At 41.6% G+C, this 72,089-nt stretch overlaps 1 protein-coding gene across 1 annotated transcript; it reads right to left on the reverse strand.

Annotated features, from left to right (window-relative positions):
- Positions 1-1,301: 1,301 nt before the first annotated feature.
- LOC124486917 lies at positions 1,302-5,542 on the reverse strand. Its single transcript, XM_047048797.1, has 4 exons — positions 2,516-5,542; positions 1,917-1,985; positions 1,722-1,796; positions 1,302-1,352 (listed from the first exon to the last, which is right to left on the reverse strand). The coding sequence occupies exons 1-4, from the start codon at positions 4,397-4,399 to the stop codon at positions 1,302-1,304; spliced, it is 2,079 nt and encodes a 692-aa protein (XP_046904753.1). The 5' UTR covers positions 4,400-5,542.
- Positions 5,543-72,089: the final 66,547 nt, after the last annotated feature.

Consider the following 72,089-nt stretch of genomic DNA (forward strand, 5'->3'; position numbering starts at 1 on the left):
ACAAACCTGCTGCTTGAACCGTTGGCTTTTAAATCCCGCTCAACGGCCAAGGTAGAACGGGAGATCTGTTGGCTTGATCATTTGTTGTGGCATGACCCCTCACCAAGATGTCATGTGAACGTCCTGCTTGAACCGTTGGCTTTTAAATCCCGCTCAACGGCCAAGGTAGAACGATGGGTGTTTAATAATGTTTGAGTGTGTGATACTCCTCAAAACATGGGGCAGCACACAAGGCAACGTTGCATGCCACACACATGAACTTTGTCACTTTCCTCTCCTTTCTCCGACGCGAGGTAGAAGTGCACACCTTGCACTTCCTCCTGGTCCTGCTTCCTTGTGTAGTGTGGTTTGCACGGTTAAGATTAGCAATACTTAGTTTATAATAAAGTATAGTCGTTCTTGGGGGCACCACCTCTGATTCGTGAAAGGGACAGAGGCAGGGCTGGACTGGGACAAGAAATCAGCCCTGGCATTTTTGGCCATGGCAGCCCACCAAGATTATTTATACGATATGCGGAGGCACACAACATACCAGAGGATATATGCGCATATTGTGCTGTTTCAACAATTAAAATAAAGCGCAGTAGCCTACATGGATGAGAGTAACCATGTTGAAAAATGCATACACTCTTTCACTATACTTACAGAGACTTTCATCTTTGGAGAGATGGCTACAATGCCACAATACCCATCTTGAAGTGAAAGTGGTTGTCAAAGAAACATTGCTAGAGATGTCTTTTCAGTGTTTAATGAAAATACTGTTTATACAAACGTGTACATTGTTTATAAAAATAGAAATTAAACAATTAGGTACGATCATAATTTTAATCTTTTATATAATAGCCCAAAATAACCTTTTGTTCTTTCAATGGCCACATGTAAAAACAGGAGTGGAGATTAAAAAAACTATTAGATCCTCGTGATTAGACGCTTACAAAATGTTTACACTCAAAAAAACAAGGCAGATTACAGGACTTTGAAGAAGAGAGGGTTCTGCATTTGTATTTGGGCACAATGGAGGTTTTGCAGCTAGGTCAAATCTCCTCTGAAATGACTAATGCTTATAATATGTACAGTTTGAACCGTCTCACAGTCAGCAAAAAATGCAAGAACAGAGAACAACAACAACAGGAAGTATACACAATATATGTATTATCTTATTTACACTAACTAGAACACACCAAATTATAACACAGTAAGTCAAAGTGGCACCCTAAAGTATGAGAGAGAGAGAGAGAGAGAGAGAGAGATCAGTTAAGGTATAGTTTAAATAATCTTTAGGTGAACAGAGAGATAATAGCTCATTTTGTACTTACATATGCTGAGACAAAAGGCTGCATGGATCTGGTGCTCTGAGGGAGACAGAAAGGAGCAGTCAGATATGATAGATTCATCTGATACTGTCTCTTCTATAATCAAAATAAGAGCTATTTAGTAAACTCACAATGAAACAAAAAGAACACACGTGAACTCCACATCAGGGGAAGGCAATCCTTCACTCCAAAAATTACCTAAGGGGAGAGAAAGAGAGGCCAGGTGGGTCAAGAGAACAGTGAAAATTTGAATGTTTCAAAAAATTTACATTGATAGTATTGGTGTCTTTAAAGTAATACAATAATGGATAGTTGCATTCATTACAGTCACTCTGTAAAAGTAGTAGGCTTTATGACCATCCAGGTGGATGCCAGCAAGAACACAAAACAACAGTATTGTAAACTTACAAATTTGAAAAATGCCTGTGAAGTCCACACCAATGAAATGCACATCCCTGGAACACCCCTGGGGGACAGGGCAGCCTTAAAAAAAAGAGTTTGACAGACACAAAAAGTGAGTGATACAAACCAATTGCATTATAGCAGGACAGGACTGATGACTAAAAAAATAAATAGAGCTAGACAACAGTCTGATATACATACTGGTTGAGAAAATGTTGAATGGCCCTCCAATAGTCCACAAGAACAAATATGTAGCAAGGCAATGAAATTGGATGAGCAGGAACTTGAGCAACTGAAAACAGCAAGGGCACCCTGAGAGAGGAGGAGAGCAGAGAGCAAAGCAATAACAACATTATTTTCTGTCAACATTTTTTATTAAATCCACTAATTTAACACAAATGTATTTATTTATCATAAATCTCACCTTATAAAAGCAGTTTCTTCATTGATTCGCTCTTCTCTGCAACTCTGTCAATCACTGTGTCAGTTTCAAGGGACACAAGGACATCCTTTTCAATGGCCATCAACATGAAGGCTTCCAGTTTGCTGGCAGACAGGCAACTCCTCAGTCGGTTTTTGACGTAGCGAAGGGTGGAAAATGACCGCTCACAGGCTACCTGAGTTATTGACAGGGTTAGCAGAAACTTGTATGCCAACCCAAGTAGCGGATATGCGTGAGTCAGCATGTTAAACCTGAGAAGGATTTTGTAGCAGCACAGGGGGCACTCTTTGCAAGACACACAGGTTTTGCTTATTATTTCCATCTCTTCTTGGCCATCTGATTCCTCTTCAACTGCTTTAGTTGCGTAGTTATCCAATTGTGATTGTACCAGCCTGTCCCATTGCTGTGCCAAGTTTCTGAGTTCAATCTGTAGATCTGTAACAGTTGCCCTGCTGTCATACACAACTAGACACTTGCTGAGTTCTTGAAGTGCAGATACAGGGAGTGCACCGCCACTGGTCTGGATGAGGGGGAAGTTTTTGGGATGTAGGAGGGATAAATCTGCATACAGAGTGCCATGAGTGAGGAATCTGTGGTGCATGGCCTCAACAGCTGTATCCAGGATCTGGTGGTGAACATTGACCTCATAGGCCTTCTCTGAATCACTGAGGCTTTCATCCTGGGCCATCTCTCCTGGCAAGACTTTCTTCTTCTTTAGCCTTTTCTGAGGTAGTGCTGCCTCCACTTCCAAATCTAGATCATCCTGCTCCTCTAGCTTTTCATTTGCCCAATGGACAAAACAGTCAGCTGCATCTTTGACGGCCGGGAAATCTCTTGCTATCTTTGTAAGTGAATCGTGTGTTGTGGTGACCATCCTATGTGCAGAGAGGATGTCCATTCCTCCGGTCTGTAGGTATTTTGACAGTGGTGAGGTGAACTCAAATACCCGGAGGAATAACTGAGCTGTGAGCACAGTTTCGTATCGAAGTAAGCCGTCTCTGTATCCTCTGGCTTTGTTTCTTGCATTTGATGCAAGTGACTTCAGCTTCATTATGGCAGAAAGTGTGGACACCACTTCAACAAAAAGGCCGCCATCAGGTCTGCCAAAGTTTCCAAAAACTTTCCTCAGGGCATGATGTTTAGCCCACCATCTCGTCTCTCCAATTGTTGAGATGCGTTTGTGCCTCTTGTCCTGGCTCTCGGTCTCCCACACACTCACTCTTGTGTATGAGTCCCTGATGAATACGGCAATGTCGTTCAGCAGGTCAAATAGTGATCCACTTTCAATGACGCTATGGGTGGTATCGGACAATACAAGGTTCAAGACATGTGCATAGCACCACACATGCTGATGGGTGGGGTTTTTGGATGCCATTAATGCAGAGAAACCTCTGTATTGACCCTGCATATTAGAGGCTCCATCTGTGGCGTTTCCAATGCACAGGCCTATGTCCAATTGCAGACTCTCAAGGACTTCTGTTAACAGCGTCACGAACGACTGTCCTGTAGTTGTGCTGCATTGTACGACTGCAACCAGCCTTTCATGGACTGCATCCGTCACAAACCTCAAAATCACAGAACACTGCTCTCTCCCTGTAACATCTTGTGTTGTGTCGAGCTGCACAGAATACATTCCGGCTTTTTTGATGTCTGCTGAGATGCTCTCTTGAATTAAATGCTTGATAGCATCGATTACTGCATCCACAGTTGTTTTGGACAGGAGGGTAATGAGAGAGCCTCTGCCTTGTGTGCCTGAAGCATGGATCTGCTTGCTTTTCTCAATTACACTGCTGAGGTGCTCCTTTAAACACACATCATATTTCCCCAACAATATAATAAGTTCTAGGAAATTGCCATGGTCGAGACTGTTGATGTCCAAGGTGTACGCAGCTTCATTGTGCTCCTGCCTGTAGCTTAAGCCTCTCTTCCCTAAGACTCTCACAACCTCCACCACACGTTCCAACACCTGACGTCTCTTCTTCACCTGCTCACGGTGTCCTTTCAGCTGTCTTCCCTCAAGGAGGTGATCAACACTTGCTCTGGAGCAGTTTAATACATATGCCTCAGCACACTGTCTATGTGCCATGCCTCTCTCATGCTCCTCTATTCTTTGGTGCACATGCCTCCAGTCTGTCATGCCTCCAATGAAAGAACTTGGGTCATTGGGCTTGCTAAAAGCAAGGCAAAGAAAACAAAATAAAGCATTACGTTCATCACTATAAGTCAGCCATTTCCATGCCATGTCGTCCGTTCTTGTGAAGAGCCTCTGGATGACAGGGTTTGTGGCATTCTGCTGTGGGTGAAACTTAAAGAATTCCTGCCTTTTTGTGGAATGAGGGCGGCTAAAATAGTCTACAACTGCCTGATCTTCCTGTGACTCCTCCACTCCTACTCCAACAGTCTGACTTGACTAAACATAGAGAAAGAGAGAGAGACAGGAGCATTAATTTCACTAGTGTTATTTCTCTGGTTACCTACTAATGAATAATCATTATTAGCAATTAGAAATAGCAATATTTCACTATTACATGATAATAAATAATAACTGTAAGCTATAACACCTGCAAACTATAACATAATAGCAAGCAAGCTAAAATAACACTGTAAATTGGACACAAAGTCTACTCATAGCGCACACACACACACACACACAAAAGAAATATTAGAACACATGTTTTCTCCAGGGAATACATGTTTGTCTAAATTTTGTTTATTAAGCTGGCTCACAAACAAGTTTTATCTATGTTTTCATGTCCCAAAAAAGCTGTTTACCCATAAAGCCTAATAAATTAATAAAGCAATTAAACACTGACAGCTTCCTCACATTAATGTTGTTCAAATAGCAATAGCAAAGTGATGCTCTTTCAATACACAGTCAACAGAGCTATTTAACTCCCCAAAGAAAAGCTAGCAAATGTTTAGTGGGCTAACTGTTGTGTTAGCTAAAATAGCCACTTTGACCGGGCTCAGTCTAGATTACTCTGTACAACATGTTGTTATAACGCAGGAGCTAACTGTTAGGAAACTACATACTGTGTTAAAGTTTAGGAATCTAGCTTAACAAATATTTCTTTATCAACACAAACTTAAATTTCAACTTCTTACCGCCGCCACTTCGTCTGAGGCTGAGCTCGGCCCCGGGGCCGGGCCGCCGCCAGCGCCACCCATCTCTGCGCTTGGCCTCGGCCGCCATTCAGTCACCTCTCCGTCCCCATCATCACCGACATCCTCCTCAGCCTCCGCCGCCGCAATTTCCACCGTCGCAGGTGCTAATGAAGCCGGGCCAGCTGTCGCGGCAAACATGTCCGATATTTTAGCACATGTTGCAGAGTTTGCCTCTAGGGCTTTTCTCTTTTTATCTCGGACTTTCTCCGCGCCTCCTTTCCGTTTTTTCTCCATTTTTCTGTCAGTGTCAATAAGTGAAGTGACGTGACTGATTGACAGCCGAGACCCAAGGGCGGGACCTCGGCCCTCTGCTGTGTATGTGATTGGGCCAGGCCCAGCATAGAACTAATCATAATGAGTAATTGCCTGAGACCGCCAGGGACAAAGTATTTTTTTTAAACTTTCAGGTGAAGTTGACAGCCTGCCTGGCCTGCACGCACCTATGTGCCATGGGGGACCTCGGCCCTCGGCCTCGGCTGTGTGACTTGGCCGGGCCGGGCCGGGCCAGGCCGGGCCGGGTCCATTAAAAAAAAAAAATTGTAATAATTATATTTTAATTTTTTTTTTTTTTTTTTTTTTAATGGACACGGCCCGGCCCAAAATGCCTGCCGGCCCACCGGGCATTGCCCGGTACGCCCGATGGCCAGTCCAGCCCTGGACAGAGGAAACCTTGTTTAATAATATTGAATAATAGCACTCGTAATAATCAGTCTAATCTTAAGTAGGGAATTCTATGAAAGTAGAGCAGATCATATAACGTGAGAGATACGCGAATATTATACACAATGATTTATTTAAAAGAATGTAATTATAGTGAACACATACCAGATAAGTTATGGGTTAGTTGGGCTAAAGCAGTACAGTAGGCCTAAATTCTAATGAGAGCGCACTACACAATGGCTGCGTTGAGCGCGTGTGGAGGGGGAGGGGAGAGAGAAAGTGAGGAAGAGGTACAGAGGAAGAGGCTTCTATAGTAACAATGGACGATCAATAGCAACTGACCTAACGATGGTCAAGTTAAATCATTTGTAAAATACAATCAAACATCGACAATTCAATCACAACATGCCAATATGTCACAAGTAAGAAATATTGCAAATCGCAGTTACTTTTGTCGGTTTGAAGAACGGAGTCAATGGTTCGTTATATCCAACGAATAGGAAACGGAATCTCTCGTCAAAGTTCCGGGCGCAAAGTGAATGTGCAGGTTATGAGGTAAAGGTTAGGGAGTGACGCGTTCACCCCAAGTTAATCCTACGAACAAGCGGGGGTGATTGTAAGTTCGGCGATTTTATACTCCAAAGAACAGGGGGTCATCCGTGTGAAGGTGACCTCTCTCATTGGTCAGTTACTTCCACCTGGGCGTCGTCTTGAGATCTGCCCAGAGGTGTGAAGTGGCTGATAGTTTAAATTCCATTATCTCAAATGTCCATGAAATGCTTAAACTTCAGAATAGAGCAATACAACGTTCATAACTGGTTTTGTTAGTATGATACAATTATTTTGATATCAAGATTGACTGATTTAACTATATCTGAAGGGGAGTTATAATCAAACATCAATTAAACACGTTCTAGGTAAATGAGAAAACACACATTATAACACATCGACTACTGTCATTGAATTAGTGTCCATGAGCCATGTAGTCCTTGAGAAATATGTTTGTAACTCCACGAAAGAAAGTTCTCCCTTATACTCCATTGTCTGATACTGTGTGACCATGTGGTCTCTGTTCCTGACCCCATGCTGGGTCAGGGCCTTTGAAGCATCTTCTGGGAGATAAGGACAAAAGGGGGAAGGACCCTTCCCCCTTTTCGGGGGTAGGGGAAAGGTGTGGATGGTACCAAGCTTTGTCTGTTGACTCTCTGCTACATATCCCCCTGCTGGCAACGTCCGATGACTCGACGTCGTTGGGCTGTTGGCACGTAAGAAGAGCAGAGAAAAGACAAACACGACAGTACGACAGCATTTCTACTGGACACATTGGCATGAGTGGACTCTAAACAAGGCAGGAATCAATGGGACTAACTTGGGTCCTATTAATAAGTTTCTCTAGGTTAAGGTTCTATGCTAAAAATGAAAGGAAGAAGAAAATTAATAGAGGAAAGAATAATAATAAAAAACTTAAAAAAAAATTGAAATAAAAAGAAGTGGAAGTGTGTGACTTCCTGGAGTCTTGGACTTCATGGGTGAGGGCTTAGGTAGTTTGTTTATGGGGTGTGTAGCTGTAAGACGTTCCTCGTTAGAAACTTCTAGCTTATCCAATTTTATTAGTTAGTAATTAGAATTGGGTCTGCTATTTTTTTTTTAGAGGGGTGTGTAATTTTATTTGATTGCAGTGGACCCATTTGAGGTGCGGGGCGCGTTGCCCCTTTTTAATTTTTATTCGGTAGGCCACTGGCGAGAGTTTGTCTACTATCTCATAGGGGCCTGACCAATTTGGAAGGAACTTCTTTGAGACCCCAACCGGTTTGGTGAAGTTGTAGTCACTGCAGATCACAAAGGTTTTTAGGTTATTTTCAGCGGCTTGCTGAACCGTGATGAGGATTCCAGCTAATTCTGCATATTGGCTGGTTTTAGTTCCAAGCTGGATCTGTTGGGTCTTGAGGTTGGGATCGTTTTCCCAGGTTTTTTTTCCACTCCAGCTTGGACATATTTTTCATGATGGACGGAACATCCATCAACAAATGCTGTTGGTAAGCCATCGCAGGTGTTCTCATCGAAGTAGTGGTGATTTGACGGTGGTGGAGGTGGTGCAGCGGTGATTGTTGGCGATTCCACGGAGTTGTCCTCCCGGACACAATGTTGGCACGTAGCCAGGCCTTGGCCTATGGACATTTTGTTGTTTTGTCCATACTTGACTTCGACGTCATAGCCTTGGAAGGCCATCATCCAGGTGGCTATTCGGCTGTTGGAAACCCTTCCTTCACGTAGTCTTTGGCTGTTGAGGAAGGTGACCGGTTGGTGGCATGTTTCGATGATTATCTTCTGCCCTCCGACATAGTTCCGGAAATGTTCTACTGCCCACACCGTGGACAGCAACGCTTTCTCGCAGTCTGAGAACTTGTCTTCCACCATGCTGAGATTTTTGCTTGCGTAGGCGACGATACGTTTGTCTTTATCATAGATTTGGTATAAACCTGCACTCATGCAGTGTTTGGAAAATCCAGCCTCCAAGTGGTATTCCTTGTCTTTGTTGGGGTAGGCCAGACATGGAGCAGTGCACAGCCGGTGTTTGAGTTCAGTCATCGCCGCGCTGTGTTGTTCAGTCCAGTTTTTAGGGGTTTGGAGATGTCTGCATAGTTCTCAATGAATTGCCTTGAGTAGTTGCAGATTCCTAGGAAGCTTCGTAGTTCCGATATGTCTGCCGGCGTTTTTATGTTCTGTATCGCTTCAATTCTGGTTGATTGGGGCTCGATCCCATTGGGTCCTACTAGGAGACCAACGTTGTTCACCTTTTTCCTCCCCCATTGTCCTTTCGACAGGGCAAGCTTTGCTCCTGCTTGGGAGAGTTGTGAGAGGGCATGGTCAATTTTCTGAAGGTGGTCTGACCATGACTGGCTTCGCATCAGGACGTCATCCACGCAGATTAGGTTGCCTCTGGTGGCTGCGTCAGGCATTGCCTTGTGCAAGAAGATATTGAACTCTGCGGGTGAGTTGGAGTAGCCGAAGGGGCATTTGTTGAAAGTGAATTGGCGGTTTGCGAACGAGAAGGCCAGTTTGTGTGGGTCTCCTGGGTCCACTTTCATTGTCCAGAACCCGTTGGCAACATCAACGGTTGAGGAGTATTGTGCTTGAGAGATCTTGGCCAATTCTTGGTCAAGATGGATCATTGGCCATCGTGACAACGGGACTTGCTTGTTGAGTTGTCGATAGTCAATGGTGAGCCTCCATTTTCCAGTAGGCTTGAGCACCGGCCACAGGGGGGCGTTGTAGGTACTATTGCATTCTCTGATGATCTGTTTTTGTAACAGTGAGTCGATGATTTCTTGTACTGAGTTGTAAGCAGCCAGTGGGATTTTGTACTGCCGTACAAACGTTGGGGCCGCGTTTGGATCCGTGGGGATGCGAACAGTGTGGATGTCTGTTGCTCCACAATTCAAGGAATCCTTGGAGAAGATTGCACTGTGCTTGTAGAACAGCTGTCTCAGCTGTTGTCTCTGTGTGTCCTCTTCCAAGGCATCAGCTTTTCCCAGCTGTTGTATCACTTCTGTTTCGAAGCCAGGGTAGGGCTCTGTGCCTGGCTTGTTGTCCGCGAGTAGCGGTGGTCTCTTCCGGGGGTTGTGCCACTTCGTCACAGCTGGGGTGCTTCTTCTGGGATACTTGTCGACCAAAGTAGGTCTTCCTACTTTCTGCTCTCTCATCCAGTTTGCATCATGTGACTTCTTTTGGACCTGTGACGCTTCTCGTCGCAGGTGGGTTTCTGCTGGCATCCGACGGTCATGGCGTTTTGCTAATTCTTTTCGACCCTTTTTTCTTGATGGTTGAGTGGCGTAGCTCTGGGGCGGTCTGGAGTGGCCATCTAACCCATGGATCGGGTCCTCTTCTGAGAGATGTGGATCAGACGTGGGATGTCCCCCCCCTTCCACTGTGAAGACTGTGTTCTGGACTTCAGGGTGAGGCAGTGGATAAGTCTTCTTGACGTGGGTCCACATCTGGTTTTGGTTGAAGTCAAGGAGGGGTTCCTTTCTGTTGAGTAGATTGTGTCCAATCAGCAGTTTTTCGGTCTCAAGCGAAGAGACATGGATGGGGTGGATTAGGTGCATTTCCCCAAGTGTTTGCTTCAAGTACAGAGTCTCTGTGAATGGAGCTTTGTTTTGGGTGAAGCCTGTGATGTTGAATTCGCTATCTTCACTGTTAATCCATCTTCTGTGTGAGCTAGCTATTCCTTTTAGCTGGTCGGCCAAGGTGGGTGCAATTAGGCAGAGTTCTGCACCCTTGTCCAGCGATCCTTTGCCGGGCACTTCATCTTCAAGTGTGATGGAGGCATAGCTTCGGTTAGCTCCTTCTTTCGCTTCGAGGGCATCTTTGAAGGTCAATTCCTGTCGTATTAGCTGTGTTTCCTGTTCCGTTAGCTGTGTTTTAGCTTTTTCCAGTTCTTCGACTAGGTCGCTGGTTTCCTGGTCCTCTGCTGCCATTTTGAGGGCATCCCTGAAGGTTGATACTTGATGCGTTAGCTGTGCTTTAGCTTGTCCTAGTTCTACAACTAGTCCGCTGGTGTCCTCTTCCAGTCGTTTTCGTCTGTCTTGTTCCCTTTCTTTCGCCTCGAGGGCATCTCTGAGGGATCTTTCTTGTTGCGTTAGCTGAGTCTTAGCGTCTTCTAGTTCTTCGGCTAAACTGCTGGCTTCCTGTTCTCTTTCTTCTCGTCGGTCCTGTTCCATTGCTTTTGCTTTGAGGGCCTGTTTGAGGGATATTTCCTGTTGTATTAGGTTTGTTTTATCGCTCTCCAGTTCTCCAGTCAGGTCGCTTGCTTCTTGTTCCAATTGTTCCCGGCGCTGTCGTTTACTTTCTGTCACTTTGAGAGCCTCTTCTTGATCTCGGAGAGCTTGTGCCCATTGTGTTTTGACATCCGCAATTGATAACCTGAGTTGTGCAGCGTAGTTTAGACCGAGGCTGGATATGCATTTGATGGTTTGGGACTTGTTCAATGGTTGGCCCACATCTTCTGCGACCACTTCCAGGGTTTTCAATGCGATCCCCTCAAACGGTAGATCGGTTAGAGTTTCTACATAGTTTGGGTTTTCTTTTTCTGACAGGTAGACCATCAATTTCTCAGCGTCCGTGAGGTGAGACATGTTTAGTTAACTAGGGATTGGGTTGGCTAATGGCGGCTATTAACACAATGCTATTGTGGTAAAGTTCTTAGGCACTAATTTTGTAGTGTTGTTTTTTTTTTGTAAAAAAAAAATTGTAAATAAAAAAAAATGGTTTTAATAGAAATTAAATTTATATTAACTTTAAATCCGAAATTAATATTCAAAGATTAACAATCCAAAAGTGAAATTAATATTCAAATTAAAAATTAATATTAAGGTTATAATCGCAGATCAAATTGCAGATAATAAACCAAATTCCTGCTGCATCTATAATGTAGCTTTAAATTGGGCAAGGTTTCACATTAATGTCGAATTGAATGTAAGACAGTGAAGCTTCTTTTCGAAGGCGTAGGTTTATCAATTTAAGAATAGTTTAACAATTTGTGACAGTACAAGCTGCGTTGTTCGGCTACTTCCAAACAAAAGTCCTTTTGGACTGATCGCAGATAAAGTGGGCAAACTAAAAATAATACACTTTACGTTAAATTATTGTTTAGTGACTGTGTTAAAATTGGATACTGATGAGGGGTAAATAGAATTACAGTTCCGGATGGTCAACAGCGCTGATATTCCAACAACATCCACTTTTAAGTGCGCGGAATGAAATCAAATTACAAGTCTTGCTGACGAAGCGTAACTATTTCAGGTTAAGCAAGCAATAAAAGTCTTTAAATTACAGCGACCCACTGTCTCAATAATTATTTTACTGTTACTTTATTGATTCTAGAAAGTTGAGTGTTTACATTAATGTTGAATTACATGCAAAACAAAGTGAAGCTTTTTCGAAAGCTAGGTTAATCTATGTAAGAATAGTTTAACAATTTGCGACGGTACAGGGTGCGTTGTCCGGCTACTTCCAAACAAAAGTCCTTTTGGACTGATCGCAAATAAAGTTGGCAAACTAAAAATAATACACTTTACGTTTAATTATTATTTAGTGATTGTGTTAAAATTGGATACTGATGAGGGGTAAATAGAATTACAGTTCAGGATGGTCAACAGCGCCGATATTCTGACAACTTCCACTTTTAAGTGCGCGGAATGAAATCAAATTATAAGTCTTGCTGACGAAGCGTAACTATTTCCGGTTAAGCACGCAATAAAAGTCTTTAAATTACAGCGACCCACTGTCTCAATAATTATTTTACTGTTACTTTATTGATTCTATAAAGTTGAGTGTTTACATTAATGTAGAATTACATGCAAAACAAAGTGGAGCTTTTTCGAAAGCTAGGTTAATCTATGTAAGAATAGTTTAACAATTTGCGACGGTACAGGCTGCGTTGTCCGGCTACTTCCAAACAAAAGTCCTTTTGGACTGATCGCAAATAAAGTAGGCAAACTAAAAATAATACACTTTACGTTTAATTATTATTTAGTGATTGTGTTAAAATTGGATACTGATGAGGGGTAAATAGAATTACAGTTCAGGATGGTCAACAGCGCCGATATTCTGACAACTTCCACTTTTAAGTGCGCGGAATGAAATCAAATTATAAGTCTTGCTGACGAAGCGTAACTATTTCCGGTTAAGCACGCAATAAAAGTCTTTAAATTACAGCGACCCACTGTCTCAATAATTATTTTACTGGTACTTTATTGATTCTAGAAAGTTGAGTGTTTACATTAATGTTGAATTACATGCAAAACAAAGTGAAGCTTTTTCGAAAAGCTAGGTTAATCAATGACGAATTGCTTAACAATATTGAAGCATATAGCTTAGTAAAGAACTGTGAAGTATCTTTCAAAATAAAAGTCCTTTAGGACTAAACCGCATGTTTGTTTCTCGGAACAACTTATCAGTTTCAAGGGTAATTTGCTTAACCCAAAATAGGAAACACTACTAAGATACACCTTTTAGAAGCGTGTATGGTACCAATATAAGTAGTGGTTATGACCCGTTAAAAGGTTCTTATGCCTTCTCCTGGAAGCGCTGCCTTTAGATTCACAAAATGAAATTAGACGGGACGCCGTGTCACTGCGCGCGCGCGTACCTTCGCTCAACTTTTAGCTCAAAGCTAGATAGCAACCACAAACATTCAGTTGTTACGAAAAAAAAACAATTCAATCAGTACACAGCCCAGTATTCAAACAGTGTTTAAAACTGTTGCTATTTGGGGAATAGTTAAATACAACGGACGTTAATTTAACCGAAAGGGTGGGAGGGTGGGTTCTGTTTCAGACGGAAGATGTATCTCAAGTTATAAATCGCTCATTTCAATCTGTTTCAAAGCCTCACACGGGGCACCAGTATGTAGTGTGGTTTGCACGGTTAAGATTAGCAATACTTAGTTTATAATAAAGTATAGTCGTTCTTGGGGGCACCACCTCTGATTCGTGAAAGGGACAGAGGAAACCTTGTTTAATAATATTGAATAATAGCACTCGTAATAATCAGTCTAATCTTAAGTAGGGAATTCTATGAAAGTAGAGCAGATCATATAACGTGAGAGATATGCGAATATTATACACAATGATTTATTTAAAAGAATGTAATTATAGTGAACACATACCAGATAAGTTATGGGTTAGTTGGGCTAAAGCAGTACAGTAGGCCTAAATTCTAATGAGAGCGCACTACACAATGGCTGCGTTGAGCGCGTGTGGAGGGGGAGGGGAGAGAGAAAGTGAGGAAGAGGTACAGAGGAAGAGGCTTCTATAGTAACAATGGACGATCAATAGCAACTGACCTAACGATGGTCAAGTTAAATCATTTGTAAAATACAATCAAACATCGACAATTCAATCACAACATGCCAATATGTCACAAGTAAGAAATATTGCAAATCGCAGTTACTTTTGTCGGTTTGAAGAACGGAGTCAATGGTTCGTTATATCCAACGAATAGGAAACGGAATCTCTCGTCAAAGTTCCGGGCGCAAAGTGAAGGTGCAGGTTATGAGGTAAAGGTTAGGGAGTGACGCGTTCACCCCAAGTTAATCCTACGAACAAGCGGGGGTGATTGTAAGTTCGGCGATTTTATACTCCAAAGAACAGGGGGTCATCCGTGTGAAGGTGACCTCTCTCATTGGTCAGTTACTTCCACCTGGGCGTCGTCTTGAGATCTGCCCAGAGGTGTGAAGTGGCTGATAGTTTAAATTCCATTATCTCAAATGTCCATGAAATGCTTAAACTTCAGAATAGAGCAATACAACGTTCATAACTGGTTTTGTTAGTATGATACAATTATTTTGATATCAAGATTGACTGATTTAACTACAGTGCCCTCCAAAAGTATTGGAACAGTGAGGCCAATTCCTTTATTTTTGCTGTAGACTGAAAACATTTGGGCTTGACATCAAACGATGAATGTGAAACCAGAGATCAACGTTTCAGCTTTTATTTCCAGGTATTTACATCAGGATCTGATGCACAAATTAGAAAATATCACCTTTTTGTTCGAACCCACCCATTTGTCACGTGAGCAAAAGTATTGGAACATGTGACTGACAGGTGTGTTTTGTTGCCCAGGTGTGTCCTATTACATACATTATTCAATCAATAAATACCACTGAATGTCTACACTCAGGTTCAGATTGGGTAAGATAGGTTTTGTCTATGCAGACTGTATTCAGAGGTGAAAACAACATGAAAACCAGAGCGCTGTCTTTGGGTGAAAAACAAGCAATTGTGAGTCTTAGAGAAGATGGAAAATCAATCAGAGCCATGGCAGAAACATTGGCCATAGCCAGTACAACCATTTGGAATGTCCTGAAGAAGAAGAAAACTACTGGTGCATAAAGTAACAGACGTCGAACAGGTAGACCAAGGAAAACATCAGCAGTTGATGACAGAAACATTGTGAGAGCTGTAAAGAAAGACCCTAAAACAACTGTTAGTGAGATCAGCAACAACCTCCAGATGGCAGGAGTGAAGGTATCACTATCTACTGTTCGCAGAAGACTTCATGAACAAAAGTACAAGGGCTACACCAGAAGATGCAAACCACTCATTAGCAAGAAGAATAGGAAGGCCAGGCTGGAATATGCCAAAAAGTACAGAGATGAACCTCAAAAATTCTGGGACAAAGTTTTATGGACTGATGAGACAAAGATTAACTTTTACCAAAGTGATGGAAAGGCTAAAGTTTGGAGAAAGAAAGGAACTGCTCATGATCCCAAACACACAAGCTCATCTGTGAAACACGGTGGAGGTAATGTCATGGCTTGGGCTTGCATGGCTTCTTCTGGGACGGGCTCATTAATCTTCATTGAGGATGTAACACATGATGGCAGCAGCAAAATGAACTCGGAAGTCTACAGAAACATTTTGTCTGCCAATTTAAGGAAAGATGCAACCAAACTGATTGGCAGAGCCTTCATCATGCAGCAAGATAACGACCCAAAACACACTGCCAAAACAACAAAGGAGTTCATCAGGGGCAAGAAATGGAAGGTATTAGACTGGCCAAGTCAATCTCCAGACTTAAACCCTATAGAGCATGCATTTTACCTGCTTAAGAGGAGACTGAAGGGAGGAACCCCACAAAACAAACAACAACTGAAAGAGGCTGCAGTGAAAGCCTGGGAAAGCATCAAAAAGGAAGAATGCAAAAGTTTGGTGACGTCAATGGGTCACAGACTTGCTGCAGTTATTGAAAGCAAAGGATTTGCAACTAAATATTAAGTCTTATTCACTTAAATATGTTTTAAGTATATCTGTTCCAATACTTTTGATCACATGACAAATGGGTGGATTCAAACAAAATGTGATATTTTCTTAGTTGTGCATCAGATCCTGATGTAAATACCTGGAAATAAAAGCTGAAACGTTGATCTCTGGTCTCACGTTCATTATTTGATGTCAAGCCCAAATGTTTTCAGTCTACAGCAAAAATAAAGGAATTCGCCTCACTGTTCCAATACTTTTGGAGGGCACTGTATATCTGAAGGGGAGTTATAATCAAACATCAATTAAACACGTTCTAGGTAAATGAGAAAACACACATTATAACACATCGACTACTGTCATTGAATTAGTGTCCATGAGCCATGTAGTCCTTGAGAAATATGTTTGTAACTCCACGAAAGAAAGTTCTCCCTTATACTCCATTGTCTGATACTGTGTGACCATGTGGTCTCTGTTCCTGACCCCATGCTGGGTCAGGGCCTTTGAAGCATCTTCTGGGAGATAAGGACAAAAGGGGGAAGGACCCTTCCCCCTTTTCGGGGGTAGGGGAAAGGTGTGGATGGTACCAAGCTTTGTCTGTTGACTCTCTGCTACACTTGGGTAGCAGTCTGAGGGACCTCCGAGGGAAAGTGTCTGGCAGTCAACCGCAGAGGATTGTCTGATGTGGGACGGCCACCGGTGGATGGGCGTCGAGGTGTATGATGCACCTCGAGCAGCTGTTTCATCAAGTTCAGTCTGTATTCCTGGCAAGGGATGACTCTCCCTAATCGGAATGAAGTAAATGAGTAGGAATCAGTAATCACAGCAACTCAATTATTTTAAAAGCTTTGTAAGGAAATTATGTAATTTGAAATGTATTGTGCATTTCTCTCACCAGACTGTTGACGGTGGACGATGTGGCCATTGAGAACAGCAGTGTCTACCAAGTGAAAGAAGACTTTCTTATACCACTTGGTAGTCTTCCTGGCACATTCGACAAAGCTGTTCACCATGTCCGCCTTGTCCACAGCCCCCATCTTCTTGTTATAGTCAAGAACACAAGCTGGCTTGAGTTTCCTCTCCCCGGTGGCATGATCAATCCTTGCCGTGGCTGACATCACTGATGAATGAACAGTGGTGAGCATATGAACGTCACGTTTATCATGCCACTTAACGGCCAACTGACTGCCATTTTGTTTGAACTCCACTTCATCCTTCTTCATTTTAGGGCTGAAGGCTGGCATCCCCTTCCGATTTGCACGAACGGTCCCACAGGCCTCCGTTCCTCGGGAGAGGAGGTGCTGGAACAATGTTGGACTGCTGTACCAGTTGTCGATGTACAGGACGTGGCCCTTTTTTAGGTGGGGTGCAAGTAAGGTCATCACGACCGAGCCAGATATCCCAAGTCCTGGAAAGTGGGTGATGTCAGTGGTGGATCCCGTGTAAATGATCATGTCCTGCGCGTAACCGGTCAACACATCACAAAGGACAAAGAATTTGACACCAAACCTATGCCTTTTTGATGGGATGTACTGCCGAAATGCCAGCCTACCCTTCCACTTCATTAGGTTCATTCAGATTCATCGACACAGAGGTCTCTGTGTGGCACAAAAACCCTTTGGAATGAAGTGGTGAGAGCACTAAACACATTTCTGATCTTGTGCAGGGGATCATTTACGTTAGGAGAAGCAGGAAACGGTCCTGGGAAAAAATTGTGGCGAAGAAGGGGGTCAGGAGGATGGGATCTGTGGTCCAGTAGTCTCGGAGGGACGACTTTCTCACAATTCCCATCAGGAGGACAGCGACCAAGAATGAGTACATCTCATTCACGGTTGTCCGCACCCATTTAGCAATCTTGCCTTTTACTCCGGACGGCATCATCTCCTGCTGCACTGAAGCATAGCGGTTTTTTTCCTCCACTATCTCCTCGACTAGTTCTTCTGTGAGGAACAGTTTGAAACACTGAGCCTCAGTGGGATCTTCGGGGGGGGTCTGCACCCCAGACAGTGTTTCATTAACTCTATGGAGTCTGGAGTTATTTTGTCCGTTTTTGAGTACCTTTGATTTGGCCTTGATATACTACATAAAGAAATGTTTATCATACCAATGTTTGGTATCTTTTTTTTCAGCACAATCTCACCTACATGACCAGTTAAATTAAGATTTTCACTTTGGCATACTTTTCAACATACTGGACCCAAACAGACACAAAAACACAAGCTCCGTGTGGAAAAATTATGGTTTTTTGACTATAATACACACACATATGCTCAATCAAGCATTTCAAAAGTTTGAAATTGAAGCACAAGTTGTATATGTGAACATAAAAAGGTAAAGTTGATTTATAATTAAGCTATTTACAAAGAGAGCAGGTCTATCCATATGCACTGTTATTCATCCATATTTGTCCCATAATAAAAAATTATTCACAATATTCAAAAAATAAAAAATACATATATTTTTTTTTTCTCCACTAGATGTCACCCTTGGCTCATTTATAACCTTCCCTTTGACCACCGCAGAACCTCCGTCTATGCCACAATGGCTCTTTTTTCTCTTTATGTCAATAAAACGTAAAAAAAAAAAAAGATGTATAAGAATCAAAAATCAATATGTTCTGAGGTATTTGTATTACAGTGAAGTAGAATAGAATAATATAATAAGATAAACGAAAGCAATGAATGTTTTTCTTACCTCTCGTTGTAAACAAAAAATCTTGGTCGTCCATCTTTTTTTTTTTTTTTGCTCTGAGGTAGAAATAACAAGTCGCCGGCATGTTGGACAGCGTGTCCGACTCATTTCCCCCCAAATAAGTCCAAATGTTTAGCTAAACTACTCAAAATACTTCGAAAACTAGTCATAATAAACCAAATTAGTTTTTTCTTAGACGTCTCTTTGTCCTCTCGTTTTCTCGTGCATCCTATAGCTATGAGTCAGTAGAATCACCCGTTTTTCTCCGTTTCATTTTTGGACAAAAAACTAGAAAAATATTACAATAAATGCAACGCGCGCATAAAAGAGCGCATTTTTTGGACGCACTTTTTTCATGGAATTGAAATGATCGTATCTTAAGTTTTACTTGGTGTATTTACACAAACCAAGCACTCAAATGTAGCTTCAGGTCTGCACTTCCGCATGAAATCGACGGCTGCCCTCTGAGTGTCTTTGTTTATATGCTGCGTAGTCCGAAAGCTGACCTGCGCTCTGATCGCGCCGGCGCGATCACCGACCCGAATGTTTCATTAAACACAACTCTAGGTCCAGGGGGAGTGAAATCACTGGCGGCCCACCAGCTCGTGGAACTCACCTCCTCCACTTCATCCCCCATTTCCATTTCGCCTTCACTAGAGGGACCTTCGGCCTCTGGGTTTGCAAGGTCCTCTAGGTTTGGGGGCAGACCCTCACCATCACTGTCATCACTGCTACTTGCATCGGTGTTGTACTCCTCTTCTTCATCTGAATTAAAAAACATTTCTTGGATGTCGATGTCTGTAAGTTGCTTCCTTTTGCCCGAAAAATATGCCATTTCTGGAGTAATACTCTGGATAAGTGAGTCTGCTAATTGACTAAATGCCGTTTGTTTGCTGTAAGTTTGCTGTCGGTGTTGTCCTTGTCGAGTACGAGTAGCAAGTGGCGGGTTGCGAGAGACACTGACAGCAACGTTACGTCATTTGTCATTGAATGGGGAAAGAATCTCAGCAGTGCTAAGGTATAAATATTTGATTTGCTTATGTTTTCACCTATTTTTACATATAGGGGGCGCATCAGATATTCCGATTATCCAATATATTCAAATGAACCCAAAATTGCCTTTTATATGGAAGTTGTACAGATGACAACAAGTTAGCTTCCAAAAGCTATTGATTTGCCGGTGATGGGGGCAGCCATATTTGTTTACATTGCAATGCAGTATGGGTGGATCAGTAAGTGAAAATAAATTACTTGTAAAAAGTTAGTGTGGTCAAATACAACGTAATGTCTTTCTTTTCACCAGGTTATTGCTACGTACGGTGTATATACTGTTCCGATTTTCAAATATTCACATATAGTGATTTTAACATGTTTATGATGTGTGCACGTTAGTTATGTGGACAGAGATATGAGCTAATGTGGCTAATAGGGATCAGGTAGGCTGCTTTGTTTTCTCTTGCTTTGGTTAGCTCGTCATAGCGAGTGACCGGTGGGAGGGGTCAAATGTACAGTGGCTTAGCATCTTGCCGCCTATCCCCCTTGAAATTTTGGAGGCGTGCCAACTTATTTACATATCTTTACCTTTATTTGCTGTCAATATCAATCAATTACTTTATTACTATTACAATGGATATCTGGATCGTTGGATCATCAATCGTCCACTGGCTGGAGCGCCACCTGACCGCCACCCGGTCTGCAAGGTTCACCCGAACCCTGGGGCTGGACTGCCAGGTCCACTGGATGGGCCGACGCGGGATGAGGTGGGAGCAGCTGGTGCCACTCCTTCGCCGGACGTCGGGACCAGCACCGGCCGTGATGGTTATCCATCTCGGGGGGAACAATCTCGGGTCGCAGTCGGGGTGTCGCCTTTTGCGCAGCATTAGGCGAGACCTCGACTGCATCCACTGGATGTTCCCCGACACCATGGTGCTGTTCTCCGATATCATCCAGCGGAGAGTGTACCGGAGCCAGGCGAGGGGCCGCAGTGCCTTTGGCATTGAGAGGTCAAGGCGGTTCGAATGCCGGAGTGGCCGGCTTCATGCGCAGAGTTGGAGTCGCCAACAGCAACATCCGCCATGACCAGGACGTTTTTAGGAGGGACGGGGTTCATCTGAACCGTAGGGGGAACGAGCTGTTCCTCGAGAATGTCCTGGTCGGCCTGAGAACCGTCCTGTAAGCGTGTGGCTTACGAAACAACACAAAGGCTCTTTTCAGAGCCACCCAAATACCCAGTAAATGTGCAATTTTCATAATGTGATTAATCACCAATAGGCCGTAAACCTGCACTGATGCGCAGCGCGAAACAGTAACGCGCACTTGATGTAGAAAGTTGTGGGATGTTGCTGTGGCTGTACCAGCAATATTAGTATTGATGCCGGTGGGACTTTTGTAGTAAGGGTCAGCCGGATGGTCCAGCGGAACGGCAGGTTGTGGGCACCACATGTCAGTGTTTCTGTGTTCACAGTCGCAGGAGTTTGCCTCGACTAGAACCAATGCCTTGAATTAAAACGTTGTAATGCCAAATTGATTCGTCTGTTTATAATCTGTTTTCATTTAGGTGTGCCACATTATTTGGGTGTGCCACACGTGTTATTCGGCAAGATTACCATCAGAATTTAAAAACACTTCAAGTTAAAGTATTTTATTGTCAGATGCACACAACAACACAAGGTCAGACTGGGCACCGAAATTCTTGGGACAAGACAAAGCTAAGCAACCTGGCATAACATATGTACTCAATGTGTCATCATTGTGGAAAAGTTATATTTCTCTGACTGGTGAATGTGAGCGCAAATCATATGAGCGGGAATCATGTGAGTGACGAGTCTGACGACAAATATTAGTAAAAAGTTACTGTACTGTGGTAAAATTAAACGTATATTCCTTTTTAAAACACGTTGTTGCAAATTAGGGAAGTAGTTGCTATTCCGATATTCAAATATTAACATATTGTGTTTGTGGTATATGATTTTAGTGGTAATGGTAGTGTATAGGATGATAAGCTAATTGCTATTACCGATAACGTGGGCTGCCATGTTTATTGTTTTGATCAGTACTCAATGCATTGTGGGTGTCAAAGGGTCAACGAGATAACCTACTCTTCTCACAAGAAAATACTGAGGCGTACGGGGTCAAGTGGTACATCATCAAGGGTCATATTTGTTGCCGGAAGATTAAAAAAATCAAAGATGGCCTCTGGTAGCTCAAATCAAGACGAAAGACAAACTTTTGTCGGATGTTTTAGATGCATATTAGTGAACGTATATCTATTATTTCGATCTGTAGTTGGTTGTACAAAAGTAACATGTGTTGGAAGTGATAGCCAAGTCAAGGAAAACGGATAATTTTATGGTTTACCAGGTGACGTGAGTAAAGCGTGAGTTATTTTTGGTTAGCTATTAGCTAACATTAGCTAAACTAATTTGTTTGAACGTTTTCATATGGATAATAAAGGTAAACTTTCTCAAAATATACAGTACATCAAGACGTATGTTTATAATATACACGTAGTCTAATTTTGAAGAGTTTATTGTTACGTAATAAGCCAAACTGGACATTCTAAGGACGCGTTCTAAACATACGGGTATGTCCGTACGCTCCAGGGACCAGCCAGGACTGGACATACCGGTATGTTCGTACGCTTCAAAGGGTTAAGACAGTGGAGATGGTTGTGGACATCGGGAAGAATACAGCCCCTCTCACCCCCATCACCCCAGTCAACACTGTGGAGTCCTTCCGCTTCCTGGGCACTAACCTCTCCCAGGACCTCAAGTGGGAACTGAACATCAGCTCCCTCACCAAGTAAGCACAACAGAGGATGTACTTCCTGCGGCAGCTGAAGAAATTCAACCTCCCAAAGACAATGATGGTGCATTTCTACACAGCCATCATTGAGTCCATCCTTACCTCTTCCATCACCGTCTGGTACACTGCTGCCACTACCAAGGACGAGCAGACTGAAGCATATCATCCGCATTGTTGAGAGGATGATCGGCTGCAATCTGCCCACCCTCGAGGACCTGCACATCTCGAGGACCCGGAGGCGAGTGAGGAAGATTGTGGCCGATTCCTCCCACCCTGGACACTCTCTGTTCCAGCTACTCCTCCCCTGCAGAAGGCTGTGGTCCATCAGGACCAAAACCTCACGCCACAAGAACAGTTTTTTTCCATCCGCTACTGGCCTCTTCAACAAGGCCAAGGACTCCCACTGACATTTAACTATTATCTATTATTAGTCCATCCGACATTCATATTCTTATTTTTATATATATATATTTGTTTTATATTTTATAATTTACATTTATTATCTTCTTTTGATGGTGAATAAGAAACATATTGGAAAATGTTGAGGAGGATGGGTGGGTGCACAAATAATATTTTGTTTCCCAATGACACTGGAAATAGTTGAGAAATGTACATTCCAATGTGCAACCGTGATATTTAATGTCCCTGGAATCATTGTATATTTTTTTACTCCTTTTATACTGTATACCTCCCTTAACCCCCGCACAGAGCACACAGCTCATTATAAAGAGTAACTGGCCTACCAGCACTGTTACTGTGCTAATAGGCTTTCTGCCTGGCCTTAAGTATACATAGTTGGACTTTGTAAGGAATAATCTTTTAATAAGGTTTAATATACAAATAAAAACCCACAGTCTGCCAGTTATCTAGCTTATCTGCTGGGCCCAGCAGAGAGAACACTTAGCTTTGTGCGAATGTGTCAGTTCGCTGTGCTGTGCTGCTAGCTGAGAAGAGGAAGGCCCTTGTTAATGGGTACACAATGTGCCGAGAGACAAGCAGCGCCACACTTCAGCAAACAGTGTCATCTCTGAGAGGAAGTGAGAGAAAGAAAGGAGGGTGAGAGAGACGGACATTATTTTTCAGACTATGCAAGTTATGCATACACTTGGATATTCACACACATGCATGCAGGAACACAAACACAAGTACACACACATAAGTATTTGCCATTGTTAACTGACTTTCCTAAATTATGAGCCAGTATCAAATTCATTTGAGAAGTAGAAACATCTCTTCCTGTCCAGCTAGATCAAGAAGATGATTTAGCCTACCACATTAATATTAGAGAATGCAGTTTGGTTATTTAAAGACAATGCAAGAATTGTTTTTCTTATTTCAAAAGTGACACTATAAAACAGTGTCAATTGCATCCACTCAATGTAAGAAATTACAGAAGCTCTGAAGGGAGAGCCAAATGTCTTCATTTTTTTACTGACCAATATTGGCTTTTGTTTTGCCAGTTAGATTGCTGCAAGCATTGTTTAAGACCCCCTACATGCTGCATAAAACCATAAAAACAAGTGAAAAGTTTCATTCTACTTCCTGTCAGACAAACGTGAGCAATGGAGAATTGTAGCTGTGTCATGATTGCATTTGTGTCGCGCTTAAGTCTTGGGAAATAGGTTATATATTTCTCCTCCCTCCTTAATCCACCTCCCCGACCCCCACCCTAACAGCAGATGACTTCTCCTCCTTCTTTGAGGAAAAGGTCGCAGACATTAGCAGTCGGTTCCCTAAACCCTCCTTTCCTACCCCCTCACCCCCTATGACTGACCCAACTAAATGTCTAAACTCTTTCTCTCCCCTGTCCGAGGCAGAGATTTCTGACCTCATTCTCTCTCATCGCCCCACCTCCTGTCCCCTTGATCCAGTCCCCTCCCCTCTCTTTCAAACCATCTCCCCCTCCATCATAACTTTTCTTCTCCATGTCCTTAACTCTTCTCTCACTTCCGGCACTTTCCCCTCTGCCTTCAAACAGGCCAAAGTTAGCCCTCTGCTAAAAAAAACCCTCCCTTGACCCAGCCGTCCTCCAGAACTACAGACCTGTATCACGGCTACCCTTCTTTTCTAAAACAATTTAACGCGCTGTATCTAACCAACTTTCAAACTTTCTTTCTCAGAACATCCTGCTTGACCCCAACCAATCGGGCTTCAAGACTGGCCACTCCACGGAAACTGACTCTTCTGTCAGTCACCACTGCCCTCCAGTCTGACAGAGCGGCTTTGAGGTCATGCGTCATCATTCTGATGGACCTTTCTGCAGCTTTTGATACGGTTAACCATCAAATCTTGCTCGCCAGACTTTCCGAGATGGGCATCACTGGCACTGCACTTCATTGGATCTCATCCTACCTGTCGGGAAGATCCTATCCTGGGGAGGCAAAGTGTCGGCCCCCCGCCTGCTCTATACTGGTGTCCCACAGGGCTCCGACCTTGGACCCCTCCTCTTCCCCCTGTACATCACCTCGCTTGGACCAATCATCACCTCCCATGGCTTCTCCTTCCACTGTTACGCTGACGACACGCAGCTGTACCTATCGTTCCCCCTACTGATCCAGGGATCTCAGCTAGGATTGAGGCCTGCCTCACAGACATCTCCGCCTGGATGACCAAGCACCACCTCCAGCTGAACCTCGCCAAAACAGAACTCCTCATCATCCCGGCCAAACCCTCCATCTCCCACGATCTGTCAATCACCCTGGGATCTGCGACGGTGACCCCTTCATCCTCTGCCAGGAACCTTGGGGTTGCCATGGATGACGAGCTCTCCCTCACGGCCCACATTGCTGCGGTCTCCCGATCGTGTAGATTCACCCTCTACAACATCCGGAAGATCAGGAGATACCTGTCTGAGCACTCCACCCAGCTGCTAGTCCAAGCACTGGTCCTCTCCAAGTTGGACTACTGCAACTCGCTGCTCGCTGGTCTCCCAGCATGTGCAACCCACCCTCTCCAGAGGATTAAGAATGCAGCGGCCCGCCTGGTCTGCAATCTACCCAGAAGCTCCCATGTTACCCCGCTCCTCATCTCTCTCCACTGGCTACCCATCAACACCCGTATCAGATTCAAGACCCTGGTACTGACCTTCCGAGCAGTGAACGGGACTGCACCCGACTACATCAAGTCTTTCCTGCAGCCTTACACCCCGACCCGTCACCTACGGTCTTCTTCAGATAACACAAGCTAACCCAACACACAAGATAACCCAACACAAGCTCTTCTCCTTCCTGGCCCCCCAATGGTGGAACCAGCTCCCCACCTCCATCAGGGACACTGACTGTCTCCCCACCTTCAAGAAAAGGCTCAAGACGCACTTGTTCCGGGAGTACAACGGCACTTAGGAATGCTTGATTGGACCTGATGTTAGTTTCCTCCAGGATCACAATGACTCTTATTGAGAGACTTGTTGCTCTTGTAGGTTAGTTATAACGAAGTTAACTCTTGAACTCTTGTACTCGCTGTGAAAAAATTTACTGTTGATTGTTCTTCTACAGGTACAGTCTTGCACTTTTTGGGGTTCATGTTGTTTTAATTTGTAACTTGTATAACCGCATGCTCTTATGGGTCTTCCCTTTTGGCAGTTGTTTTGGGACTACCTCGTTGTTATGATCAGTGACCTATACTCTTTTGTAAAGCTCTCTCTTAGTGATTTTCTATCATTTTATTTGAAACTTCATTGAAAAAGTAAAAGCTGTGGAAATATACCAGACATTGTTAAGATACTCTGGTGTCTGTTTGAGGTTTAATATTCTAAAAATATTATAAAAGTCTACATTTTTCAAAATGGTAGTTTAGGTAGGTTGTTTTCACCCGGACCCTAACACGATGCTGCAAAGTAGCGTCTTCCGAATGTGAGACGAATGTCGAATATGAAACTAACTTCACCTCGGTCAATTAACACACAATCGATTGTAATCGATTTAATCGATTCGTTGTTGCAGCCCTACTTCAAACATTCCATTATTTGTCTAAGTTTCTCCTTTTCAGAGCACTCACATTCCATTGTCATTAACCGGGCTTGTTCTATCCAGTTATCTAGATTTTCCTCTCCATTTGGAGTTGGTATCATGCTTGCAAATTGTCTTAGTTGTCGGTAAGCATTGACATCTCCAGCTGGTTTAGTTTTTTTTAACAGTTCTCCCACTGCACAAATTATCGATTCAGGAGAACTAGGACTAGATGTAAAGTATAAATGTTTTATGTCATCAAATGACTTCCCTTTATTAGTTAAGAACTTCTCTTGGTGAACTCAAAAGCAGTAGCCCCAACCGGAGCTACCACGACCTTCCATGTTTCTTTTTCCCCACCTATCTGTAGCTCTGGGGATACACGAGCAGGGTCAATAACTTCCCTACATTCACATACTGTAGAACCAACATGGTATCCAGGGTGGGTCCTATTCATGAGTCTCTTACCCGCACTCTCCCCAGAGCTTTTATAGTCTGTACAGTGTTTTCTATATCTGCCACTTCTGTGTTTGCGAGAAATCCTATCACTAATAAGGCGTGATTTTCTGCCACTGTTATTTCTTCACACCACTCCGATAACTCCGCGAGAAGTAAAGGGTATTGTTTAAACACCATGCTGCCACTAGGGATGAGTATTGATAAGATTTTAACAATTCCGATTCCTTATCAATTCCTGCTTATCGATTCGATTCCTTTTTGATTCTCTTATCAATTCTCCCCTCTACAGCCAATTAGGTCTGTAGGTAGAGGCACCCCCCGCCCACACACACACACTCGTTCTAAACTAATTTCTCAAACTGGCTTTGACTGGCTCTGAAATGAGCTAATACCTACCACCTCTAGGCCTCTTCAGGCCTCTGTTTTCAAAACAAAGCTTCGTAGTTTCATATTTAGTGAACTGCGAACGGGTAAGCGTGTCAGAAGGGAGCGCGAGTGCATGGAAATATTAACGCGAAGGGCCTTGCATCATCAGCACTCCTGGTCTCGGCGATGTACCTGACTGAATTTGGTGATTGATGGTTTCAATAATTGTAATATTTAAGTTATATCTAATATATCTAATATTTATGTTATATCTAAGTTAAGTTACCCAGGAGCTCTATTTACATTAGCTAACGTTAACTACAGCTTGATGAATTGAGTCATTGAACACAGCAGGAGAGAACGCAACGTTAGCCAGCTAGCTAAAGCTCCGGTGGAAAATTGCAAATGAACGTATGCAGTCCTTAGTGCCGCTTACACACAGGGCTGGCCCAAGCCTTTATGGGGCCTTAAGCAGAATTGATTTGGGGGCCCCTCGTCGTCGCCAATTATTATCATTTTTCTGAATTACCGTATTTATTTGATTAAACTTCTATTTATTACACATTGTTCATTTTTGGTGCGCCGTTTATTCGAGGGCGGCGTTTATTTGAGGGCGACGTTTAATCTAAGAAATATGGTATTCTAGGCTGTCTATGCTAGCATGCTAACGTGTTAGTTTGCTACATTAAATGTTCCAAAAGATAGTTTGAACAGTACGGTCTTCTAAATCACAGATTAAGCAATAATCAAATGTCAGTGTTAGTTACACTAGCTAGCTCTATCTCATCTGCTTTTTGTTAATGCTGATTTGCAAGGAATGCAAGAACAGCTATAGCGAAAACACTTAGACCACCTACTGTAGCCATGTAAACTAGTTTAACTTGTGTAACCCAGGTAAAATAATGGACCAATTAAAAGCAAAACTATATAAAAGTAAATATGTATATAATGGGTATAAGTATTATAAATTTGTCCAAAACTGATAAATTAATAATGTTAAATTCTAATAAAATATTGAAAATGGACAGGTTCAACGGAAGTAGTGTGACTGATCTGTGGCGTGTCCGAACTGACGTGTGGACACCTGTCAGAGATTGATTGAGAGAACCAAGAGAAGCAGGCAAGACGGTGATTTCTGAAACATTTGGACAAATTAACAAAAATACTGATTAAATTGTTTAAGAACATTGAAAAACTATTCAGTTTCAAAGGATTATCAATCGCAGAGTGACAATCCACGTTTGTTACTTATACTGATGTGTAGGGCTGGGCGGTATGACGGTATATACCGTGCAACGGTAGAAATGTGTCTACCGGGAGAGATTTGGCTATACCGTTTCAACCGCGGTATACTTTTCAGTGTTTCCCACACAGACTAATTTGTGGTGATGCGCCACAGAATCAACACCGGCCGCCACATATTGCGTTTCGTATTTTTTTTTTAACACTATTTAGGTTAAACATGCAGCAAATTATTTCAGCTGCATTTCTTTTCTCTGCTCTCCCTCCGTCTCTCTGTCACTTACGCAGGGCCGGATGCAGCCTGCTTTGACTGGGGGGGCAGTGAACATTTCTGGGGGGGCATCATGATTACGGAAGGGGATCGTATAATTTTGTATATAACCATTGTTATCATTTTTGAGTATGCTTAACGATCCGAATGTTAATCAGGCATGGAGCCGGACGTTATACACATTCGGGGCTTAACCCAAACCCATGACATATCCTGGGTTTGATGTGATGCTGAGGATCTTCTACAGTGCTCGAGCGAATAACATTTTGGGGCATTCATTTGAGCGCAAAATAAACCACTGCCGTTTTCCTTGGCTGAAAATGCGCATGGGGCACGTTTGCAGAACAGGCTGCATTGGATTGCTGTCATTCAAACCATGCTTGCCTTCACCCACAGCAGCGGTAACGTTGGTACCGAGAGACAGGGAAGTGCTTCCACTAGGACCAGCAAGCTCTGCCTGCTCTTGAGTATGAGTTTAATATCCCTTGTCGCAGGGGCTGTAGTAGATGGTTTGGGGATCAGAAATCGATGCATGATAAAAGGTTTTTCTTTGAAGGTACAAACACGCACGCAAAGAACAATCCATGGCTAACGAAGCTAAAAGACTGTTAATGTGTTAAACCCGTGTATCTTCTATGAAAACAAGTACAGATTACAACTGAAACAGAAGTATGAAATTCCAGGGTCTAACATTAAACACCAATGCTGCACTTTGCTATTCGTCAAAAGCCCTCCACAGAAGACCGATATACATTAACTTCGAGACCAAGTGAGCGGCAAGAGATTCAAGGTTGAATTCACTTTTATCGGTAAACGTGGATGCGGAGCTCTAACCTACGTTGCCCATTATCAACCAGACAATCACTGGGGAATCTTTTAAAAAGATTGGTTGAAAAAACAGCATATTACTGAAAGCACTAACAGACTTTTTCATAGCTTCAACATGTAACTATTTAGGCTGAGGTCAGAAGGAGCTTGGGGCAGAAATCTGGGGGGGCGCAGCTCACCTCAGCCCCCCCCTGGATCCAGCCCTGCACTTACGCGTCTTTCTCACATACATAGTCACAACGTCAGCACACGTTAGCAACAATGCATACATTCGCCGTTCTAGTAAGACAGACAGCTATATCAGCGAGCATTCAGCATTAGCTTAAAATCTAGGAAAGTTCAGCTTCTTTTCGCTAGGTACCTACGAACATGTCTTAATCGAAGGTTCCCCTTTGTTCTTTAGGTGAGAAGTCTCGGGACCTAGCTACTTACCCGGCGTCATGGAGCGGACCAGTTAAATAGTTATTTAGCAGTAGCGTTGCTACTTGCATATGCAGAAATTATTTGTTTGTGGTTGATTTTGCAAAGGTGTGAATAATTTCGGATAAATATTTTATACAATAAACAAATTATTAACAAAGGAATTATTTGTAACCCCCCCCCGTTTGTCTGAGGGCATTACGGATCCGTATTGCGCTGTGAGTACTAGGTCACCATGCGGATGTCATGACTGCGCATCAGCCAATCGGAACACTCGTACTAGTATCTTTGAGTCTTGTTTTTAACTCAAGCGTTGTCTCATGTGAGGCAGTTGTTTTTGTTTGTAATAAATAATCAAGTGTGATGATGAAGTACGGTATGGTTATATAGTACCATTTCTTAATTAAATTGACTATATTTACTATATCAATTACTGTACCGTGATATATACCGTAACCATGATATAAAATTACTCATACCGTGATAGGAGATTTTTTCGCCCACCCCTATCTTTGAGTCTTGTTTTTAACTCAAGTGTTGTCTCATGTGAGGCAGTTGTTTTTGTTTGTAATAAATAATCAAGTGTGATGATGAAGTACGGTATGGTTATATAGTACCATTTCTTAATTAAATTGACTATATTTACTATATCAATTACTATACCGTGATATATACCGTAACCACGATATAAAATTACTCATACCGTGATAGGAGATTTTTTCGCCCACCCCTACTAATGTGGGTGGAAGCAGATTGCAGATATCGTTGCAATGCCATGTGGACTTTTAGTGTTGCAGCCTAAATTATCCATCTTAATGAGTCACCGACTCAGGCGCGTCGCACCCGTGGGGGATGTGTGGGTGTTTTAACACCCACACTTTTCCCGGTGAGAGAGTTAAACACCCACACTTTTTCTGCAGTTTTTCCACAGTTTTACACAAACGCCTTGCGTCGAACTGCCGCCGTAGCTACGTCGTAGGCTGTGTACAGCGATTATATTGCCTAAGTGAACAGAACTGCGCTCTGTTTTTCATGGCAACGGTGTGTTAAACTTTGCAGCGGTCTTAACAGACTGTATTCTACACTGGAATTTAACCAAAAGTCCAGTACTTTTAAGAAATGTAATGCAAGTATCTTTAGTGTTTGCCGTACAGGTGTTATCACCGTTAATGTGTTACATCAATGTAAAGCTTAACTCTTTAATACTGGTACAAATTGCTATTGTACTGTAATTAGGTAGATACAACCTGAGCTAACGTTAACTAACTGAACCTATTATTTAACATTAGGCTGTTAGCTAGCTTGCTAGGTTGTATTTTGCCATTTGTGTTAGTAAAGTTTAATGTCCGGTGGCATTTTCATCTGTTTTTATATGCCGTTACTGTAGCTCTATGCGTAACGTTAGCAGATATTTAGAAAATGGTGTGTTTATCAGTTGTAACTACAGGATGGAAGGTACTGTAACTGCACCTTTTTAACTTCACAAGCAACGTCTTTTTGTCACGCAGTATCAAGATGCAGAAAAGAAAGAGGCAGGATAATATTGACACTTTTTTCAAGAGAAATCCTGTAAGTGAAGTTGAAAGCTTAACGTTGAACATTGTTGACATTAAACAACAGTAGCCTATTTCCATTAGATATTGTTTGCATTTACTTCATGATATTACTTTTCAATATTCACTGAGGTTTGCTAGTGCCACAGCTGTAACTGTTTGGCCCAATTCCTTTACCACTGCCCACTATTACTAGCCTGGCTTCCAGCCCAACTTGGCGTCGCCCATCAAAACATTTGGTCGGGAAGTTGGGTCTGGAGTAGCCTGACGTTGTCATACTCATAATTTTAGTCAGAATACGAGTCTGAAAACTCTCTGTTGGGCTGTGACTATGGGGCGTGTTTCAACCGAACTCGTAAAACAAATGCTGCTTCGCTCAATAGGATAGACCTACAACCAATCAGAGCAACGTAATATGTTGTTTGTTGAAAACAAATTCAACCCAAGGGCTCTTTCGTGACATTGTTGATTACGTTACTGTTGATCATCTGTCCATCATCGTATAAAGCCCGCCCTGGCAATTTAATTGGTCCGCTCAGATCCTGGTTTTATTTATTTGTTCCCAATATGAGACCCTCCAGACCCAACTTCCCGACCACATTTTTTGTGGGCGGGGCAAAGTTGGGCTGGCAGCCAGGCTAGGTAATGTTAATATATTTTGTTTGTATATTTGTAGTTTGTAACAAAAATAAGTTCCCCCTGGGATTATTCAAGTATTTCTGGTTCTTTAGCAAGTCTACTGTTGTGTATTTTCACCAGAGTTTTGACTTATTTTTCTTGTGTTCCAAGTGTGTTTTTATACTTTTCTAGTATCACTCATTTAAATGGGATGCTTTTTAAATCTTGTATGTTATACATGTTGTACACCTCTGTCATTGTATCCATCGTTTCTATTGTTGATAAACAAATCACATCCATCCCCCTCACTTTTGAAAAGCTTGCTACGCCCCTGGTCAACGTACATATGTATTTTATTTCTCAAATTAATGTACTTTGTTTGGGTTAATAATATTGTAATCAGTGTTAGAAATAACATTACAATTGTTTATTGAAATGTAAACCTGTGAACATGTGAAGTTTAGCTACACAGCTAATTCCATGTGTTCTAAGCTAGCGGCGGAATGTTCTGAAACCAGAAACTTATTATTTCTATTAGATAGTTTAATAAATTCTTATGGTCCTGTTTTTTAAATGAACAATAGGCCAGGTTTTTGATCTGGGATCGAAACAGAAGAAAAGTCTTCTGGAAACATCGAAACGAAGACCTTGTTGGAAACCAACGGTTTCTTTGAACCCGAGATGGCGAGCCACCCACGCGAGTGAAACCTTCTGGAGCGAGAGTGCAAACTCTTGACGACGATAAGTGAACTTTATGCCAGAGCAAATCATACAGAAAAAAAGTGATTGATCATTTATTTTGTTTAAAATTCAAATATTTTGTAATTGAATGGACATTGATGGTTTTGAGGACCAGTTCGTTAATGTAATCCTTTCTTATTTTCCTTTTGACTATTGTATATTCTATAGTCTAGTATATATAGTTTAGAATATTCTATTCTAAATTAGGAAAACCATGGTTAATAAATAGGTATCAAATTAAGAAATTCCAAGTCAATTTACATTCATAACTTACCAGATAAATAGCAGGATATAAAAGAATAACTACACTCACTTCAAACAAAATTCATTGGATTTATTATATTTCATACATTCTGTAAAGTACTAAATTGTAGTAGATTTCAGAGTATCTGGTTTGCTACATTTGCTAACCCAAGAGCACCTGCTTCTCTCCAGTTCTTTCAAAAGATAATCTAGACAGGCGTTAGCAATAGGCTAGACGGCTATTCGTTTTCTGGCATTTTTTTCCGTAAGCTTCCCTTTTAATGTCTATTATCTTCTAGCTAGGTAAGTAATGTTTAGATATTTGAAATGGATAGCTGGCAGTGGACCCCGAGTGCAACACAACAGAATGTTTATTAAACATGCTGCTACTAGGTATTTCAGGACATGCTGCTCCTACCGTATTTTTGGGGCGGCGTTTAATACACAATGTACATTTTTGGTCTATCAATAAGCAGACCTGCCTACCTGTACGCAATTTGTGTAGCGGATACGCATTTTGACTTCAAACTACGCTGGTACTTGTATTGGCTGTCAATCATGATGGAAGAGTAGACAACATTGGGCCTCATTCTCGAACGCAGTTAAGAAGAATTGAAGAAGGAATTTCTTCTGAATTGGATTCAGGAAAACATTTGGCATTCATGAAAGTTTTCTCATCTGGGATTTGTTCTTAACTTCAGAAGACTTCAGAAAACTCTCCGTGTTAGAAGTGTTAATGAATTTGTTAGAAATCGTTGGTGATTGCGTTCACATCAACTCTACAGACATCCTCGGATAAAAATTATTGCAATAATTTACCTTGCTTAGTGTGCACACTGTTAAATCCAGTGGAGAACGAATCCACTGCTCATCTTACTGGTATGATGTTGTATGTCACAAATAAAACCTTTAACTTGCACTTGGACTTGAACATCATATACATTCAACCAGGCCATCCAATTATCACTGATCACTCGACCTATTCAAAGGGACGAGTGTGCACCCTAGGCCTACAATATGGCACAATTGCTTTTCGCTTGGACATAACGTGCGTTCCTGTTGCTTGCCTAATTTTGTCGATTCTGACTGCCCACGTCACTGCTGTTGCGTGCCCTTATAAGGAGCTGTCGGGGCGTGTATGTATGCAAATTCAGGAGCACGAGGACGCGCTTTCAATTTAAAGGGGCAATTGACTGCAAAACCGATTTTACCTAGTCATAGTTGAATAACGACAGTTCGGTGGGTAAACTGAACATACTGTGAATATCAAAGTCCATTGACAACTCTTTCCTATTCAAATCTCAAAAAGAAAACATTTGGCTGTAAAACGCTAGCTTTTCAACAAAGCTACCGGTCCTACGTAGGACCGGTGATCGCCCTCTTATTGGCTCTGTTCTGTATCTTTGTCACGCCCCAGAATTTACATCCAGACCAGCCCGAGGTAGCGTCTATCTCCGATACTAGTTTAGCTGCGCGCTGCTCTGTGTAGGCTACTTATAAGGAATTACAAAGAAGAACGTTTTGAATTATAACAAGGATATTGAAAATGGACCACGGTCGTTAATGCTGTGTTCCAGGCTGTACAGGGTAGGCTAACACTCACAGTCTTCCCAAGGAGCCAAACATACAGCAGGCATGGCTGCTGTTGTCTATGAGAAGATTCCGGCAAAGTTCGACAGTCAATCATTCATTTGCTCTGAACATTTCACCCAAGACAGTTTTGACAACCTTGGACAATTTCAAGCAGGATTTGCTAGGAAGCTGAACCTGGAAAGAGTTGCTGTTCCAACCGCATGCTCATTGCAACCGCAAGCTATAAGGACAGTATGATGATGTGCTAACAGTCATTAGCAATGCTAACGTTTCCTGTATATAGCATACCAGGTAGAATGCTAAATACGTTTCTACACACATCAAATGACTCTAGCTAGTCCAACTGTAGTCGGCATTAGAAGGGAAGCTTCCGAAAAATAGCCAGAAAACGAACAGCAGTCTGGCTTATTGCTAACGCCTGTGTAGATAATCTATTTGAAAGAACTGGAGAAAGGCAGGTTCTAGATACAGGATACGTTAGCATTGCTAGTAACTGTTACTAGTAACACCTAGACTGTAGGCATGTAAACAAGTTTAGCTTGCTAGTTAACGCAAGAGCATAGGTAGAATGTGTGATAATTTAGCCTCGTTTATTGGCAATGGGGCTAACGTTGATTCATGTTCCTGACTGTGTTTCATTCAAATAAATAACCTGTGTAATGAAAATCTACATTTCACAATGCATGTTTGTCCAGATCTTTGTCATGTTATTTTACAGCAAGATATCTAGAGCTAGCCTAGCTAGCTAACTGAAGCTGAGTAGAATCACGATATGGTTTGGTTGCTAAGCTGTAGCCTAACGTTCTACCCACCTAAGTCAATCCAGTTTGCTTCAACAACAGAAGTGGAAACAAATAATGTTATCATTTCAAATGATATATAGTCAATCTGTTGAAAACAGTGTTGTGTAGACACTATAGATTTATTTGCGCGTTTTTATTTCAAGTCTCCAACTTCGGTGTTTCAGCGAGTGCTGCTGTTGGCCGTGTTGCGTTTTTGCTCCCAGCTTCACTCGTTGATAACCAACCAATCAGCGCGCAGCTTATCTAAATATTAATGAGCATACCATAAAAGGAGAAAAGCTAGTGTTTTTTCCTGGGAACATTTCAGAGGATCTGTCAGAGGGCATAGAACAACACCCGGGCCATTTTCAACCCAACCAATGTTACATACCCTATTCGGAGACCTTAAGGAATAGTGTGAAATACCCAAAAAACCAGTCAATTGCCCCTTTAAGACAACTCTTCCTGGGGAGCACAGCTCAGAAAACTTCTGCGGTGTAGGAACACTTTGTCAAGCGTTCATGAATTTGGCGGACGTCTTTTTCTTACGTTGTTTTTCCGAAACCTGTAAGAAACATTTCAGAAGAAACTTAAGAACATTTTCGAGAATGAGGCCCAATGTGCCTCATATACTGTAAATGTTAGACCCAGTGACAGGCTGGCATGAAATGGCTTGTAAAATACTTAGTAAGGAGGCCATAATAATTTTGGACTCATGGCTTAAGTTACGTTTCTCCAGCTTCTTATTGGGGAGCATGCATCTAAACCCCCTTAGAGGGGTAATATCCTTCTCACCTTTTTCACCCCTGACCCATTTTAATGCCTGAATAAGGCATTGACATGACTGGATCCCGCTAGCCAGGCCTTTCTGTTGTAGTTTACCAATCGTCGGAGAAACCTCTGTGTGTGATTTAACTCTAACCTCTTTGCTCGCCTGTTGTGTAATTTTGATGTCTGGTTGGGCCAAACTCTTTTATTTTTAATTTCTCCACTAAAGCTCTCCTCTCTAAAGGATTTTGGAGAGGATGTCTGACAGAATTTGAGAAATTAGAATGTCTGAAGTCCGGTCCGGGGTCAATCATTTTCAATAATGTTAAGTAGGCCCTAGGGATGCACGATATTGAATTTTAGCCGATATTCAATATGCCGATATGTACAAGCTCATTTTGGCCGATTGTCGATGCTGATATATACACCTCTGCTTTTTAATTATTGAAAAGTCTCTTCTGTACCAGAATTAATCTGTTATTATGATGGGGTACTTGCTGTAAATACGGGACATTAAAAACTTTAGATTTTGTATGATTTTAGAAATAGACATTCACTCATATTTCAAAACTATTGAAATGATTTCAAATATGGCAGATTTATTTATATTTTCACATCACAATTTTCATACTTGAACAGTACCTCCTTGAAGTTTCCTTAAAACAGTGTTGTTGACAATGACACATTCTTGACACAAATGCACAGAAATGCAGTTGTAACTGTAAACTTAAAATGTACAGTAAAATGAATGAGACCTTCCAAAACTTGACCAGTTGGGCCTTAAAACTGTAAAAAAAACTTCAGCTGGGTAGGCCTAACTTGGAATGTTAAAGCCCAAATCAGAGCTATGCAGTGGTTTCATTTTTAGTGTGAACTTAAGTCACCACCCTTGTGGGACAAGTAAACAAGGCAGACAAACTTGGTATGGTCTAGCATTCAGATAGATTTAACATTAGAGGTAGGTTTTTCTGAACAAATAGAAGCATCTGCCTTTTCACAGGCTATTCTATTCCTCTTTTCATCTATCACGTGGGAGGCAACGCCAAATAACCGTTCGCTGTCAACACTTGTGCTGGGTGCACTCAGGTACTTGCGTGCAGCACGCGCAAGAGCAGGGAAGTGGGCCTGGTTGCTTCGCCAGTATTCCAAAGGACTGGCAGTCCTAGGAATTGTGGGTTCAGCTAGGTACATGTGTACCTACAAAATAACAGATATAGCAGACTGAGTTTTGGCAATGATAAAGCAATAAATTAAATTAATAAATGTACAGCCCGATAGTTTAATAGCCTAGTGTATAAGTTAAGGCGTTAAGCCTACCTGTGACGCGATTTCAGGTTTGGCTTGCCCTTCAAACACCATGTTCTCCTCCAGAATTTCTTCATATGCATCGAACAGCTATCCTGTTCGGGTCTTCTTCTCTAGAAAATTCCCCGTACCGCCATCTCCACTGCTATCCATTTCATTCAAGACTTTCAGAAGCAGGTTGCGAACACTGCTCTTCTCCTCCAAATCAAAGTAGCGATCTTTGTAACGAGCGTCAAGCATTGTTGTCACCAAATAAAGTGCCTCACGTTGCACACCGTTAAAGCGCTTACTGAAAGCTTCCAACAGGGTACGTTTGGCTGTCTGTACGCCCCTGTCTGTGTCACTGGGCCGGCTAAGTAGTCGTGTAAGGGCCACAACAGGATCACACCAGCAGCAGAGGCCTCTGCAGAACTTATCTCTCTGGTCAGCTGCTCAAAGGGAGCGAGAAGAGTGATCATGTTTTCAAGTATTCCCCACTGATTTGCTGTCAGTGTTGCAGGGAGCTCGAAATCCGCGGCATATGCACCCAATGCCCTCTTCTGTTCGACTAGGCTCTGCATCATGTAGTATGTCAAATTCCATCTAGTCACAACATCCTGTTGAAGACGTTTTATTGGCATTCCGGGCTCCCTCTGTACATCTTCTAAGCTACTGTATGCAACCTGAGAGTGCTTGAAATGCCCCACCATTCTCCTTCCCATGGCCACAACATCCGCAATGCTACGCTGGGACAGGACACCTTCTTGCACAACCAACTAAAGCGTGTGAGCCATGCATGGGAGATTTGGCACACCATAGTCCACCATTGCTTTTGCCATGTTGCGCGATTTGTCACGTACCCCTACATGCACAGTCTCTTTCGCTATTTTCCATTTCCCAAACATGCCGTCAAAAGCGGATGCTATTGCAGCTGCTGTATGAGAACCTGAGCACTCCTAAGATTGTAGTACAGCCTTTAAGTATGAAGTCTTCATCGAACCATTGAGCTGTGAGACTCAACATGCTGACAGGACTCACACTAGATATCCAGATGTCTGTAGTAAAACTGATATGGGTGGCATCAGTGAGGAGCTTCTCTACGTAATTGGAGACCGCACTTTGGAGTTCGGGTAAGGCCACATCAGAAAAATAACAATGGCTAGACATAAGGTAACGTGGCTCTAAGTGCATTAATAGCCTGCTGAAGCCAATATCTTCCACCACACTGAACGGTTGATTGTCAAGAGCAATAAACTCAATTATTATTTTGTTCAGAGCTTTCACCTTTGGGTGGTCGTTAGCTTATTTCTTAGCCTTGTCAAGTGACTGAAGTAGAGGCTGCTGGCAGGTCTTAGCTGGCGCCAGTTTTTCTGGCTTGGCTTTCAGAAAAGCTTTGTGTAGGTCAGCGTGATGGCCTTTGAGATGTGAAATTAAGTTGTTAGTGTTAAACGGGTGTCGTTTCGCCCCTCCTTGCATCACTGGCACTTTACAAGCTCCGCAAATAGCCATTTTGTCATCATCTTTTGATACTGTGAAGTACTGCCACACAGCCGACATGTTGAAACACGTTGTTGGCGCTCATAGTAACTAAAACATTTGCTACCTTATCGGCCATATACATCGGCAGAAAGTTTCATATCTGCAGATGCCGATAATTAAGTTTTGAATCTTTTATCTGCCGATACCGATGTCGTGCAGATATTATCGTGCATCCCTAGTAGGCCCTACAGTCGCAAAATCACTTCTATACTCTAACTCTGCTTGGGGCGCTAATTCCAGCGCCCTTTAGGCATCATTTTTGAGGACGCTGATTGGCTGAATATGTGTTTCTTGTTAGCAACGGTCAGCAATTCACCAATCGCCGGCAGGTTGGTATGCGTTTCGATGGGCGCTTTTTCTAGCCCCAGATGTCCAGCATGAACAAAATGTATCCCACAACAGAATTTTGGTATATTTATACACAACACTTTATTCTGTATATTTAACACAGTAGTGCTTAAAATGAGTAATTATTGTTTCGAAAATATATTACATGAAAAACTAAAATCTAAAACACTTTTCACCAGGGAGGGAGGCGCCCTAGCGCCCTCTATTGACCAGCCGCCACTGGTATAGAATTACAATGTATTTGTTCAATGAGTGAAACATACAGATGCATATAAATGAAATATTCCCCTAAGGTGTAACACAGGAGTAAACATTTACAGCAGAGACATTAGCTACCATTATTACCAAAATACCATCATTCTACACCGAGTAGCCTAATATCAAGTTGGCGGTTTGCACTAATTATAGCAGAGATACCTCTGGAAAAGTTATCTAGTATAATTATAACAAGCACTCAGAACTGAGTGATGATCTGCTGGCGGCGGTGGATGGTCCAGGTGCGACCGGAGGATGAACGGCCGGGGGGGGGGGGGGGGGGGGGGGGCGATGCTTGGTACGGCTCCCTGCTGCAAGAAAGCCGTGTGTTGGTGAACCACGTCTGTCTCTGGTGCATGTTAAAACTGTCCGCCATGAAATGGTCAATGGCGCAGAGGTGGCTGTTGGAGTTGATCCGAAGCTTTCCATGAGCGTGGCTTTTCACAAAATCTATCCACTTATTTTTCCTTTCATTATCAACAGGGAACTTAAATGGCGTGGCAGCGCAGCTGGAGTTCATGCATCCAGGGAAAATGCAGTTGCGGGTGGTGGGAGACATCCTGAAGCTAGCTAGCTAGCTGATGTAAGCTACAATAACAGTACAGCAGGAGAGGCCATTCAATGATCTGACGTTGATGGGGCGAAATGACGAAGATGGGGCATTTTTTGGCTCCGCCCATTAAAACCTGATCTGAAAACTGAAAATAAACTATTCATCGGTCTAACTCCACATTTCAGTGCGACAAAGTTTTAGCGCTTTGCACCTGCTTTCAGGAAATAATTTCACTCGTATATAATGTACTTAGAAGCAAAACATGGAATTTACTTTACAGGATCTTTAAGTAACAAATTCACAAACATACGCTTCCTCAAAATAAAAGGGCATTGGGCAATTCCAGCGTTATGGATGTGACATTTGTACTCAAAATGACAAGAAAAATGTATCAGTAAAACAAAACTTCTTACAATATTTAAATTAGTCATGCATGTTCTGAAAGTACTCAATAGGTAAAATAGAGGAGGAAAACAATTCTTTGCAACAAAAAAAATTCAGAAACCAAATTATTACAAAAACACCTGCATTATGGATGTGACGAGAAATGACAGTCATTTTCTGGAGACTATACTTTTTTCTGTAACTCTGTGAACCCGTAAGTCTAATGTAGAAAGTTTGATATTGACATGATCATGGAGTCTTAGGTAAACATAAAAATAGAAATTTTTAAAACATGTAGTCTTTTATGCAGAATTTTATGAGGAAAAACCTGCGTTATGGATGTGACATTATTCTGTTATGGATGTGACGTGTCTGAAATACACACAGAATCTGTTGGGAAATCAAGAATCAAACTTTCACAGCGCTTTTCTCAACATCTAAAATAACTTGTGAATTAGTTTTAACATTAAGAAAACCATCTGAAATGTCACTGGAGATTTCAAGATGGCCACCAAAATAGCATTGATAATGACATAATTATAATTGATAATGATAAGTATCAAAAAGTGAAACGCAAGTGACTTTGTGGGCGGGGCTCCGGCGCTGTTGCTATTATACCGGCGGGATAAATGACTCTGCGCCTGGCGCAAATTTAAAATGGGTTGGTCTGAAGTAGCTACATTACTCATAGGTGTGGTTTGGGCGTAACATACAATAAACCAATCAGAGCAACATCTCACATTCCCTTTAAGAGCAGGCGCGCTTGTTATCTTGCGGATTGCTATTATAACGGAATTTGCCACAATTCAACAAATCAAGTCCACATAGAGACTCATGAAACTCTTTTCAATCATTGACATGGGAGAAATGTAACGTAGTTTGCAGGAAAAGGAGCCTGGCCTCGCCAGTAGTGCGCACGGGCCAAGCATGCACCCTTAAAATAGCATCTGAATAACGCGCCATTGACTTTATACTAACTTTTTCATGGTCTGTGGCAGAATTGTTTTTTCAAACTGCAAAATAACACCAAGGAAGTTTGCGCCGGAACACGCCTCTTTTCGCTGAACTGCCCAGGGAGCGCAAGTTCATTCCCTTATTTACCGACGTGCGTCTGTGAAGGGAAAAGTCTGGTTTCCGTTGAGTGCAAAATAGGAATGACACTTGCGTCAGTGTACAAAGTCAATTGCGCTGGGTACAAGAAAAGGACCCCTTATCTTTTTTTAGATGGAGTTGTTGTCAAATTACTATTATAAAAGTTCAGAATGGTCACCAATCATATTTAGCTGTGAATACTCTCGCACAGTCTTACAAATGATTTTGAGTAATGAAAAACATTTTTGGGGGGGAAACCAGCAGTTCGGATATGACGGCTTGATCCGACAGGTAGCGCAAGCAAATTACAGAGCGCCGCCTTAAATGCCTAAACCAATCGAGTTCCTCGAGCACTTTCGAGTTGCCTCTCTTATAGGAAGTAAATATTACAAACATGGAGCGGGGATCGAGGTTATGGCAAAGACAGTTACGGCAAGACAATTAGGCTACTCAAAATTTCAGTATCACTGGAGAAGATGTCGATCGTTGAAAATATGTTTAGGCTATATCATGTTACCCTAGCCTGGCTGCCAGCCCAACTTCGTCCCGCCCACAAAAACATTTAGTCTGGAAGTTTGGTCTGGAGGGTCTCGTATTGGGGACAACTACAGAAAACCAGGATCTGGGCGGACCAATTAAATTGTCAGGGCGGGCTTTATACGATGATGGACAGATGATCAACAGTAACGTAATCAATAACGTCACCAAAGAGTGCTTTGGTTGAATTCGTTTTCAACAAACAACATATTACGTTGCTCTGATTGGTTGTAGGTCTATCCAATTGAGCGAAGAGGCATTTGTTTTACAAGCTCGGTTGACACACGCCCCATAGTCACAGCCCAACGGAGAGTTTTCAGACTCATATTCTGACTAGAATTATGAGTATGACAACGTCAGGCTAATGTTACCCATGATTCCGACTATAATCATGTCATGACTGGAATGTCTGTTTCACTGGAACACGTCGGTGAAAGGGGTTATAACAGCCAAAAACACCATTGTCAGCTTTGCCGTTTCATTTGAGAACATTTCCATTGTGTTGCGAACAGTGTATTGTGAAGATTTACATTGGGTAGCGTCCGTAACGTCACGTCCATAACACATCATTAAAGTTTTTAAAAGTAACAAAGGGGCAAGATCTGTTAATTAAACTAACCATTGGTATAAATAAGCTTTGCACAGAAACTTTGGATGTTGTAGCATCGGCACTGTTTGATAGGCATTAACTTATTCTACAAAATGTTACGGACGTGACTTGGCCATGGAACTCACTGACTCATAAACAAGAGGCTTAATGCATTTAAGGAGTTGTGCTTTTAACTCAAGCTGAGCATACACATGCTCTATCATTCCCTTGTCAATCAGGAAAATGCTAAATGGTAGCATTTTATTGAAAACTTGAGTACGGTGGCCCTGAAGTGCAAATCACACCCCCTTATATGAGTACATCCCCCAAATGAAAACACTCCCCCCAATACGAGTCAACTCCCCCCAAATCGGATGACTTGTTCACCTCCCCCCAATACAAAAACACGCTCCCCCAAATGGAAAACTACATTACATTAACTCTGAACGGAAAGGGTAGGTACTACACTTTAGCACTGATTGGATGCAGTAGGCTACTACAAGAAATATGAAATTGATCGACAGAAGTACAAAATGCAATAGCCTGGCAGAGATACGTGCACCAGAACATTTGTTTGGCTATCGAAGAATGTAGCAAATAGTAGGCTACCTAGGCAAAAGTATTTCGTGTTAAATGTAAAAATCGAATGCCAAACATAGTTAGCCTACTGATTCCAATCAGCGCTAAAGTGTAGTAGGCCCTACCTACCCTTTCCGTTCAGAGTTAATGCAATGTGTTATTGAGTTAATGTAATGTCGTTTTCCATTTGGGGGAGCGTGTTTATGTATTGGGGGGAAGTGAACAAGTCATCCGATTTGGGGGGAGTTGACTCGTATTGGGGGGGAGTGTTTTCATTTGGGGGATGTACTCATATTAGGGGGGGTGATTTGCACTTCAGGGCCACCACACTGGAGTCCATTTACCCCGTTCTTGAAATGGTACAGAACGGCCATTTGACAAATGTTTTTTTTGCATGAGTGCACAACTTGTATATTATGTAAAAGAGTGCAATTTTCTATAAATTTAGATCAGAGTGCTTACATGCAACAAAATACAGACCTAAGTGAACATTTTAACAACAGTTATATTTGTGTGGGCTCAACTTTTTTTTTCTATGGTAAGGGTGACCTTTGCATGGAATTGCCCCATTATAACTTCTATGGAAACAGCCGTCAAACACACAAAAACAAGTAGCCTTCAACTCTCGTTAAGTCAAGTCAAACAAAGTCACAGTTCTGTGCAGGCCGCCCACTGCTAGAACTAACCAGCCAAATCTACCACCTGCACTTTTCCCTTCAACTTCAATATATAGATAGGCTACTGTATATTCTTCAACGTTTAAACACAACCTTTTTACTTTTATTCACAACACTTTTTGCATATATTTGTCTTAGTGCTCAATGTAATGTAAATACTTCCATTAGCTAACATTGTTCAAGATTTCTTTTTTTAGCTGTCGGCATACTGCTTTGAAGGTCGCAGTAAATCTTGTATCTGATCTTAAATCTCAATTAAATCTACACAACTAATCACAACACATCATTAACTTCCCACACATTATCAGTTCGCCAAGACTTCCAAGGAGTATCTAGCTGTTTAACCAACCTGTATAGAATTAAGTACAAAGACAGTTATTCGCTGTTCGTGCTTTGGCTTCCATTTTTATGCCGAGGCATATTTCCTGGTCACCAAAGCTTCAATCTTCCCACTCCACTCAACACTCTTGTGCCATCTAATGCACTGGTGGAAGCTATTTATTCAACCCGCAACAAATGCATTCAGGAAGGGACTGAGTATCCAGCCTTGAGGGGCCCCTTTCCAAGTGTGAGAGGGTGGTGTGTGTTGCCAGGGCATGGCATCATCCATAGATCTGTTTGGGCAGTATGCAAATTGAAAATCAAATGTATTTGTATAGCCCTTTGCAAGCATGTCACAGAGGGCTTCACATACGCTCACAGAACTGCCCCTCAACCAACCTAAACACTCAAGGAAGACAAGGAAAAACTCCCAGAATTACCAACAGGAGACAAAATTGGAGAAACCTTGGGAGGAGCAATTCAGAGAGGGATCCCCTCCTCCAGAGACGGTTGGTGAGAAAGAGGAGCAGAACATAGTCATACAGTTTAAATGGGTTTTGAAACACCAAAATCCATTGTAACACACCGAAAAGTGTCCAGTGTGTGCGGAAGGGTGGAGCATATCTGGGTTTCTGCTGATGTTGATGTGGATGGTAAGGAGAAAGCAGAGGAGATGCACCGAATGTCTGGCAACCAAACTTTTTCAGACGAAAAAAGAGCTTTCAGTGTTTGGCCTAACAAGTGAAAATAAATGAATGCATTTTACAGATTTGTATTCTTCTTTATGGCGTGATCAAATAGCAACCAGCGTGGAGTGAGGTGTGCTCTTTATAAATGCAGCAAACATGTCAGCAGTAAACATTTTCAATAAATATTTTTCAATTGTAGTTTTGAAATAGATTTTTTCTTTGAAAAGACAGATAAAAAGTTAAAAACACATTTAGGCTATTTCAGTTATAGCCTAATTTATTTAACAATAATTTTTTCTACTATGTTTCTACTATTTGGCCAAGTGCTTCGTTATGTTAGTTTTCGGCCAAGAATTTAAATTTTGGTGCATTCCTATTAAATAAATTCCCTTTGGAAAAGGTGGGGTCAAATGGTCAAGAAAAGCAATGATTGTAGTTTGTTTGCTTTGTTAACCACAACAAAAAACATGACATATTTCACATTTGTTTCTTAATGCCTTGAAGAGCTATTCAATTGTCAAGGATATACATTGGATTTACTTTGAGAATTTTTGATATACTTGAAGTGTGCACTGTGTAACTGTATTATCTAGGAAAATGTGTTTGTTATTAGTATTGCATGTGTATAAGTTTTCATTCTGAAAATATATAGTTTGGACGACTTATTATTGCTCTAACGACTCAGTTCATTTGTTAAAAATAACCAAAGACCCATGGAAGCTAGATTCCAATTGAAAGTATCAAATGATCAAAGCTGTTCCATACATCTGTTGTGATCCCGGCTGCCCGGGGAGTGACAGGTGAACCCAAATGCAACACTCAGATGCTGATGGGGGTATGTACCAGGTTTATTGTAGCCAAACAGAGGGTAATGATGGTGAGGTCCGTGGATTCCAGACAGGAGGAAGCGGGGTTGGAGCCGTAGGTGGTGGATGGTGGTGTCTGTAGCACACAGGGACAGAGACAGGTTAGTATCGGCAAGGCAAGGCCCAACTACTGTCAAAGTAGGAACGTTGAACTGGCAATGAGTCTGTGGGAAGCCAGGGTATATGAACTGTGCAGGTAACGATAGATGGGTAACAGGTGCGTCTGGTTGGGAGGTGAACTGGAAGATGTGAACCGGAGTTTTGGGGTATGTGACCTGGAACAGACTGGACAGACACACAAAACCAGGGCTGGGCAAGACAGAACATAGTAACATTTCATAACGTTTCTCAATCTTATAAATAATAACTTCAAGTCATGGAATTGACTTGATCAATTTAAAAGCTAGCTTACATGGGTAAATATATTTACCCATATTTATATAAAAAAGAAAAAGAAGAAACTAAACACGTCATGTCCCATTCATATTTTGTAGCAAGTCCATCACTGGCTGTGTCGTCATTTGCACCCTTGGAGTCACTGTAAATAATGCACAAATACCATGCAGCCACCAATCGAGTAGGCTTTAAACTCCTACTTGTGGACTAATTTAAAGCATATGATGTCTAAGAATATTGTGAATACAATGATAATATTAACAATTTACCATTTTACCATTGAAAATTGTGACACAAGGATTGAGATTACCATTGTCTACACATGAACACCCATGTAACAAAAAACATGTATTAAAGTAGTTATTTTGTCTCTATTATATATGTATACTACACATATTATGCTAGAAATGTCTTAATCACAATGACAGAAAACTTGTAGTAGAGAGCATGGTTATATGCAGGGTTTGAAAAATACAGAGGTCCAAAAAGTAAGTTTGGTAGTGGGGTTGGAATTAATGTTGGCTGGTAGGTAGCTAGTTTACTCATGATGGACGGACACTGTTTAACAAAGCGCGAACGAGCACTGGAGCTATTTGTCAGATGATGTCTGACTGGGTGGGGATGAACTGCAATGAACTACAAGGTGACAACTAGGAAAATTGTAAAGTTAATTCATAATGCTTCGGTATATTAAGGTGCCTGCGCAAGCTAAATCTTTTGCATTGAGTCCAGCACAGTGGAAAACAAAGCCCACCCCCCAGCCAATTTCATTGGTCAAACAAACACTTGAGAAGGTTGGCCAACTTTGAGGAACCACAGTTATTATCTGGCTTTTAAAGTATTTTTTATGTAAACTACACCTCAAAAAAATGCCAAGGTCCAGACCTTGGTGTCCTCAATGCTGGATACGGCCATGCTAAAGATCCCCTTTGACATCTGCTGAGAGTCAAGTGAAACAGCATGGCCGATGCGAGGATGGAATAGCCTGACGTTGTCATACTCATAATTCTACTCAGAATATGAGTCTGCTAACTCTCCGTTGGCTGTGAGTATGGGGTGTGTTTCAACCGAACTCGTAAAACAAATGCCTCTTCGCTCAATTGGATAGACCTACAACCAATCAAAACAACGTAATATGTTGTTTGTTGAAAACGAATTCAACCCAAGCGCTCTTTGGTCACGTGGTTGTTTACGTTACTGTTGATCATCTGTCCATCATCGTATAAAGCCCGCCCTGACAATTTCGTTGGTCCGAACAGCTCCTGGGTGCTTTGTACCTCGGGATTTGCCGTAGGCTTGATGCTGAAAGCATTACGTGAAATCAGTGAGGGCTGTTCAAATGGTGATGTCAAGAAAAGCAGTGGGAAAATACAAGTTATGAAAAAAGCCCACATCCGTGTCTAATTGTCCACACGATCATATGTTTCTAAAACAAACTTACAAAGAGCTTGGTTACACTACCAAAGTTGAATTATTAATGTTGTTTGCTAGCTAGCCTATAACATTTCACAGGGTCTTGCAGCTGTTTGATTAACTGAAATTATTATGAAATGTTATGTTCTACTAGCCATTTGCCTACTTTAGCAAGTCACTGTATTTCCAAGCCCTGATAACTTACTATATACGACGAGGCCCCCCTGGTGGCCGAGGCCGCGGGCAACTGCCCGACTTGCCCAATGGGACCTGATGACCGGTGCTCAGCGCTTGTCGTCTGAATGGGATAACAAGTCCCCCAAATGAGATAATAAATTGTCTGGATGAGATAGTTTGGAAAGACATAGTGAATCGTTCAAACGAGATATTAAGTTGTCTGGACGAGATAACAAGGTGACCAAAAGTGATACTAACAGGTCACCTTTTTATCTTCAAAAATGTATATTGATGGTTTAAGAAAAAAGGACAAAAGAAAGAACATGTATACACATGTATCCCCTTGCTAAAAGCTTATATAGTGTTACATTTATTTGTTAACTTTTTATAAAACAAATTTTGGACATTAATAATGTTAAATTGCATGTATTTTACATACCCTATTTTTCAGTTGATAAGATTTGGATTTCAGTTTATGTAAGCTTATTGATCAGTGTTATTTGAACCTTGACCTGTTCTTGTTGGGATAGATTAGCAACTGAAACTGAAGGAGAGAGAAGATGGTGGAAAGCAGACCCGAGGTTTGTTTGAGTCGAGTTTTGATTAAAGTGTTGTAGTCCTTGTAAAACTTCAACTTTAGGATATTAAAGTGAAGTGAGTTGGATGTGTTACCAACTAAGTGACCATATTGTAAATGTAATTGGTGATCTGTCTGACAGGCAACTCCGTTGTGGGTACAATTGATTAAGGAAAATGTAAAGATGTATTTTTGTTATATTGGATGCAGATGCATTTTTTAAATAGTAGAAAAGAACGACTTACGCATTCATGTTTTGCAGATATTAGTTAAAAATGACCCAGGGTGCCCCAACGATTACTTATGTTAATTTAGAGTGTCAGGCCCATAACCGTGGCGTGAGGGGCGCTACCCACAGACAGTTGGAATGCTTTCAACTGCAAGATTGGGGACATTCTTCTCCCCTAGTCTTGTGTTGTAGGACTCTACAGTGCTGTTGAAGAATAAATCACCTTATCAAGTGTTGTCTGGCACCAACCCTGTATCGCTTGTATAGAGATAAGCCTGACTAAAGGCTCTCTGATTTTACTTAACTGTAAAACAATTGCTTCACGAGAAGTCTGGTAGGAGGGGGGCAGTGCAGGAGCACATATGGTGACAGGGTGACAGGGTTAACATGAAAACAGAGAGAGAGAAAAAGAGTATGTGTGACTGTAGAACAGACGTAAATGTGTGCGTGAGAGAGCTTGTGTGTGTTACAGTGAGTTATGTGACAGCATGTGGATGATATTTTGCGTATCCTCTGTGTACATGTAGAGGTGATCATAAGAGATGAGATTGTTCGTGCATGTCCGAGAGAAAGCTATGTTTCTTCCAGTGCTGAGAGAAGCACTTTTTTTTCTGTTGTATATTAATGACATATGTAAAGTTTCCCAAAAATTAAAACTAATATTATTTGCCGATGATAAAAACTTATTTTGTCCTGGTGACAATCTGAAACAACTTTTGGATACTATGGAAAAATAGATGGTAATACTAAAAAATTGGTTTGATTCGAATAAACTAACATTAAATATAAGTAAAAATAAATTCATTGTATTTGGTAATCGTGCATCGAATACAATAGGTAAATTCATGATTAATGAAGTTGAAGTAGAGAGGATGTCAGCTATTAAATTTCTTGGAGTAATTATAGATAATAACTTAAATTGGAAGCCCCATATATTTTATACTAAGAACAAGATTTCCAAATCAATTGCAATATTATACAAGGTTAAAGATTTCTTAAATGAAAAGTCATTATACACTTTGTATTGTTCCCTTGTGCTACCATACATTACTTATTATGTGGAAGTATGGGGAAACAAATACAACAAACACCAATCAAATTTTTATGCTTCAAAAAACAGCCATACAAATAGTAAAGAAAACCACCTATAGGGAGCCAACAAACTCCCTTTTTATGGAATTAAAGGCTCTAAAATTTAAAGAATTAGTAGAACTAAAAACATTACAAATCATGTACAAAGCAAAAAAACATCAGTTGCCAAAAAGTATCCAAGGGTTGTTCACAGAAAGAGAATGACAACATGACTTAAGGGGATCTTGTATATTCAAAAAGAACAAAGTGAGGACCAATGCTAAATACCATTGTATTTCCGTTAAAGGTGTACATTTATGGAACAGCTGTCATGCGGAACTAAAAATGTAGTTCTGCATGACTTACTAAAGACCTTTAGTAAGTTAAATAAACTATTTAAGAATAATGCAATGAAATTATATGAATCAATTTAAATAGTGATAGATGAACAAGCTGCTTTTGTTGTATTTGGACTGTGCAACTCTATTGCATAAGAATATTAATGTTTTTTTTGTATGCTGTCCAGATCTGATTGTCAACATAATGATGTAAGGCAATAATTATTTTTATTTATTTTTAAAATATGAGATGTATTCATAAAGGGTAGGCATTATAAGCATGAGCTTCAGCCTACACCTGTTTCAGACTGATGTAAATATGCTTTTGTTTGTTAGCTCAACTGCATGAAACTAAGTTGTTTGTCTGAAATAAATAAACTATTACAATGCCATTACAAAGCAGTTTGGCTGAAGTGAGGATTTTGTGGATGCAGTCAGGGGCCGATGCTGTGGCTGTGCCCAATCATGCAGCCATGGCAGGGTCACGTCAGGCTTGGTTGGCTCCTGTCTTTGATGGAGCCTGACCTTGAGAGGTGGCTGCTTTTAACTGACTCTCTGTTCATCACCACCAGCCGTGCCTCTGCCTTAGCCACTGCCTCTGGCATAACATGCACACACACACACACACTTACACACAGAAACTATGGTAATTAGTGCTTGTGAAATATGAGACTGTGTGTGTATATGTGTATGTGTTTATGTCTATTGGTAAACACAGGAGAGGCTGGTGGAGACCTCATGGTTCCCAGTGGTGTTGAAGGTCACCAGTCTGATTGGCTCCTGGAGGACTAAGAAAAGCAGCCCAAGTCTCTAAAATCCACTGAAACACATTAGCCAGTGTCCAGGGAACGGCAGCCATGACGGCTCAAAGACATGTCCACACAGGACTTCGGTTTCTCCATAACACTTGTGTTTTTTTGAAAACCTTAAAGAACAACAAATATATGTTACCCCTGTGGAAATGTATTAAATGGCTACAGTTTAACCAGCTCATGTGTGGTTTAGAGATGTTTGAGAGAAAAATATCGATGACTTTGGTTCTTTTGCTAAAACCTTTACTAGTCAATGTCCATAAATTCTCATGGGTCAAATATGAAAGTATATTTTTGAAGATTGTGTGTTTCTGTGATCTTAAGGCCTTTCTGTTTTGTTATTCCACATAGTAAGAGCCATGGTGTGATGGTTTTTACTGCTTAAAAAAGCCTACCCCTTTCTTGTTCAAATTGCTTACTCGTTGAGGCAAGTTCTGAGCAATTTTGTGAGTGCATCAATGTCTGGTAGTCAACAAAAAAAGCTGTGAATACTGAGAAATCTATCATGGCTAGATAAGGACACATCGATTTCAACAAAGCAATACCACAAAGAACTAGTGTCTGATGGTTATGAAGACAAGGATGGCAGTTCATTGACTTGTAATAAATTCCTACTTTCATCTCTAGTCTATCATCAAAACAACAAAAGGCATAAACAATGCATTCAGATGGATACTGTATTAAACTTATACTGTAAAATACTGTTAACAAGAAATGGTTCCACTATTGACCACAATACAAAACATCTAATCCCACTCCGTTCATCACAACAACAAGTGTGATGGTATGGGGGGGGGGGGGGGGAAGAGAAAATGTTTAGATGAGAAGTTGTTGAAAACAAACAATTGTTTTCTCTGTGATGTTTGTACTGTTGGTTTCTGCATGTAATTCCCATCTCACTAAAGCTCTCAGGTGGTAGTGAATATGTATAGCAATATTTAATATATATTCCAAAACAACAACTACTTCTCAAAGACTTATGGTTTATGTTTTTTTTTTTACCACACAAATTCTCCTTGTTCCATCTACAAGATTAAAGAAAGAAACAGAAAATAAAAGGGAGAAAGAACACATTTAATGTATCTGCACTGTCAGGTCATCTTATCTTTTGGGCTGATTTATCCAATTATGCGTGACACCCAACACTGTGTGAGGGTGGTAATGCTTGTTCTAGCACTTATTACAGCTAATGAGGTTTTTCCCAATTTATGCTATCTCTGCCTGAGTAGAGATGAAAAGCATGATAAATACTTGACAAAACAAGCATTGAGATACTTCTATTGTAAAACAAAAACAAACTTTTGAGAATAGTAATTCATCTATAGTTAGTGGTATACGCAATTTAATTCTAAAGATCTTAGTCAAATTGCTGGTTGTATAGATATTGCTAGAAAAAACCCCATCTTTCTTTCCCATCCAGAACAAAAGCTACATTTTCTATTGAGGGTCTTACTCAATCAACATTTTAGCAGACACTACCGATGGGTTGGGAATGAATCATGTTTAAAGGGGACAGTCCTGGATGTCCTCTACATTTTCCTCATCCCTCTCTTCACCCCTGGGTTTGGGTGTGTGTTGGGGTGAAGTACACCCCGGGCCCTGATGATTAAGAGTCTGGAGCCGGTGACCATGAGTATCAGCCTCCCCTTCTTCGTCTCACCCCTCATCCCCCATATGGCCCTTCATCCAGTGCTGGCACTAAGGCCCCAGCACCTCTCCTCCTTGCCCCAACGGCTGTAGCTCTACTGGGGTGAGGCGCTGCCCGTCATCCCCCCTGATGGATGGTGGACATTAAGGCTGGTGGGGACAGGTGCCGTGGACGATTAAAGGCCTCAGCCACTCGCTCGGAAAGAATGGAAGTGAAAAAAAGGATAAAGGGAAACTGTTCCTGGCAAATGAGTAAACATAAAGCCGTGGGTGGAGAACCCCTGAACAACTGGCATGGAAAATGGTGAGAGAGAAGGGTATGGAAAAGATGGATGGATATAACACAGATGATAAGAGAAGTTTGTGGATTAAAACGTTTAAATACATGTTATATTTATGGACCCCTATACATTCAGTCTGTGTACAATCTTTGTGTATCAGAGTTGGGGTGTGTATACACTGTACAAAATAAATGACCGGAACACGTAATCAGCACAGTATAACACATAATCAATTAAACTTCAGGGATATAAATCTGTCCGGGTAGGAAGCATTAGCGATCACCTGTCTTAGTGCAAATAAAAGTGGCAACAGGTGCACTGGAGAACTCAGCAGAAAAATTACCTTCGCATTCCTGAACCTCGTCCATTAATTATAGCGGGACAAGCTATCCCCTACTTCTCAATGTGAGACATACAAGGTTTTGCATGAGAGCGTGAGAAATGGTTGAAATGCGCGAATCTCACGGCAAACGCATGAGAATTTAGACCCTGGATTTATTTTGCGCGCTAGTTATCTCCTTGTCACGTGACAACAGAGCGCAGTGACAAGGAGTGATTGACTAATATTAACCAACCTAAAATCTGCATGAAAGTTTAGAATGTAAAGATGAAGTTTAATTGGTTATGGAACGTTGGATAGAACAGTGGACTGGTCACGGTATCAGCTCACAACAGGCCCATACTGGGTAGTCGGCTAATTAGCGAGTGTTTTGTAAATAAATAAAAACAGGTCTCACCATAACAATTATTTGCACTCGCACAAATGATTTCAAATAGATTTTGAGGGCGCACAGACACAGGGAGCGTATGTGTGGACAAAATGGTCGCAATTTAAAGCCCTGTATGGGTGCAGGAAACTGCGGACGGCGGCTAACAGCCAGTGGGGTGTCCAGAAATTTTTGATAGGGGTGGCACCAGGGGTGGCCCGCCTCTGACTGGGCATATGGCCAATCATATATTGGGGTGGCCAATCAGATTTCAGGGGTGGCCCGTGCCACCCTAGGCCACCCCCTGAACACGCCCCTGCTAACAGCATACCTGAACGACTCTGTGAGGACGAGACGATCGGCTATCCAGGAGCAGTAAGGTGCATAAGACACGGACGCTGAAGACAAGTGTCCCAACCCTGTCTCCCTTAGACCCTAAAAGACTTTTAAGAAATACATTTAAATACATTTTATATTAAAATACAATATTTATAGTAATGCTTCTCGTCTGATTTGTTTTGGTTGTGCACACGCTGTTCCTCCCTCTCAAAACAAACCTCAAAAATAAGTTCCTAGACTTACAAACTAGATGGCGTAGTCGGCACAGCACTACACCCGGCCACATGCAGATCATGTCTATATTGCATTGGTCGGTCCAGGAACATATGTATGTCTGTAGACTTTATTAAATTAATAGCCTAAATGGTTAAACGAAAGGAGGTGGAATTTCTTTTTACACTAACAGTGGCTGGTGTGTAGATATGACAGTGATTCTGCAAAAAATATCCCCGGGTCTGGAATCATTTTTTATAACTGGGAAACCTTTCTACTTGTCTCGCGAGTTTGCGGCGCTCATTCTGGTAGGAGTGTACTTACGGCCGGGTCCTCAGGTTAAAGAGGTCCAACGTATGCTCGCCGACCAGATTCTGAGTGTGGAACGAGCAAATCTGGATTCCCTGGTTATCAAACTTGACTTTAATAAGGGTAATCCCAGCCACGAACTCCTCAAATACAGACAATTCATCAAATTCCAGAGAAGGTAACACTCTGGATCACTGCTACACTACGGTCAGTTATGCCTACCACGCCGTCCCTCAGGCAGCACTGGGTCACTCTGACCATGCCATGGTCCACCTGATTCCTGCATACAAGCAGAAATTGAAGCTCTGTAAACCTGCTGTAAGGGCATCAAAACAGTGGACCAGTGAGGCTATCGAGGATCTGCAGGCATGCTTGGACTGTACTGACTGGGATATGTTCACGACTGCTACCATTATTCTGGATGAGCTCACAGAGGCTGTGAGGACTGCTGTATTCCAACACGCACCAGGGTGAATTTTAAGAACAACAAGCCCTGGTTCTCTGCAAAGCTCAGACGGTTGCGGCTGGAGAAGGAGGAAGCTTTTAGGAGTGGGGAAAGAGACAGATTCAAGGAGTCGAAGTACAGGTTTAGCAAGGCGGTCAGAGAGGCTAAACGACTATACTCAGAGAGACTAAAACAACAGTTCTCTGCCAATGACTCTGCTTCTGTCTGTAAAGGGCTCAGGCAGATCACCAACTACAAGCCCAGAGCCCCCCACACCACTAACGACTCACGTCTGGCCAATGACCTGAACGAGTACTACTGCAGATTTGAAAGACAATGGAACTGTTCTGAACTACCACCACAGCGATGACTCTCTCCATTCAGGAGAGAAAAGTCAACAGACTGTTCAAGAGGCAGAACCCCGCAAAGCAGCTGGGCCAGACTTTGTCTCTCCTGCCACCCTCAAGCAGTGCGTTGATCAGCTGTCTTCGGTGTTGGATGTTGGAGACATGCCATGTGCCAGCCTGTCTTAAGTCTTCCACCATCATCCCTGTGCCCAAAAAGCCACACCCAACATAATGACTGCAGACCCGTCGCCCTGCCCGCTGTGGTAATGAAGTATTTTGAGTGCCTGGTGCTGGCACACCTCAAAGTCATCACAGACCCTCTCCTGGACCCCCTGCAGTTTGCCTACAGATCCAACAGGTCCTTGGACAATGTAGTTAACATGGCCTTCCCCAACCACCGGTCCGCGGACCGGTACCTGTCCGTGGGTCATTTGGTACCTGGCCGCACAGAAAAAACAATAACATTATTTCCTTTTAATTGATTATCAGAGTCTGAAACACGTTTTATTCTGAAAAAATTACCGGATTCTCTCCTTCTCTGCGGGCTTTTTCCCCTGAGCAAAATATCTCTGCAAAGACGTTTGTTTACTCATTTTTTAGCAAGTTTGTGGGCTTCATTGAGCGGTAACTATCACGCGCGTCTCTTCCTCTTGACACATGACACGTGATAGTTACCACTCAATGAAGCCTGTTTGAGACAACTCGGCCGGTGTTTTGGATGAAGGCTGAATATCCTGAGATTGCCACAAAAGCACTGAAAACCCTGCTTCCATTTCCAACATCCTTTGTGAAACAGGATTTTCCACTGTCGTCTGGTTTACACACAATAGTGGGACTGACAGATCGAAAGCTAGACTAGCTATGGTAACAATATATAACGATGGAAAACCAGGCTAAAAAACGTAAAGATGCGGCTGAACGATTAAGAGACAAAAATACATCACATTCATTAGACAATGTTTTACCAATTGAAAAACGGCTATGTTTATTTTAAATAAAGCTCAAAAATATATTTATCGCTCAAATCAGCAAAAAAAAAATATTGCTCGCATTAGATGTGAGGATCACATCAAACCCAGAATGTGCAGCGGGGAAGCTGTGGTGGCAGGGGTTCTGGTGGGCCAGTTTGGATCAAAGTCCATGGCCTATCTTTCCTCCCTGTCCGTCCCTGCCGGTCCGTGAAAATATGTCTTACATGAAACCGGTCCGTGGCGCAAAAAAGGTTGGGGACCACTGCCCTACAGCAACTGGACTCCCCAGCCTCCTACGCCAGGATACTGTTTGTGGACTTCAGCTCTGCCTTCAACACCATCATCCCAGCCCTGCTTCAGGACAAGCTCTCCCAGTTGAACATATCCGACTCCACCTGCAGGTGGATCACTGACTTGCGGTCTGACAGGAAGCAGTGCGTTAAGCTGGGAACACAAGTCTCTGACTCCCGGTCCACTCCCCTCCGGCAGAAGGCTGCAGTCCATCAGCACAAAAACCTCATGCCACAAGAACAATTTGTTTCCTTCTGCTACTAGCCTTGTTAACAAGGCCCCAAACTGACACTGTCACTTTACCTCATACAGTATTATTGTTTTCTATATTATTTTATTTATCTTATATCATATTGTATAGCGCTAGTATTTAATAAAAATTTGTGACCACTGATTCTTATGTCCTCTTTAGAGAACACATCAGCATTTTAGATTAAAAATATAGCTGCAAGCAGCAATGGAGTGGCCAAGCAGGCCAGATGACCCAGAAGAAACTTTCGACATCCTCAGAAGATGGTTCAGAGTACACGCATCAAGTTTGGTGGTTTTGAAAATCTAAAATCATTTTGATAGTTTTTGTGAGGATTGTATTGAGTAGGTAGCTAGCGTCTGCGGTGTACCTGGCTTGCTTTGCAGTGGCTTACAGTCTTGCAAAACAGAGAATCAGAGTCATGACAAGCTCGTATTGGCGAATATTTGATATTCACCAAAAACGTTTTATTCATTCATTCAAAATTCAGTCCTATTTTGACATTTCAAGGTGATTGTGGTCTGAAGATAATTAGCCAAATTTGGTGAAAACGTTTTATTCATTCATTCCAAAAACGTTTTATTCATTCATTCAAAATGGCGGCCACATTAATTTAGCTGGTATCACAAGTTAACATGTGTCAGACACGGGATCGCCCCCTAGCGGTTAGATGACGCAACCTTTTGTGGACCTCTTTGGAACAGGGTCCCGAGCACCTGTACCATAGACTTGTATAATAATAGACACAGCTACTTCTGTCTTCCAAGTTGGCGTCCTCATTTATTTCTATGAAAAGTGCTCAGTGGCGCAGAGAGGCAAGCGAGAGCGCGAAACTGGACTGCGCCATCTTTCCACTACCGACTCTTCCGGTTTAGCGTTAAATAGTGGCCCGCTTTTTTCCTATTTGTGCACGCTTGCAACTAGTTGTACACGTCATACTTTGCGACAACCAGTCGCGAGCATAGACTTATATGGTCGCCAGCGCGTGAGCTAAGGCATTCCACTGGCAGAATGGGGTACAAGTCCGATAAGAAACAGAGACATGATGCAAACTTTACGTAAATGTATGCTGTCACTGTAGTATTCCTTTCACTTGGTTTTTTGAAATAGGCTATAGGGCTAAATAAAGGGCTATTCTAGATAGAACTCATCACATATGTTGCTTTTTTTCTTCGTGACATAGGCCTATGATTTCCAACGCATTGTATCGGATGAAATAAACTGTTAACGTGAACAGCTCCATCGTTGTTCTCGCCAGACAGAGAAAGCTTAATAGTTATTTTGGTAACAGAAATCTTCCATAATACAGACTTACCATAGCTTACTGTCAACGAAATGCCACGAAATTCACACTGCCTTCAATTGAACATCAGTGTAGAAATGTGGCCTGTGTTTTATATGTTCATCCTACAAAACCAAACGCCTATTAATGGATATAACGTGATCTAACAAGACTTGGTAATAATGTAATAAATAAAAGCTTGAGAACTGTGTCTAAAATATACTTTATTGAAGATTTGCCTTTGAAAGGGGCATATTAACAGAACTATATAGGCTACAAGACGTTTCCATCAAATATAAGTGGCCGTGAAACATAGTCAATGAGGACCTTCATCGTCCCACAAAGCAGTCTGGCTTGATGACACGATCAAAAAAGGAATAATGGGTGTGTTTAACAAAGGCTTCTGAAGGCAAGACTAATATTATTGAAATATATCTATCGTATATCTATCATTTCCTATTGTGGTTATCAGTTAAAGTATTAATCTTCGTCTTTGCTCCAGATAGACATGTCAATAATCTATGCTCACGCTTAACATATTATATTTGCCATCATGTCATGAACGTTTTTACGAAAAATCGAATCTGTTCTAAAATAACGGGAATAAACTATATTAACAACATTTCATGTATGTGTGACAACCATTTGCTAAACTTGCTACAACAGGGCAGGCAACTCAAGCCATTTCTCCCTGTGCTCATTCAATATAAGTCTATGGCTCATTCGCTTGTAAATCGGCTATCGGCCAATGTGAACTTTTGTGCTCGTGCCCTGTTAGTATCCGCGAGCATATTTGCAGGCAACTTTTATTGACGTAAGCAAATAAATGGGGTGCTAGCTTTTGGATTGATTTCAAACTTAGCAAAAATCAGGGAAAATTATTCTATGAAAAAGCTAGTAGTATGAGCCAGGTTCGAGAATCGAACCAGAATTGTTGTAACTGGGTATGATGGCATAGAGTGCGTTGAACTCGTCTTGATCCAGGGAATCCAATGATACCTAATTTTGGAACATGTGCCATATGGTTCAAAAATAACGTGTGTAAACACACCTTCAACTATGACCCAATGGTGGCGCTAGATGGTTGGAATGGGAGACATAAAACTTGGTGAAATTTATGAGAGGACTGGTCCCACAGAGCCATCAACTGCAAATGTATGAGTGACAAATTACACAAATTGTGCAGTCATAATAAATAGTAACAACTTTTTCATCGAGGGTCTTTGGTACAAGCTTTATGCAACGTGTTATACATGATATAGCGTGTACACTAGTAATCTTCCCTCCTATCTTTGGTGAACTCTGCCCACCTGACTGTTGTTTTATTAGCTCCCCGAGGAGCACTGGAAAGGTGGAGGTGTGGCTATGGTCTTCAAGAGCTTGTATAAGCTTCAAACTATTTCTGTTGGCTCATACTCATCATTCGAACTGCAGTGTGTGCTGATTGAGTCTGCTTCCACAACAACTTTATGTGCGCTGGTCTACAGACCTATGAGTGACAAAGCTTTTATTGTAGAATTCTCTGAATTCTTATCTCTGGTGGTCCCACTGTATGACCGCTTGCTGCTGTTGGGGATTTTAATATTCATGTGTGTTGTCCTGGTAAACCTTTGGTCTCTGAGTTTAATAATGTATTGAGTTCCTGTGGTTTCACTCAGCATATTGCAGGTGATACACATGTTCTTGGTCACACACTTGACCTGATTATGTCTTATAGTTTCCCCATTGAAGGCATTGAAATTAAGGATGCTAGTTTCTCAGATCATTTGCCCATTGTTTTTAATATTTTTACTCATGGCCCTTTATCTATGGTTAGGTCCACTGGTCAGTATTCTTGTTTTATTAATTATACTACTGTAGACAATTTTTCTGACAGTTATCAGGAAAACGTGGCTGAATCATTGATTTTGCCAACTGCTCAATACTCTTCTAACCTGGAGGAGTTGCTCTCGTTATTTTACTCATCCTGCTAACCATTTTAGACGCCATTACTCCTCTGAAGTTGAAACGAGCTAAAACAAGGAAATCTTACCCTTGGCTAGATGATAATTCCCGATCTTTGAGGCGGAGAGGGGATGGTAGAGGGACCGACTTACTGTCTCTTATGAGATTTTTTATGACTGTTTGAGGAGCTTTCAGAGTGTATTTAAGATGGCTAGATTAAGATACCTCTCAGATTTCATTAATGCTCACTCTAATAGACCTAACATTTTATTTGCTACCTTTAATTCTGCAATTAATCCAAGCTGTCATTATAAAGTAGCTCCTTCTGGTGAAATCTGTGACAAATTTCTGTATTTTCTTCCTGGACAAAATCAAAATCATTCGCTCTTCTCTTGATAAATCCACTGTGTTTAATGTTCGGCCCTTGGTTCTCTTTCTAATGTTCTTAACAGTTTCCAACATGTTTCCCTTCCTGCTCTTAGTGACATGGTTAGTGGTATGAGGCTGTCCTCCTGTCCCCATGACATTGTCCCAGCGATTATTTTGAAATCTTCTTTTACATCACTTGGACTTAGTATCCAGTCAATTCTAAATTTGTCCCTGGATCATGGTGTGTCCTAGCTTGTTTTAAACATGCTGCTGTACAACCTCTACTTAAGAAACCCAACATGGATCAAGCCAGTCTGAACAATTACCGACCTGTGTCTAGACTGCCTTTTCTTTCTAAATTATTGGAGAAAGTTGTGTTATCTCAACTAATTCATTTTTTAAAGTCATCAGACATTTTTTGAACATCTGCAATCAGGGCTCTCAGCTCACCATAGCACTGAATCAGCATTATTGAAAGTGTTCAATGATTTAAGGTCTATTGTCGATTTTGGGAATAATGCTGTTTTGATTCTATTGGATCTCACCACTGCCTTTGATACGGTGGATCATGACATCCTCATTGCGAGGTTGGAGAGTTTCTTCTTCTGTAGCTCCTGTTTCCTCTGGGGTTCCGCAGGGGTCAATTCTGGGGCCGATTCTTTTTAATCTGTATATACTTCCTCTGGGAGATATCATTAGGAAACACAACATCTCGTTTCACTTTTATGCTGATGACACACAACTTTATCTGCCTTTGAAACCCAATGAGACTGCTGTACTGTTCAACCTCTTTTAGACTGCATTGCAGATATAAAACAGTGGCTTTCAAATAATTTTCTACAACTAAACGAGGAAAAGACCGAAGTGATATTTTTTGGTCCTTCTGGCTCGAGAGCTAGTCTTGGTAACAGGATTAGTCATTTTTTCCCTTATGTCAGCTCTCATGTTAGAAACCTTGGGTTCATTATTGACTTGGACCTTGGGTTAGTCAACCAGATTAACTCAGTGGTGAGAAATAGTTATGGCTGATTTTCAAGTTCAAATCTGCTTTGTCTTTTAAAGACCTTGAAACTGTCATTCATGCTTTTATCACCTCACGTTTAGATTATTGTAATTCCCTCTATGATGGTCTCCCCCAGTCCTCAATTGCCCATCTTCAGATGGTGCAGAATGCTGCTGCCAGAATTTTATCGTCCACTAGAAAGTTTGACTACATTACCTCAGTCTCGGCCTCTTTGCACTGGCATCCTGTCCAGTTTAGAATACGTTAAAACATGTTATTGTTTGTTTTTAAAGCTCTTAATGGACAGGCTTCTTCACATATACGAGGTCGGTGCAAAGTAAACGTCGGCCCACAACAATCGGACCTATTCTTTCCATTGTCAAAACAATGATAATACAGCAGTGGTGGCTGGTCAATAGAGGGCGCTAGGGCACCACCCTCCCTGGTGAAAAGTGTTTTTGTTTTTTGTTTTTCATGTATTATATTTTCTAAACAATAACTACTAATTTTGAGCACGACTGTGGTAAAAATTCACAATAAAGTGTTGTGTATATATTTACAAAAATTCTGTTTTGGTATAAATTTACTTCATACAAGACATCTGGGGTGCTGGAAAAAGCGCCCATCGAAACGCCTATCAACCTGCTGGCGATAGGTGAATTGCTGACCGTTGCTAACAAAAAACATATATTTAGCCAATCAGCGTCCTCAAAAATGATGCCTAAAGGGCGCTGGAATTAGCGCCCCAAGCAGAGTTAATGGCTGTTTATCAATCCACGTTTTTTTCCGTTCTTGTGTTCTTGCGAACTCGTTTGACGTCATCTTTTATTGCCCAAGTACGGTTCCAATCCAAAGAACACAAGTCACCAAGAACGCCCAAAATACCCGGAAATGTTCCTGATCCGCCGCTTTTATCGAGGATGCATCGGATGGTGACTTGACCAGCGAGAACGCTTCTGATTTCCCAGAAGTCATTGCAAGATGTCAAGCGAGGCGGACAAACCTCACGACTGTAATTTTTTACTTTTCATATTTCAGCTGAACAGTACGTGTAAATCAGCATCTGAATTAAAATGTGACGAGAAATAGGCAGTTCAGTCGCTGAAAATTTTTTTATTTTATTGATGAAACGGCTAATTTGTAAATTTGCTCCGACTTGTCGATAACCTAGCTCAGTGCAGTGCAGACACTAGTTAACAGGTACTGTAAATTGGCAAGGGCTACAGAAAACGTAAAATTACAGGTAGACGGACAATTTTTTTATTTTTTATCTAGTTTTTGTAGTTAGTCAGTGTTATCATATTGCTGCGAGTCCAGGAAAACCCTAACCATCTCAATTCATTCTCCGTCCTTGCGTCCTTGCAAGACCATTCCCGGAAGGAGGCTTGCCAGAACGTTCTTCAAAAGAATGTACTTGCGTTCTCAGCGTTCTTCGGATTGATAAACAGCCAGAGTATAGAAATGATTTTGCGATTTGGCCTACTTAACATTATTGAAAATGAATGACTCCTGGCCGGACTTCAGACGTTCTCATTTCCCAAATGATAGTCAGACATCCTCTCCAAAATCATTTTGAGAGGAGAGCTTTAGTGGAAAAAAATTAATAAAAGAGTTTGGCCCAACCTGACATCAAAATTATACAACAGGCGAGCTTAAGGGGTAGAGGTAAATCATACACAGAGGTTTCTCCCACGATTGGTAAACTACAACAAAAAGGCCTGGCTAGCTGGATGCAGTCATGTCAATGCCTTATTTTGCTTCCCGTGCTTGCTTTTTACAACATTCGGAACAGATACAGTATGGACTGTTACAGGAGTTAAGGACATTAAACATTTATCTGAGAAAACAAAACAAGTGCACAAATGCACACATGGAAAATACAATCAAGCTAGCCATGCTAGGCAGAGCCAATTGCTATGCAATTGGACGAAGGTCACCGGATTGAGGTAAGGAGAAACAACGAAGAAGTGGATCAGAACAGGCACGTTCTATCAACGATAATTGATTGTGTTCAATTCATTTATAAATCCTTAATATTTAGTTTTACAGTAATAATTGTGTTGTGTTTCCTAATAATACCAGGGAGAGTGGCTCAAGTGCCCAGATGTCCGTGGTTTTCAATATTTCTGAACTGAGTGACAGGGTCTGATTCCGTTTTCTTCAGCTGTTATAGCAGCCACAAACTGCACAGTTGACGCTGAGCATCTATATTAGCCTTAAATTAGTACCAGAGACTGTTTAAGACATTCTCTTTTAGTACCGTTATAAAGCGAAAGTATCTAAACCGTAAATTAAAATACGCGGATGGCCTGTCGTGAATTGGATTATGAGGTAGATCCGATTAAATGAGTGAAAACAAGGCACATCTGTATGGAAGCAAATCGTGACCAAAATTCAAATGAAAATGCATTTCCAGAAATGCTTTTTCATTTTAAGAATGTGGCTGCATTATTTGACTCATAAATGAAATTAGTAATCAATCATCCTATTTGCATTTTCATTTTCTTCTTTAAGACTGCTCAGTCTTTCACTTAATTAAAATGAAAACGAAAAAGACATTTGAAATTTAATTTTCAAAATATTCCCCAGCAAATAGATACCGGATAAATTTGAAATGTAAAATTTGAAAAAGAAAATGCATTTCCAGAAATGAATTTTTATTTTAAGAATGTGGCTGCATTATTTGACTCATAAATGAAATTAGTAATCAATCAATTTGCATTTTCTTCTTCAAGACTGCACTTTTTATGCCATAATCAAAAAGAAAATAGAGCGGACATTGCATTTTCATTCCGGTTTTGCCCGCAAAGAACTGCCCACAATTTGAAAATGAAAATGCATTCTGAGCGGTGCAGCAGAGTGACGTCAGTAGCCGCTCTTCTTCAGCTCCCTGCTGACCTAGCTACCCTTCTTGTTCGGTACGGGGGGTGGTATACGCCGAACAGCTCCGCTATTACCTTTATTTTTAAACCATTTAATAAATAGCTTTCGATGGACTCGAACGGGATGTTGATGGTTGGTCGTTTGAGACTCCACAGTCTCAAACTATGGCAACCTCATTAATGTGTAAATCTGTGACAGCAGAGTATGCAGCCAAGCTCTCTATGACTTATTCTACTCGGTCACGGGCTTCAGAATCAGTTATATTATTAGATTCTATCTGCTCAGCTAATTCTAACAATGTTTGCACAATTTGAGGAAGCGCCATGATCTGTGATCATAAATATAACTAGAGTAAGGCACTTTTGTCTTCCAAGATGGCGTCCCCATTCATTTCTATGAAAAGTGCTCAGTGGCGCAATGAGGCAAGCGAGAGCGCGAGACTGGACGCGGCCATCTTTCCACTTCCGTGTCTTCCGGTCTAGCTTTAAACAGTGGCTCTTTTTTTCCCTAGCTCCGAGACCTCGTACACGCTTGCAACTAGCTGTACACGTCATACTTCGCGACAACCAGTCGCGAGCATAGATTTATATGGTTACGAGCGTGTGAGCTAAGGCATTGCAGTTGCAGAATCTATGGGCAGAATGGGGTACAAGTCCGATAAGAATCAGACCCATGATGCAAACTTAACGGAAATGTATTCTGTCACTAGTGATGTGTCGTTCGTGAACGATTCGTTCATTTTGAACGAATCCTTATAAGGACTCGGGAGTAACGAGTCCTCTCAACGAGTGATTCGTTCATTTCCCGACTCGGTCTTTCTACGAGTCTTCGGATCATTTTTCACGTGACCTGCATAGGCTCTGTAGCTAGAGGAAACGAACGATTCGTTCCTTTCCCGACTCGGTCTTTCTACGAGTCTTTGGATCATTTTTCACGTGACCTGCATAGGCTCTGTAGCTAGAGGAAACGAACGATTCGTTCCTTTCCCGACTCGGTCTTTCTACGAGTCTTTGGATAATTTTTCACGTGACCTGCATAGGCTCTGTAGCTAGAGGAAACGAACGATTCGTTCCTTTCCCGACTCAGTCTTTCTACGAGTCTTTGGATAATTTTTCACGTGACCTGCATAGGTTCTGTAGCTAGAGGAAACGAATGATTAGTTCCTTCCCCGACTCGGTCTTTCTACGAGTCTTTGGATCCTTTTTTCACGTGACCCGCATTGTATTTTTTAGTAGAGGAAACAGTTTCCTTATTCCCTTTCGCGTGGCCGCTGTTTTAGTAAGACGTGAATGAATGATATTCGCTCAAGTCATCATACTGACTGGTTTTGTTATTTTCACTTTACATTTACACTTACAGTTTAGTGCAGTGTAATTGTTTGACGTGATAATTAAATGCTAGTGTGATAATACATGACCAAATCATACAACCTCATGATACATTATTTTAATGCAGGAATTTATTTTGAAATAGTATCTGCTGGTGCACATGTCATGCACTAACCTACAGTGGACGTATAGGGGCTATACGTCCTTTGCAGTGGACGTATAGCCCCCAACCCCCCCCCCCCCCCCCCCCCCCCGAAATGAACAAATGACTCGAAAAAAGATTCGTTCATTTTACTGAACGAGATTCAAAGAACCGAATCAGCAAAAACAACCGAACTTCCCATCACTATCTGTCACTGTATAGTATTCCTTTCACTTGTTTTTTAGAAATAGGCTATAGGGCTAAATATAGGGCTATTCTAGATGGAACTCATCACATATGTTGTTTTTTTCTTCGTGATATGAGTATGATTTCCAACGCATTGTATCGGATGAAATAAACTGTTAACATGAAAATATATTTTATTGAAGATTTGCCTTTGAAAGGGGCATATAAACAGAACCATATAGGCTACAAGACGTTTCCATAAGTGGAGGTGAAACATAGTCACTGAGGACCTTCATTGTCCCACAAAAGCAGTCTGGCTTGATGACACGATCAAAAAAAAGAATAATGGGTGTGTTTAACAAAAGTTTCTGAAGGCAAGACTAATATTATTTAAATATATATAATTTCCTATTGTGGTTAACAGTTAAAGTATTAATCTTCGTCTTTGCTCCAGATAGACATGTCAACAATCTATGCTCGCGCTTAACTTAATATATTTGCCATCATGTCATGAACGTTTTTATGAAAAATCTAATCTGTTTTAAAATAACGGGAATAAACTACAGTGCCCTCCAAAAGTATTGGAACAGTGAGGCCAATTCCTTTATTTTTGCTGTAGACTGAAAACATTTGGGCTTGACATCAAACGATGAATGTGAAACCAGAGATCAACGTTTCAGCTTTGATTTCCAGGTATTTACATCAGGATCTGATGCACAAATTAGAAAATATCACCTTTTTGTTCGAACCCACCCATTTGTCACGTGAGCAAAAGTATTGGAACATGTGACTGACAGGTGTGTTTTGTTGCCCAGGTGTGTCCTATTACATACATTATTCAATCAATAAATACCACTGAATGTCTACACTCAGGTTCAGATTGGGTAAGATAGGTTTTGTCTATGCAGACTGTATTCAGAGGTGAAAACAACATGAAAACCAGAGCGCTGTCTTTGGGTGAAAAACAAGCAATTGTGAGTCTTAGAGAAGATGGAAAATCAATCAGAGCCATTGCAGAAACATTGGCCATAGCCAGTACAACCATTTGGAATGTCCTGAAGAAGAGGAAAACTACTGGTGTACTAAGTAACAGACGTCGAACAGGTAGACCAAGGAAAACATCAGCAGTTGATGACAGAAACATTGTGAGAGCTGTAAAGAAAGACCCTAAAACAACTGTTAGTGAGATCAGCAACAACCTCCAGATGGCAGGAGTGAAGGTATCACTATCTACTGTTCGCAGAAGACTTCATGAACAAAAGTACAAGGGCTACACCAGAAGATGCAAACCACTCATTAGCAAGAAGAATAGGAAGGCCAGGCTGGAATATGCCAAAAAGTACAGAGATGAACCTCAAAAATTCTGGGACAAAGTTTTATGGACTGATGAGACAAAGATTAACTTTTACCAAAGTGATGGAAAGGCTAAAGTTTGGAGAAAGAAAGGAACTGCTCATGATCCCAAACACACAAGCTCATCTGTGAAACACGGTGGAGGTAATGTCATGGCTTGGGCTTGCATGGCTTCTTCTGGGACGGGCTCATTAATCTTCATTGAGGATGTAACACATGATGGCAGCAGCAAAATGAACTCGGAAGTCTACAGAAACATTTTGTCTGCCAATTTAAGGAAAGATGCAACCAAACTGATTGGCAGAGCCTTCATCATGCAGCAAGATAACGACCCAAAACACACTGCCAAAACAACAAAGGAGTTCATCAGGGGCAAGAAATGGAAGGTATTAGACTGGCCAAGTCAATCTCCAGACTTAAACCCTATAGAGCATGCATTTTACCTGCTTAAGAGGAGACTGAAGGGAGGAACCCCACAAAACAAACAACAACTGAAAGAGGCTGCAGTGAAAGCCTGGGAAAGCATCAAAAAGGAAGAATGCAAAAGTTTGGTGACGTCAATGGGTCACAGACTTGCTGCAGTTATTGAAAGCAAAGGATTTGCAACTAAATATTAAGTCTTATTCACTTAAATATGTTTTAAGTATATCTGTTCCAATACTTTTGATCACATGACAAATGGGTGGATTCAAACAAAATGTGATATTTTCTTAGTTGTGCATCAGATCCTGATGTAAATACCTGGAAATAAAAGCTGAAACGTTGATCTCTGGTCTCACGTTCATTATTTGATGTCAAGCCCAAATGTTTTCAGTCTACAGCAAAAATAAAGGAATTCGCCTCACTGTTCCAATACTTTTGGAGGGCACTGTATATTAACAAAATTTCATGATGTGTGACAACGATCTGCTAAACTTGCTACCCATCTCGGATGGTTTTAAACTTAGCAAAAATCAGGAAAAATTATTCAATGAAAAAGCTAGTAGTATGAGCCAGGTTCGAGAATCGAACAAAAATTATTGGGGGAGATAGTTTTGTAAATGTTGACTGGAGTTAATAGAATAAAAACGACCGGAAGACACGGGAACCTAACCGTAAATGCAATACCACCTACATCCACCAGGGCCGTTGCTTCAAGCCGAGGGACGAGGGCTTGTCTGTGATGCGTCCTCTAAAGACCCGGCAATTCAATCAATTTCCCGGCACATTTGTAATGTATTTTTAGATTAGATTGTAAATTATGGCTACTTTATATTTTATGTTTTATTCTAAGTCCCCTTAGTATTAGCTAGACTTTGCTCATTTTGTATAGTTAGTCCACATATTTAAGTTTTAAGATTCCTATATGTTTAATGTATGCACCTTCCGCCAAAGTAAATTCCTTGTCTGAGCAAACTTTCATGGAGAATAAAACCCTTTCTGAACCTGATGTAATGCAATGCAGATGTGCACACCGCCCTCTACCGAACAAGATGGGTAGCTTGGTCAGCAGGGAGCTGAAGAAGAGCGGCTAATGACGTCACTCTGTTGCGCCGCTCAGAATGCATTTTCTCTTACAAATTGTGGGCAGTTCTTTGTAGCCTGGTCCTAACCAGACCCTCGTACATTTCATTTGTACAGAGGGTCTGGGATCGCTCCATTGACAAACGTTAACTTCCTTGAAGGCGGGTCCTCTGTTGAAGTTTAAAACTATTGTATCTGCCCAGAGCCACTCTGATTTGCCATAACCAATCACAAGCGTTCGCCTTAGCCAACTCCTTCACCACTACTGTAACAGAGCTAGCTGCCGTAGCTGGAAAATCAAACTTTTCCCGAACCCCGTGGGGAGGAGGGCCACAACATCATGGCCACCAACAAGGGAGTCAGATGGCTGAGCGGTGAGGGAGTCGGACTAGTAATCGGAAGGTTGCCGGATTGATTCCCAGCCAAGCCAAATTACGTCCTTGGGCAAGGCACTTCACCCAACTTGCCTGGGGGGAATGTCCCTGTACTTACTGTAAGTCGCTCTGGATAGGAGCGTTTGCTAAATGACTAAATGTAAATTTAATGTAACAAAACTCAGCAAGGAATGTTCTTGCTCCGGCTTTAACCTAATGATATTCGGCAGCGTTGCCACAACCGCAGAATAGCTTCGCTCGCATCTTTCTCCGCCGCCATTACTGAACTACTCAAACTAGTGCACAACATTAACGTCATCGTTCTCAGCCACTCCTGCTGTTCGCTGATTGGACCAACAAAAAATGTGTTTCTGAAAACCGACTTCAAAGTGCACCACTCCTCTATTGTCTGTTCTGTATATCCCAGCATCAAAGATTCTTACTGTACACTGAAGGCACTAGTATGAGTAAGCACAGTAAGTTTCAGGCATGTGACACTTTCCTAATCAGGGTTAGCGGGGGGTGCATTTCGTGACAAGAAGGAATACAACAAGCCTGTCGTGAGATGCACCCCCCTCTATTGTCTGTTCTGTATATCCCAGCATCAAATGATTCTTACTGTACACTGAGGGCACTAGTATGAGTAAGCACAGTAAGTTTCAGGCATGTCACACTTTCCTAGTTAGGGTTAGCAGGGGGTGCATTAAGCCTGTCGTGAAATGCACCCCCCCTCTATTGTCTGTTCTGTAAATCCCAGCATCAAATGATTCTTACTGTACACTGAGGGCACTAGCATAAGTAACCACAGTAAGTTTCAGGCATGTCACACTTTCCTAGTGTGCACGTTTCTATCCTTCTACGCCAGCATTATGTACATTTAATAGCATAAATTGAATACCAATACATGTGTAGGATGGACAGGTCTGAAAACAGAATAGTCCATGGTAGGTGAGGGATTATTATGTTAAATTTTTTCATTTATTTCATTGACGTAAACAATAAGAATAATATTTCCTATCTTTAAAAAGGATTGGATGGTTCTTTTGATGTTGATACATGGTTGATACATTGTTTTTAATACTTGTCTTTTGTAGGCCAGGCATGTGAACCTTTGGTCCCTTTTCAGGACAGCTGAAACCTATTCTGGATCAGAAGGCTGTTGTTTTCAACCTGTCTGAGTAACCCACCCTACGCACAGGCTAACTGCATTAAAATCGCATGCCTTTGAACCCATACATTAGTATGAAGAGCCATGCCATGTGTAATACTTTGAACCTGCTAGCAATAATCATGATCATACTGGGGTATATTTCCTCAGAATGCGATGTCGTGGAGCAAGAATGTTGGTTCGCGTTCGTTACTATACCGTTTGAATGACGAATTTTAAGGATTTTGTGTTGAAAATAGCATCTGATATTTACACAGATAACAGACATCCTTCTCTTGAATTCAACAACAAAGACGGTATAATGTGAGACTTCTGTCTCCCCTTCTTTTGGATGCGATATCAAGACGAAATCCTTCACTCTTTGAATCGCGCTCGCTCCCGCGAGGGGGTGCCAATCCAAAGAGTCATGCGTCGGGTGATACGACACCGGGACAGGAATGCGCTTGGCAAGCTAACTAGCGACAGCAATGGTGAGTTTGTTTCACTTCTCGGACATAAGCTCGATAATTTTTTTAAACTAAAGAATTTATAATACATTAAAGTACAATTCTGGAACTATAATCATTAGCTGTATCACGGGTATGGCACTATCTATAATTCCAGTTATTAACATTTGTGGCAACTTAATTATCTAATGCATCACGGGCACTGTGCACTATATAGCAACGGGAACAATGCTCATATGACTTTATAACGGATGCATGTATTAAAGTTATGTATTGTGCTTATTAAATGTATGTCTAATAAACTTGGAAGTGTGCTCAGGCTTAAAACATTGTGTCTCACACAGAGTGTGGGAAACAGGCTGTATTTCGTGTTGTTATCTCTCCATTTCAGAAGCAACCTTGAATCCAGGCTGAGACAGCACCCGAGCAGAAGGGATGCGTAGGGAAGAACAAACTCCTTGATACACGAGAGAACAAGCTCAACCCTTTTTGATGTTTCTGTTTCAATTGCACTGTATAATATATGCTGGGGCAGGGACAGATAGCCAGTTGGACTTCGTGAACCAGCCCAAACTCTGTTGCGGGTAGGGAAACGTAGACAACTCCAGAGCTCTGTACTTGTTGATTTCCAACTGCTGCATTAAAGCTGATATTATCGGACCTCTGCGACTCCAGATCACTCTTTCTAGAACACATATTTGTGTCATTGATTACCATCATTACATATTGGATTAGACACAAAGATTTTCAATCCTTCAAAACCCAGCTGGAAAACTTTAGCGGTTTTCACAGTCCTGTAGAGGAAACTTTACTGAACATATTGACATCAAGTTAAGGTTGTGGCATTGAAGTTCAGGTTAGCATGCCAAGGGTGTAAAGACCACTCGGCTAATTACAGACGTCTTAAACTGTTAAAACCCCAGTGCCACATACGGGGTGGTACACAGGCATTGGCTCCAATTTGAGTGATAGTTTGTTGTTTTGGACTTGTACGTTTCAGTTTGTAACTGCAGTGATGGTAGCTACAGTACACATTTCTAAGGTATAGTGTCCATGCATTAGCCAAGGACAATTCAAGACTACTTTATTGTGTTGATTAGGTTGAATTAATCAAGGAGACAGCGACAAAATTATCTCTGCTCCCAGTGTCTAGTTCTGATGACCATACCAAGACTGGTCCTTCTTGAAAAGCATCTAGCCCTCCAGTCTTTATTTTTTTATTGTTGCTATTGTTCTGTGAGAAGTAAGGGCCGTTTAGGGCCTACTAGCCTGCATGTTTTTAGATGTCTATCTGCTCTAAATGAATGGGTTGTCTAAAAAAGGAGTTGGAAGCAAGATACCGCTAATAATCATCGGTAATCATCCTTTACAGAAAGTCTTACGGCATTGTACAATGCATTTTCTTCATGAAAAACCCCATCAGTTTTTGGCAAAGCATAGTTCACCTAACACATCTTACTGCTCACAATACTTGCACAAAAAGTTGTCTGTGACCCTCTGAAACTCAGTG

This window comes from Hypomesus transpacificus, chromosome 25 (assembly GCF_021917145.1).
Source record: "Hypomesus transpacificus isolate Combined female chromosome 25, fHypTra1, whole genome shotgun sequence".
NCBI classification, from domain to species: Eukaryota; Metazoa; Chordata; class Actinopteri; order Osmeriformes; family Osmeridae; genus Hypomesus; species Hypomesus transpacificus.

What these genes read in the sequence shown, in the direction of transcription:
- LOC124486917 (XM_047048797.1), bottom strand. Translation starts at nt 4,399, where the DNA reads ATGGCATGGAAATGGCTGACTTATAGTGATGAACGTAATGCTTTATTT. An exon ending in AATTGGATAACTACGCAACT is followed by an intron (nt 1,986 to 2,515) that starts AAAGCAGTTGAA and finishes TCCTGCTCATCC; the next exon opens with AATTTCATTGCCTTGCTACA. An exon ending in CACAGGCATTTTTCAAATTT is followed by an intron (nt 1,353 to 1,721) that starts GTAAGTTTACAA and finishes TGTCTCCCTCAG; the next exon opens with AGCACCAGATCCATGCAGCC.